The following is a 72,089-nucleotide window of genomic DNA, read 5'->3' as shown; positions in this document are numbered from 1 at the left end:
CCAAAAACGTGTCATATCGATTGAGATAATTACGCTCACGTATATTACCTATTTTCACTACCTTCATGAATGAATGTAGGATTTTGTTAGCATTCTTGATAAGACCTATCACACAAACATATTATCATGTATATACATTCTGGGATAGTATATAGTTGATATATGCTTATCCAACTGTGAAATGTGTGGATTTTAAAGTAGATTTGAATTTTATTATAGGATTAACAAAAAAAAAAAAAAAAGGCTTTAAAAAATGAATAACAAATTTTGATGACAAAACTGAGAATATTCAAAAGATATGAGCTTGCAGGTAATTGGGATAAAACATGTGAAAGTTTAAACATGGATACAAATGCACGTGCATGCAAACACCTTAGTTTAAAAAATTGAGTAATGAGCACATATAACAAATTGTAAAATAATCATAAACATACCAAAATCTATTACAATAAACCATGACCCAAATGTGAGTCAATTAATAGTAGAATTTTGCTATATTATCTATTCCGTTTATAGTTAATTATTTTTTAAAATTCAACATATTGTACTAGCTCTATATTTTTCTTGAAGTATAACTTAAAAATATCTATTTAATGTTTGGTTTCGATCTCTATAATCCTGTGAAATCCTTAAATATATTGATTAATTTGTTTCTTCTGATCTCTTATTGCTTTTTTCTTTTTTATACCAACTGAAAAATTAAAGGTAATTACGCTCACAATACATCCAACCATAATTGGAGAATAGGATAATCAGTCAAAGGATATGAATTATATTACAATAGATAATTCAAATAATTAAATGTATATGTGTATACGTAAGTATATGTGCATATATATATATGTACGGTACATATATCAGTATGTGGGCGCATGTGTATATATATGTGATATGATATGATGTATGTGAGTGTTTTAGCATTTTCGAAAATCATACATGTGTTGTTTGAAAACTATTTTACTGTTTTTAAAGTATACATTAGTTTCTTTTCAATTTCTTTACATTATTTTGCTTTTTGGAAAGAAATATTTAGTGTTAGACAATAATTAGTAATGAGATATAACACAAAGAAAAATGGAGGAGGACAAAAGCATTTGAATTCAAGATTATATTAGAAATAGTGATAAGTTAAGAAACTAATTAATCTCAAATTAGAATATATCTTTGAAAACCAACCATTAATTTGTAAAATCCATGCATAAAAATAGTTTTCCATTTAAATATAATCCATCAATCCCACACACATTCTTTGTATATAAACCAAGTTCTAAACTTCCGCTGTTGCAGGATCCTCCAAATTAAACACAACACAATGGGTGCTATCTCTTTCAAGGACCAACTTTTAGTCTTCTTGGTTGTCTCGACCTTGGCCTTGGCTCGCTCGAAACCGTTGAGCCCATGGGAGATCCACATCAAGAATGGATTGAGCGATGGGAAAGCGTTGTTCGTACAATGCAAGTCGAAAGACTCTGATTTGGGCGAGCGGACCCTTAGCACTGGGGCCGAGTTCAAGTGGAACTTCAAAGTGAACATTTGGGATACGACATTGTTCTGGTGTTACTTACGCAAGCCAAACGGAGATCAAGTAAGGTTCGACGCTTTTTGGGTCGAGAAGAAGACCGAATGGTTGCGTGTCAAATGTGATGGTAATATTTGCAATTGGATTGCTGAAGACAATGGAATTTACCTCAAAGATAATAGTACAAATGAGGAAGAGTTTATTCATTATTGGAAATTTCGAGAAAGTAAGTAGAACATATGACGTTCATTTTTTACGTGCTGAAAGTTTTTGGAACAACCTAACTCCTTATACTAAGTCCTTATACTAAGTTGAGGTCATTACCAGTAAAACCAATAAACACTTTTTATTTCAAATAAATGGAAGTATGAACATAAATGTAGGTGTTAACGTTAGATTATATGTCAATTAGTTTGTGTTATATATATTTACTCAGGCTTGCTGATGTGGCTACTTAAAGACAGAGAAAAAGGAAAAAGAATTATGTGGGTATGGAAAACACCGTAAATACATTAATAAAAAAACTTTATATTTAATACAAACAAACCATATATTTAATTGTGTGATTTTTTGTTGGGTAAATAATTATTGCCACTTATGAATCAAAATATCTGTCTGAGTATCGAAATTGTCTTTCAAATAAATTCCATCATCTTTAGCAGTCCAAATACAGTTTTTCTCAAAGCACATTGTATAGAGCCAAATTGATATGCTCTCAATCCAAAATGATTCGAATGATGAATGTTGTCCATTTGGTTTTTGCAAGTAACACCAAAACAACGTCGTATTCCAAAAGTTTACTCTAAATCTCCAATTGAATTCAGTTCCAGAAATAAGCTTACGTTCCCCTAAGTCCATTGTCTTTGGATTTGCAATGAGCCAACAAGATTTGACCATTGCTTAGCCCATTCACAACGTGGATATGCCATTTTTCAAGCTCTACAGCCTTTGTTTCCTCAAGTATTGTCAAACACAACACAAACAACAACACCACACACTGCTTCTTCATATGTCCTATTTCTATTTGCATATTCATATTAATTTGCTCGATGGAAAATTAAACCACCTTGCGATTGCTTTTATAAGGAATGTGACATGGTGCATTGAATTTTTGTACACAGCTCCATTTCAAAACTGAAAAAACTATTTAAAGTAATATTATGAATGGCGGCATTTAGTTATAAGACAGACCTTAGTTTTAAAACATGGATGGGTTCATTTAACTAAAATAGTAATTAGTTTTAAAACCAAAACTTAGTAAGTTATGGAGATTTATACTGAAAGAAGATTATTAGTGGCTATCTTTTTTCTCTTTGGTATACATTGTCTTGAGACTTTTTTTACAGGACAAAGATAATTAGAAAACAATTAATTTGTAAAACTAGTTAGTTATATATTTTTCAACCGTTTTAATTTGCATGATTCTCTCCATAAATCGTTCAAATCTGATTTTTGAATGTATACATATTGCGTCTTCTCATCCAAACTTATCTAGGATTTGTGTTGCTAGTCATTTGTAGGTCGGGTTGTTGAGATAAGTGTGGAAATAGCAAAATTGTAAATAGTAACTTGAAAAATGACAGAAGGCCAAAAAAATAAGAAGAATAGTTAAACCGCCACACATCATTTTTTTAATTATATTAAACTCAAATCTACCCTAGTTATACGATATTTCATAGATTCCAAAAATAAAATATTTGAATAACTCCAAGATGAGACATGATATCGTAGATTTCACAAAAACGGTGTATTTGGCAAACAACATTCAAATTTAGTAAATCCTAACTAAATATGTTATTTTGTTGTTGGACAAGATTGTAGCAACCTCCCTGTAATAATAGCAAATATATCTATAAGATTCTCTGGTTTGTTGTATTTTAAACCTATTATTAACAATATCGGTAATTACTGTAAGACTCGACCTTTAGGTATCTTAGATTTTTCAAAGAGCTTGAAAGAATTAGTTTTGAGCAAATTTAAGACAAGGAAGTAGGTTTTGTTTGATAAGTGTGTTGGGATGGGTGAAAAGAAGGTCGTGTTGTGGAAGTTTAAGAGCTTAAGAGGTTAGAAAGAAGTAAATTTTTGGCTAAGTATCAAAGAAGAGCACTTTTGACGTTTTGGGTTGGCTTGAAAAAATAGTTAGAAAGGTTAGAAATGATTTTTTAGTGTTTAATGTTGGACGTTTTAGCTAACTTCATAAAGGAGTTATCACAACTCACTTGGGCAATTTTACTCAAATTGGTCTTTAAAGTTCAGAAATTGAATCTAGTTTATTGAGGACGCATGTTGGGCGTTTTGGATAAGAGAAGGCAAGAGGGTCAGTTTGTGAGTGAATCAGAGTGAGAAGCAGTCCCAGAAAGTTACTGAATGCATAGTTTGGCATTTTGCTCTGAAATTTGAAGGTTAGAAAGTTAACTCATTTTAGAGCAAGTTTGTAGCCGAAAGTTTTGTCAAAAGCGTTACGGATTTTAAGTTGTAACTTTTCTAAGTCGGGTTTTCTAGTATGGACGAGAAGTTAATTAGGTGAGATGGTCTTGGAAGCTTGTGATGCATTTTGAACAACTATGTGGCATGATTAAGGCGATCGGTTTAAGGATTTAGTGAAATATGAAAGCCTTGTTAGCATGCTTTTTTAGGGTAAAACTAAGTAGGAGATGTCTTAATAAGGTTTAAGGTGGTGTTAAGCAAGGATGAGGTGTCAACGTAAATTCATGCAATGGACTCTATAGTTAGGTGCGTTTTGAATAAAATTACTCTTAAAAGTTTTCATTTTGAGTCTATTTTCAAAGATGGGGCTACTAGTCAAAGTTGAGTAAGGGAGGGCTGAGTTGTGGTTGTAGAAAGCAAGAAAGATCAAAATATGGGTGATTTTGAACAAAGTGAACTTCCAGAAGGCTGTAGAGTTCATCTGTTTGAATCTGAAGCTGAACTTTTGTCGTAAGCATATTCAGACATTTCTCAAGAAGTTTTTATAATAAAGTATTTTTATTTGAGTTATGGATTTTAAGTTATTAAGAATTAAAGTGAAGTTAAGGCTCTTGCCAAATTACAAGTTTCTTGATTGGTTGGAGGTTGGCTGAGTGACAAAGTAATACTAGGCAATTGGGTGTGTCTTTTTTATACATAGGGGTTTTTTGCTAATTTCGGACGCATAGCACAAGTAAGATATGTGCGCCGCCAAAGCCCTACTGCTCATCCCTGTACGCCAGTCGAGTCAAATGTGTGTCTTGGGGCTGTTTTAAGTGAAGTTTGATGTTTTAGAATAAAAGAGAATTAGTTGGAGTTGTTTCATATTATTTCAAGACAAGAATAAATTGACAAGCATATCCACCAAGGGTTTGATTCGCGATGAGTGAGTGAAAAATGGATTTACTATGATTATTTCAACTTATAATTTGTAAAATGATTCCTATATAACAATTCTAATATGTTTTACAAGCTATTATTTAAGTTTTATTTTAAGTGAGCCTTATTTCTATTTATCAGCATGTTTATGAAAAGTGTTAAAGCATGTTATTTAGAAAAATGTTCTAAAGAATGAGTTTAGAAACGGTTAAAGCAAGCATGTATTTTGTAAGATTTACAAGCAATTATATATGAAAAGCTTGATTTTAACAGAATTGTTTGAAAGATAAAACCATGGTACTTTATATACCGAGTTCTCAATGGTCAATGTGTACAGTGAGGGGTATAAGGCTATGCTGACCACTTAGCCGCTACCACCAAGTTTAGGTAGGAATAGTGTGACCAAAGGTGCTCTACTATCTTAACCGAGTTTTTTATGAATAGTATGACCAAAAGTGCTCCACTATTTGATCGAGGTTTAGCAGGATAATATGACTGAAGGTGCTCTGCTATCTTGTTTAAGTTTTTATTAGTATAGAGTATACATAGTTAAATGAATATTTAAATATTAGAAAGTCTTCAGTTTAAAGAGATTTCTTAATATTATATGGTATGTTTATGGAATATTTAAAGTATGTTTGCTTTAAAAGTCTTTTTTAAAACATCATTACTCACTGGGATTTTTAGCTCACACTTACAAATTGATTTTCCACTTTTCAGGTAGAGGTCGTGATCTAAGAACCTGACTGTTGTCTTCCGAGATGTTGTGCAAAGTAGTTGATATATAGTTTTGTTATTAAGAGTTAGTTTTAATGTGAAACCCAAAATTTCTTAAACCTTTGAAATTAATTAAGCTTAGTCAAAGGCAAGATAAATAAAATTTATTGGGAAAATGAAGGGAAAATACTTGGAAAGATGGAAGTTTAGGTTTAAGAGGAGAAAATTTGAAACATTTTGGCTAACCATCAAAATGTATGCTTTTGGACATTTTGGTCCACCTTATCTTGTGAATACGGCCCACTTTGTGATTGTTACAATTGTTCTAAGAATATGTTGACAACATGGCATATGAGGCCTTTGGTGTACCCCAAATGAAATTCAAACGAGACATGGAAAGATTTGAATTGTTGCAGTCATTCCAATAAACGATCAAACGAGACATGGGAAGATTTGAAGACAAAAAAAATCTACCTTAAATACATTCTACAAATTCTTGAAACGAAAATGAAATGGAACATATACCTCAACAACACGATAATCGAGATATCAAAAAGATTCAATCCATCTACCTCCAAAACAGTCTTTACTCGCTGTAAAGGCATAACAAAAATTTCTTTGTTATAATTTTACTATTGTCTTTGAAAATTAATGCTAAAGGATGTACTACAAAGATTGTAATTAATTGACAAAATATGTTTAAAATACATATAACGTGAATATTAGTGTTAAACAAAAAAAACAAAACGTTTAATGTAAAAAGATGCAAATAAAGTGAATACTAACGTTAAACAAAAAACATAACATTTCAAAATAGTTAACGTAGTATGTATATAGATTTAAATATGTGTCATTTTTACAAGTAGCAAAATAAATGAAAATATTTACAAGCTATAACAAAATTTTGGATTCTATCAATGATAGTCTTCTATCACTCTAACATATCAATGACTATTAGTAATAGAATTTGTCATGGATTGTAAATATTTTGTAAAATTTGCTATTTTTAAAAATTCCTTTTTAAATATATATTTTCTATTTATTTTTTATTAAATCTATACAACTGACATATGAATATAATTTTTTACAATAAAAATCAACAAAACAAAATTTTGGATAATCATAGTTGCCATTATTTTAAGGGAGGATCTAACATTTAAATTCAAATTGTTATTAAAAACATATATTATGTATTATTTAATAAATTGTTTGAAATATAAAGAAATAAAAAATGTTGTATTTATATTTGACATTATTTTAGATGGACGATCGAAATTTTAAATTTAAATTGTTATTAAAAATATATAAGATGTATTATTTAATAAATTATTAAAATATTATTTGAAATATAAAGAAGCCAAAAATCTTGTATTTATATTTCACATTATTTCAGGGGGAGGATCTAAAATTTAAACTCACATTGTTATTAAAAATATATATTAGAAAAATTTTCAAAAATAGCAAATTTTACAAAATATTTACCACCTATAGCAAATTCTATCACTGATAGTCATTGATATGCTATAGTGATAGAATACTATCATTGATAGAATCCAAAATTTTGCTATAGCTTGTAAATATTTTAATTTGTTTTGCTATTTTTAAAAATGCCCCTATATATTATGTATTATTTAATAAATTGTTTAAACTAAAAAAAATTCGAAATTTTTTGTATATGTTTGACATTATTTTAGAGGATGTTACTGCAATATTGTCCAGCAACAAAATATTCGATTTCATTAAGATTTACCAAACTTGAATGTTGTTTGAAAAATACACTGTCTTCGTGAAATCTGCGATATCCTACCTCATTTTTTGGAGCTATTCAAATAGACTGTATTTGGAATCTGAGATTATATGTATAATTAGGTTTAATGTATTTAAAAAAAGGGCTGACAACGATTTTTCCATTTTTTTTTCGGTTTTTGTTATTTTTCAAGTTTGTTATTTAAAAATTTGTTATTTCCACAGTTATCTCATATTAGATTATCTCACTAACTCTTAGTGGGATTTGTAGTTGCATGAGACATTGACACCAAGTTCACTAAAGTCCACTAAGAGTTAATGGATTGTGAGGTGTTGGACTTTGGTGAATTTGAACATGCATGTAAAATATTTATTTAAAAAAAGATTTTTTCAAATTGTTAAAGACTTTTGACACTTTAATGCTTTTTCTTAAAAACATGGTACTTGCGTAAATAGCAAAAAAGCCTAAAATAATATATAGCATATATACGCAAATTTCTCAATTCGAAAACTACCAATAATAGCATTTATCACTGATAATTGTCATCAGTGATAATTGATGCTAGTCATATATGCTATCACTAATTGCATTCATCACTGATAGCACACTGATAGCTTTCAATTTGAGAAATGATTATTTCACACACTTCTCGGTTTTTTCACGTTGAAAGTTATTATTAATAGCTACAATTAGTGAATATCGCTAATAGCTGTTATCGATTGTTATCACTGATTGCTACTATCAATGATAAGTTGCCATCATTATAAATATTTTTACCATTTTTTCTTAAATTGAAAGCTATTATATTTATAGTTATTGATAGTTGTTATACGTTACTATCACTAATAGATGTCATCACTAATAGCTTTTAATTTGAGAAATATATTATCAATTGATATAATTTATAATAGTTATAAGCGATATCTTTTCAACGATAGCCAATGAAGGGTAGAATAACTTTCAATTTGAGAAATATTATATTAGTTGCTATAGTTAGTTGTTATCGCTGATAATTGCTATCAGTGAATTAGCAGAGATAGCTTTCAATTTATGAGATGTGATATTAGTTGTTGTCACTAATATCTTCTATCAGAGATATTGCTATCACTTGATAATCCCAATAGTTATTATAAGTAATTTTTCTATATTGTTATCAATATAAAATGATATCACTAACATCTATCTATCAATAAATTGTTGTAGAAGGATATCACTAATAGCAACTATAAGTGATATCATTAGAATGATATTTTTTTTTATAAGAGATGTTTCCTAGGTAAAACTAGCCATTTTGAATTGATAAGGTTTGTTGGTGCTATCAATTGATATTTTTTATAGCTACTATCAACGATTTTCTTCTATTACTGTCAATTATAATATCTATTAATGATAGCAATAAAAGGATATTATTGATAGCATCCTTAAGCAATATCCCTAATAGACTACTATATATCAATGATATCAACCTAATGCTACTCTATGACATTGTGGTTGTTTCTTTTTAGCATAAGTTGACAAGGAAAAGAGATCAAATTAGCATGCTATCGGTAATAGCTTAATTTAAATCACTAATAACATACTATCTGTATGTCAACTTTTATTACTTATAGTATAAATGAAATTGATATAGTTGCAACTTTTGTCGAAATAAATTATTGATTTTAGGTTATGTTATCAACATTTATATCGTTTAGAAATCCAAAATTCAAGTTATTAGTGCTAAATTCATGAAAAATATATTATTATATTAGACATGATATCATTGATAAAAGTCATCACTGTTAGTATGATATTGGTGATAGAAATCATCACTTATAGCATCAGTGGAAGGAAAGTGGAGGGCAAAATTGACATTTAAAAAAATTACCATATGACTGGTCAAAATTGACGTTTTACAAATATTGTTCACTTGTGCTATAGATTATATTTATTTTCTATTTTGTGTTATATTGTGCAATTTTCCTAAAAAATTCTTCAACCAAAGAATTTTGTCTTCTAATTCTCTAACTGTAATTAGTTCATTCCTTCATTCCTTCACTCATTGGGTCCACTCGGTTATAAGTCAAAGAATAGCGGATCAACACTAGTGGTAGCCCATTTCTAGTTCACGAGGAGATTACGAGCAATCGGGAGATACAAAGGTGTGTGTTACTTTAAATCCTAGTTTTTGATTTAATTATGGAGATTTAAGCATGTTAATTTCTAATTAGATTAGATGCAATTACAGTTTATTTTGATCATTATTTCACTGCACATATATCTATTTTTTCATCACCTTCAATAGCCGTTTAGAAAATGATGACCAAATTTTAAATCTTGAATTGAAAATATTATTTATTTTTTTAAAAAATTAATGTTTTATTTTACTTCTCATTAATGTAATGATTGTGATATGTTATGAATTAGATATGTTATGATTGATATATATATATGACTAAGATATGACTTGTATGATATGTTTCATGTATATGCTATGGTGTTATGTTAGCTTTGTCTATTAAAGTGGTACCCATATAGGTGTCTCTCCAGATCACCCATCTATTTATGCTTGTGGGCTTAAGTTTGTGTGGCTAATTTTTATGAATGATTTGATGGGTCACTTACAGCTCAACTCTCTTAGGGTGTTTCCTTTAAGTACGTCGATGTGTCCTTACCTAGACTAGTAGTGGGTCCCTTACTGAGTATTGTTTATACTCACTCATTATATATTTAATTTTTCAAGCAAATGTAGAGGTAGATGAAAACTATCGAATGACAAGAAGTGACTATGGTTCACCATAGGGAAAAGTTTATGATTTCTTCCGTATTTATGTTTTCAGTATCAAATCTACAATATTTTATTTCAGAACTTTTGAGTACTCTTATGATATTTTCTTTTTATTTTAAATACGATCTGAACTAATATTTTATTTATTTTTTCATTATATACTTTATTTATAATTTATAAATGAATATTTAAAACTTTTCCTTTAAATTTTAGTTTCTTCTTTTATTTTAAATAAAAAGGTCTTTATTTGTTTTAGTGGTAACGACCTTAGCTTAATATAAAAAGTTGGGTCGTTACAGTTGGTATCAAAGCCTTAGTTTTTAGATTCTGTAGATTGACTTACGGTGTAAGTCTTTGATTTTTATCCCTCGTCACTCGCCAAATATGTTTTATGATATAAGTTTATGATTATACATATATGACCTTACCTAAATTAAACTAGATAAGTAAGAATGTTATGAATTATTTTGTTGTAAAAGACATGTGGTGGTGGAATTTAGAAAAAATGTCGCCACGCAAAAGTGTTCGTAGAGGTGGTAGGAAAGGTATAGGAGCTGGACGTAACCAGTCTGAAGGACAACCTGCTGTACAAGCTGCTGACCGCACTACATCTGTCACACTTGCAAAACTTGTTGCCATGAAGCAAAGGTACAAAGATTTTTTGTTCAAAACGTTGGCAAAACGTCAGCTTTTCCAACAGACCCAAACAACTTCTATTCAGACACCGACTGTAGGTATTCAGATCACAGTTGTAGGAGTTCAGGCCCCAGTTGTAGTCCAAAATGTATCTGATATGGTTTCAGCAGAAGCCAAGCACTTTAGGAATTTCAGGAAATATAATCCTAAAACTTTTGATGGATTTCAGATGTGGTTGACCTCTATGGAGACCATATTTCGAACTATATGAAGTGTCCTAACTACCAGAAGGTTCAAAACTTCGTGTTCATGTTGATTGACAGAGGCACGACCTGGTGAGAGTCTAATGAGAGATGTTATGTGGAAATATAAACTAGATCATGTGAAAATAGTTTAAGGAGAATTTTTATGTTAAATTCTTCTCTGCTACCCTAAGCGATGCCTAACGCCAAGAGTTCTTGAGACTAGAGCAAGGTAGTATGATTGTGGAGCATTACAATCGGGAGTTTGATATGTTATCACACTTTGCTTCTGAGATGGTAACCATTGAGGCTAATAGAGCCAACAGATTCGTTAGAAGGCTTAAGTTGGACTTCAGGGTTTCGTTCGAGCTTTTAGGCCAGCTACCTAAGCTGATACACTGCGCTCAACAGTGGATATAAGAATGCATGATAGGATGGACCTAGCCAAAGCTTCACAGAAGGGGCTAACTTCAAGACAAAAATGGAAGGTTGAGGAGCAGTCTATATTTACAAACTATAGCAAAATTTTGGATTCTATCACCTTAGCATATCAATAACTATCAATGATAGAATTTTCTATAGGTTGTAAATAATTTGTAAAATCTACTATTTTTTAAAATTTCCCAAAAATCAATTAATGAAATTTAAAGATTTTAATTAATTATGTATAAATATATATATTATTAATTAAGTTCTGGAAGATAAGAATAATTATATTATTGGGGATAGTATAATTACTTGGGAAGATATATTATTAAGATATTACATTTAAATTTTGAAAATAATAATAACTATATTAGGGGCATTTTTAAAAATAGCAAAATAAAATAAAATATTTACAAGCTATAGCAAAATTTTGAATTCTATCACTGTAGCATATCAATGACTATTAGTGATAGAATTTTCTATAGATCGTAAATATTTCGTAAAATCTACTATTTTTAAAAAAAATCATTCTATCAAGGATAATAAAATTGTTAAGTTATTGTTGTGTTTTTGGAAAAATAAAAAGAAGAAAAGTGTTTGGTTGAGATAATTAATGAGGAGAAAGAATAAAGTTATTTTTTATTTATTTTTTGAAGTGAAATGAAATAGGAAAAGGAAAAATGATGTATTTAGGTAAAAAGGAAATAAGGATAATGATAATAATAATATTGATAATATTATTGTTATTATTATTATCTTAAATAGGGGTTAGGGATGCGTGATACACTATTCATCTTCTTCCTCTTCAAAGAACCTTAGCCCGCCGCCCACCTCCTTCACCGTTCATTACTGTCGGTCGTCCCCGCCCAGGTACCGTTTGTCACTCCGCCTCAATCCACACTTATCATCGTTAGCCAAGCCGTAGGGTCACAGTTCTTCCTCGCAAGTTCAACAGTTATGCGTTGTGGAGTGCGATCCAAGTCGACCCTCTCTGTCGAAACCCCGTTGCGCGAGCATTCCTCCTTCACTCAAGTCTTGTCATTGCACGTGTTCACTGACCGTCTCCGTCTTCGCCCAGTTCCTGTCTTCGCCGATCGTCAAACATGCACCCGAGCCAATCCTTTGTGAGCCGTGTAGCTAGTTCTAGTTGTCTCCCTCTCTCTTGAGTAGTGTTTCCAAGCCATCTCCATTCCAAGCCATTTAGCAAGTAGTTAAACTTCATTGTTTCTTAGCCATTTTCTTTTGGAGCCATATTTTGGAATAATTTTTGTTAGTATTTATTTGAGTTTGGTACTCTCATCAAATATCTATTTTATCCTAAATAATTTAAATGATGAAGTTAAGTGGGATTATTTTTCTTGAAGGTTGGCTAATTTTAAACATAGGATTTGAGTATGGGAGTTTTTCATTCTTTGGTTTCAACCTTAACCTTGTGGTAAGTTTGGATGCTTAAGTAAATATTTGGGTGATTGATTGATAAAATTATTAATTTTAATTTTGTTTATGTTTAAAATCGAGTTAATTGGAAACTGACTGTCAGAAAACTATTGTAGTTTTTTTAGCTAATCTTCAGGTAAGAGACTCTACGATTAAACCCTTGGCATTAGATTAAAGAGCTAACATGTATATTTTTTCTTATTATGCATTAACGTAGCTATGATGCATGATGTGACTGTTAGGGATGATAGATATTCATGGTTTATATATGACTGAGATATGTAATGCCCATGATATGTTACGAATCAGATATGTTATGAATGAGATATACCATGATTGAGATACGTATGAGTGAGATATGACTTTTATGTTATGCTTCATGTATAAGCTATGGTGCTCTGTACCCACATGGGTGTCCCTTGGGATCACCACCTATTTATGCTTATGTGGCTAACCTTTATGAGTGATTGAATGAGGTCACTTTAAGTTCACCGAGAGCCTAGATGTATACTTATGGGATCACTAGATAGCGTATGTTCGGGAGCACTCTAGTTATGAGGTACCTTCTTACAGGACTCTAACAAAAAGTTAACATACACCTAGGGAGACTAATAGTGGATCTGCTACTAAGTATATGTTTATACTCGCTCTTTTTATGTTTAATTTATCAAGCAAATGTATAGGTAGAGGAAAATTAGCAAATGATAAGAAGTGACCGTGGTTTGTCATTGGGGAAAGCTTATGATTTTTTCCGAATTTATGTTTTCAATATTTGATTTACAGTATTTATTTTAGAACTCATGAGCTCTTATGATGTTTTCTTTTTATTTTAAATAGGATCAGAAATAGTATTTTATTTATTGTTTTTTCTTTATATACTTTATTTATAGTTTATAAATGAATATTGGAAGCTTTTCCTTTAAAATTTAGTATATTCTTTTATTTTAGATAAAATGGTCATTATTTGTATTACTGATAATGATCACTTCAGTTTAGTGCAAAGAGGTGAATCGTTACAAATATTAAAACTCATTTAATAAAACATAGAAAGTGTTTATTCTAAAGATTTGAAATTTAAACAAAAGTGCTGAAAAATAATAGAGGAATATTACGAAAAAAAGAGAGAAAAAGTTAGCATCGACTTGATATACATTCAAATAACCAAAATATACAATTTAATGATGTATTTAAAAGTACAAAAAAAAATTATTTTCCATGAAATGTATCGGACTCTCAAGAAAATCAAATCTCCACCTCAACGATTCAAACAAAACCAAACTCTCAAATTTGTCAGATTCTATTATTATCGGTAATCGTGGAGAAAACACCTTTGAAAACAACATTTTAAAACAATAAGAAATAAAACTTATTTAACATGATTCAAGATAGTGTACCAAATATAAATTAGTACACGATCTAAACAAAAATCGTTGGATATTAGTTTACACAATCGTTTAGCCGAATCTAAACGATCGTGTAGCTAAATATAAACGATCATTATATCGTGTACTTGGATAGTCAAATATAAATGATCGTACGATCAAGTCTAAACGATCATGTATAAAAATATCTTGAAATAAAATCGTTTAGATTTGGTTAAACGATGTTGTACCAAGATTGTGTAGCAAATATATTACATGCGCGAGTGACCAATTAATCGCGTGTTAGCTGAGACCGTTTTGGTATTTTTTTTACTATGAGCTTGTTTGCTTACCATTAATTGAGACAGTTTTGGTATTTTCTATCCTGGATTGTTAGTTTTGTTCGTTTTAAAAAATATTGAGGGTAAAGATTTTGCACCTTTCTAGTTATTTTTTTTTTAAAATTACCCGTTTAATAATGCATTTAAAGAAATAAATTATCCAAACGGTAATATTTACATGAATGTTTGAAATTTAGTAAAATATATTGGAATCATTCTCGGACTCCTTCCAAATATTTACAGAATCGGTAATGGAAAAATATATTATTTTTGTTTCTGTAACATCGAAATATTTATTGACTCTAAAGAAAATGAATGAATGATCACCAATAATTTAAAAACGAAAAATCTATGAACAAAAATGAGAAAGAAAAAAAAAAGACGTTAAAAACTACAAGATTTCGATGACAAAGCAAAAATGAAACTGAAGGTAGCGCCGTAGAGGCATCAAATTCAAGAAACGTTTTGTTCTAATCCGAAGGAGAGTTACCTGAAAAAAAACTAGTACTAGATCGTTACAAAAATATGATACTAACGGCAATATGTTCAGTCAAACATATCTCTAAAAAATTTGCATTAAATCTTGGGAGGAAGCACAACCAGAGGGATATCGAGAGTCGTCCTACTGTTCAATATCTTTGTTAAACTCCTTAAAAAATATATAATTCTTCTTCCCTTCCTCCTTCAACCAAACAAATTCGCCACTTAAGACCATTTTTCTGAAGATCTCTTTTTATCCTTATGAGGGTTGCCCGATGTGGAGTGCAGCAGTGCTCCGGCGAGAGGGAGAGGAATAGTTTAGTGTGAAAGTGAGAACGAAATGGAAAAAGAAGAAGAAATATATTCTTTTAAAAGAATTCTACTTTTTGTTCTTTTTTTAGTGGGGGACATGCATATGTTCCTCATCTCTCCCTTCCCCTTTTGCTCCATATTTATATCAAACACAAGTTTAGTGTATATATTATAAAGAGATTAATTAACGTTCCACGTTCCACCTCCCACTACCCATTAAAGAGGAAATATTTTCATTACATCATCATCAACACGAAGACCTCTAAACACTACATTATAATTGAGTCATGGATTAACACATCTAAGCTGGAACTTGTAAGGGGAAAAAAGGTGAAAGTTGAGGGAGTGAACATAATATAAGAAAGATAATTATAAAAGTCCTACTTTCGTTGAATCCATCATTCTTTAAACCATTGGGCCTAGCATAACTAAGCATTTCAATTGAAGGAAAGAGAGAAACATAAATATATTGACGGTTTATTGGGTGGGTAATATTTATTAATTTTCCCACTTATGAATCAAAAGTTGCGTTTTATCAGGGTTGTTTGCAAGGTAGATTCCATCATCTTTGGCATGCCAATAACATGCAGAATCCAAGCATCTATAATAGAGCCAAATGGAATGTTTTTCTACCCAAAAAGCTTCAAAAGATGCATGTTGTCCATTTGGCTTTTTTAATTGGCACCAAAATAAAGTTGTTTCCCAGAAGTTAATTCTAAAAGACCAATAGTACTCCGAGCCAACATTAACTCTGTGTTCTCCTAAATTATTGTCTTTGGATTGGCAGTGAACAAGCAACTTTTGGTCATGGGTTAGGTCATTCATCACATGGACTGTCCATTTTTCAAAAGCAGCACCCTCCGTTTGCTCTATTCTCCCCACAAACATCAACACAGCCATCAACAAAACTATCATCACCCTGGTCTTCATTTTTTTCACTCCCATTATCATTTTTACTTACTTCTGCTTAGAAATTCATCACTTGCTTTCCCTTTAAATAGGCAAGGAAGCCATAGATGTCAATGTCATAATAACATATTAAACGGCCTTATTTACTATTTTTAAGTAATACAATTAATAGTGTTCAATGGACCATGTATATCCAATATTTTTGTTAACGACAGGAATATAAAACACACAATTAATTGTATTCTTACAAAGTCATTTTTTCTTTTGGAACAAATGTGGTCCTATTATCCATATTATTCTAAATTAAAGTTGGATAATATTATCATATGGCCATAACCTTCTTAGCTTACAAATTTATTCATCAACCTCTCCATCAATCAATCTTCCTGACTTTCTTGTCCCCTCCTCATCTTTAGTCTTGTAACTATTATTTTCACAACTATATAACTAGAGGTCGTAGAGATCATTTGTCGTAAGACAACCACAATCGTGTTCAATTGTCTATTTTTCTCTTTGTGTTGTTTCTTTGTTCTTTATTTTATAACATGTTATCATCACAAGTTTCACCACTTTAGAGATTGTGTAAAAAAAATTAGTTTTATTGAAATTTTCTTTTTAGTTTTGAGGTATTTAGAATCACGTTCATGTACGGTGAATATTTTAATTTTGGTGATTTTGTCATATGTAAGCATTTGGTATATTCATCGATCATTTATCTTCTCACTACCATCATTTATCTTTCTTCAATTTAAACATAAAGTTAAAAAAATATGGGTACTCTACATTAATCATATGTGTAAGTTATGTGTTTGCCAAATTGATTGTTAAAATATATTTAATATTATATTTACAATTGATTTAATCAAATTGTAAAACTCATCCAACGTTTTATATGAACATTGAAACTTAATCTTGAGTCGTGGTTTGAAAAACATTTGTGAATTTTTTAAAGAAAATCTTTTAGAAATGTTACTTTGTGTATTTAATTAAATTAGACCTCTAACACCCAAAAAAATTTAAGAAACTTATCATGGTTGTTACATTAAATGGAATTGGAAGTTATGTAATTTATTTGGTGTTAGATTAATTAAAATTAGAAGTTAAAGAAATTTATTTGGCGTAATGTTTTGCTTTAATTAAATATATATATATGGGGATGTATATATTTAATTAAAGATTTTGGAATTTGGTGAAAAATGTTATTAATTATCACATGAGAGTCCAATATGATTGAGCTATTCGAGAATTAGAACTTTCGAGGATGAAAGTTTCTCAAAAGAGAGAAGACTGTAACGATCCATCTTTTTATACTAAGTCGTGAAATTATTACGTTAGAGAGAAAAAACAATTTTGACAATTCCTTAAAAAGAGAAAAACTAAATTTTCATTAAAAATATCATGAAAACGTGTTGGAGCTGTTTTTACAAATTTTAAAAATAAAAATAAAAATAGATAAAAATGTTTCTTGTTTATCTTCAAGTTTCTCAATCATATTGAATTTGGTTAGGCATATATACTGGTTGAATTCCAAATCTCATTCTCTAAAAATTAACTTTTTAATTAATCAAGCTTATTCATACATGTGCATTGATCTTCATCATAATCTAATTTTTGCATTGGTGATGAGCATTTTATGAATTATGGGTACATATATATAGCTTTTTTAGGAATAAAATTTATATTTGTGAAACTTATATAATCTTATTTTGAATCATAAAAAATAGAAAAGATATTGAAAATCAAATATTTGTAGACTTTAAATTTTTAGTTAAATCTTATATAGATTTGTGAAATATGCTATATCATTTTAGATGCATATTATAACTGTTAGAAAAGTTGTTAAAAATAGTAAATTTGACAAAATATTTGCTAACATATAAAAAAATTTAGATTCTATGAATAATAGACATTGATAGATTGATATGCCTCTATCAGTTGCATTGATAGACAGTAATAGAAGTCTATCAGTTTATATTATTGATAGAATCCAAAATTTTGCAATAGCTTGTAAATATTTTAATTTATTTTGTTATTTTTAAAATGTCTCTTTAGATTAAGGTGATAGATCATGCCTTATTTTACAATATAATTCTTATATTTGAAATATTTGACCGAGGTGTTTTGCTAATAAATTTATATTATCTATTTTTTTAAATACGGTCGTTATATAGATAGAAAATAAAGTTAGGATATTTTTTTTCTTATTTGAACTGCATTCTTTCTTAACAAAAAATTGTGGTAAAATTTCTTTTATTTTTCAAATATGTGAATAAATATTCAATATTCTCTTCTTTTTTTTTTTTTATTTTGTCATCCTTATATTGAAACTTATTTTATTAAAAATACCGTGAAAATTAAGTTAGAACTATTTTTACAAATTTTAAAGATAATAAAAATAAAAGTAGATAAAAATACTCAATTTTGATTCAATACACATGAAGTTGCATAAATAAGTTAGTGCTCATTGTTTTTGTCTTGCACTTGTAGTTTTGCACATATCAAAATATATTTGCTTTTGCAACAACAATTTGAGTGACAGTGATATGAAATCTTTGGACATTTGATCTACGAACCATGTTAAATAACAAGACTCAAAGAACATAACTTCAACAATTCCAAATCCAAAACTTGATTTCAATCCCTAAGAAAGCCTAGATTCAAGTTACTTAGATGTTCTAAGGAACTAAGGATCAAACAAAGTTTTGAAATTTCCATCAACCCTCGATCTTCGAAGTACTCCACAAGCAAAATAAATCAATCCTCACTTGAATGCTCCAAATATTCATAAATTATATCACAAGAACACACAATAACAAGTGGTGATCCCGTAGGATACACATAATCAGTCTAACGCCCCGAAGGACACTCATATCAATCTAGTGCTCTGCAGAAAACACATATCAGTCTAGTGCCCTCGAAGGATGCACAATAGGTTGTGATCCTGTGGGACACCTGCAAGACACACTACCCAATAGAAAAAGCTAACAATTTCCCCTCAGTCCCAATCTAGCATTTTTAATCAGTCAAGCATATTGGCAATTCAAGCCACCATCATTTCATTCTCTCAGTTCAACACATTTACAGTCAATTTATGCAGTCCAACACATGATCAAACATTATCAAAATTGTTCCTCAACGAATTAACTTATACATAAGCATCGCTCTCCTCAATTCAGTCAATTCAATTTAGTTCATTAATCATACCTACAAGACACTACCTATGCCCTAACATAACAACCAACAACCCACAACTTAATCAAGTCATCATAACCAAGTATACGTATCAGTCAGTTCATCTCAATTCAATAAAATTCATACAGCTAAATAGTAATCAATTATAATTTGCATATCAGTCAGTCCATCCGAGTTCAGCGGGATCCACAATACATCTCAATTGCATCATTGAGTCGAGTAGTAGGAACCCTTACCTTAACTTTACTCTAGCCTCTTGATTGAACCTAAGTTTTCCAAAACAACCTAAACATAGATAAATAGAAATCGATCACTCCCACAACAAATTTCATCTATACAATTCGTTCTCTACATAATTTCCACAACTTACCAAAAAAGTGGAGAGTTGAACCCAACCCAACTCATTTGAAATTGAAGGGATTTAGGTGATCTCCACTATTTGCACCTTCAGAAAATCATTTTAAATCAATTTACTAACCCAACAATATTGGTTATTAAAAACAATCACAAAAAACCCTAATTGATTACTATTTAGCAGTTGCAAAAATGACAAAATAAGTTATAGTAATGACAAAATAAGTTATAATAATTAAGTTTATATCACACATATTTTATTATTTGCAAAAATGGCAAAAACGAAGTCCAGCCCACACATCAAAAAGTAAAATATCACAAATGTCATCGTTACTAATATACGTTTGATACACCTTATACACGTCTGATACATCTAATACACCAATTGATACACCTGATACTTTTTTATACACTCAATAAATTTGATTGATACACTTAATACACCTGATACTCTTTGATACACTCGATACCAAAACGTTACTAATATATGTTTGATACACCTGATACACTGCAGATACATTTTGTATACTTCACTTATACAATTGATTGATTAAATGCACTTGATATGCTTGAAGTCCTATTTATACATTTGATATACTATTGACATACACTTGTAAACTCCATTCATATACTTGATAATGATTCACTTTACTGATATTCTTTAACAATATATTGTTGATATACTTGATAATGATATAAAGAGTTACATTATTCATATACTTAATAATACTCTAATCAACTGCATAAAATTTGAAGAAAAAAAAATCACGTAGTAAGTATATTAACGAACTAATACACATATAATATAAGTATATCACAACACTGATATACGAAACTGAGACAAAGTAAAACCAAAAAAATAATATAAGAAAATAAAACAAATCATTTGGAATTAGATTCAACTCAAAATACACATCGAAGAAAGTAAAAAAAATCACAAATAAAGTTAAATTACTCCGATCAACAACTATTATATTATATTTAATATTGCAATTATTGTACTATTGATATTTTAAAATTAGGATTAACACAAAGAATAAATAATTTTTCTAGTATAAGAATAAACAAATAATTAGGGCCTTAAAAAGTAATCAATAATGAGTAAGACATTAAAAAGAGGAAGAAAAATAAGTAATTGAAGGGTAGTTTAGAAATAATATCCAATTTAAGATTGAGAAGTGACAATTTTGCCATGTTTGTAAAATTCTAAAGCAATGTGCTATAATTACTGTATCATATTCTCAAAATGTTATCCTATGCAATTTTCCGATTTTTTATAATAACAATAATAATGAACAATAAGTACTGTTATTACTTCTATTTATCAAATTCTTATTTCTTTTATTTCCCATCAATTTATAATAACATAACACCCAAATCCTTAAAAATTCAATAAAAAAATCGACAACTAAACTATACCTCGAATTCGGGGTGTTACAACGAACAACTATGAAATTTATCGTTTGCATACTTTGCTGTCTGTGTTAATATAATTACAACACTGCAAAATTTCACACTTTTTAGGTCATAAATTATGATTTCAATTATATGTAGTATACATTAAGTCTGTGAGAATGACATTATGATATAAAACTTAGGTCTATACTTGAGGTAATATTCTGGTTGTCCAAACTGCCGATTGAAATTGAGGTAACGTTCTATGTCAATTAGGGCTTGCTTAAGTTATGTCAATTAGGGCTAGTCTCCTAAATTTGAGGGTTGAAAAAAGGTGCAAACTTTGGGTTTGTATGATGAATGGGTGTGGTTTTTCTTTTTTTATAACATTACTCTTAGGGTTTGTTGTACCTCAAATGTAGTGAGATATTGTTGACTCATCACTAATCTTATACAATGTCATAAATATCAGCAGATATCTCTACTCTTTCTCTCTCTCTCTCTCTCCAAGTCTTTTAGCCTTTTAGTTTAGATGAATGTTAGGTGGTGGTTGTCTTTTGTGGTATGATGGGTTTGTTTTACAATTTGCTTAATCAGAATGTCCAAACAATACTTTTTGCAATTTGAAGTTCTGTTCTGTTCTCTGTTATGCTTTCTAAGAATGCTCAGCCTATTACTACCACTACTGCTTCTTCTTTCACTTGCCCTTCACGTGTCCTCTAAAGCTTTTCTCACGCCTTCTCCAATTTTGTTGTCATCTTTGGACTATTCTCTTTCTGTCCTTTTACTTTTGGTTTCTGTTTCTTTTAGCCGACTTAGGTTTATTTTAGTTTTGGAACTTTTAACTCCTTTTACTTTCATTATTATTCATTTCCAAGGGATTGAAATGAATAAAAATTGATAGTATGAAGACTAAAACAAACCATATACGACAAATTTAATTTCTATTACTATAGTATAACTAAAGTTTCCATTTCAACCTATGATGTTTTCAAAATTCTGTTGCAGAAGAGAAACTTTTCTCTCATTTTTAGCATGGTGAAATGATTCAGCTGTCTCATTTAACAAGAAAAGAGGTTTTGATGATTATACTTATTCCTTTAAATGATTAGTTAAGAGAAAATCATCTTATGACTTTGGCTTCATGAACTTTGCAACATATGATATTTGAGATCACAATGTGTTTTTTACTTGTCGAAATAATTTGGTTGCAAAATATTGAGCTTTCAGTTTTATTTATTTTTCCTACACTTCTAATGTTTTAGCTAGACTATGACATTTTTTTTTTTATCACCTTATAGGATGCATCATCCTCATATGATTTTTCTTTAATCCATAAATATCATGTAGGTTCTTGTCAAGTACTTTATGGAGATAAGTCCTACTGCCTATAAATTATTGACTATTATGGAGAGAAGTCCAAAGTAGTTTGTTTGATTTCTTAAGTTGCAAGGACAACTTGTTCTGTTTTGGTCAGTCAGTTTCTGTTTAGTTTAGTTTAGTTTCACATTATTTCACATGACCATAATGACACTGTTCCGTTTTGCTCATTTAGTTTCTATTTAGTTTAGTTTCACATTGTGTTGTAGTTTCTGTTTATTTTGATATTGTTCTACTTAGTTTTATCAAAGGCATTTTAGTTTTGTGTGTGATCTCTACTGTGCTGTAGCTAGTTTCTGTTTCGTGGTAGAAAAGCAGAATTCTACTGTTTGTGCTTTTTTTTTCTCATTCAATTTCAATTTTCTGTTTGAATTTATCTTCTTCCTTTACTTGGCTATTGTTTTTTTTCTTTTTATTTTGCTCATTCCATTTCATTCTTCTGTTTGTTTTTTTTTCTCCAGCTTTGTTCTTCATTTTATGATTGAATAAGTTCTTCATTTTATGATTGAATAAGTTCAAGTTCTGATCTTGTATTACTTTGAATTGTTGTAGTGGTTATTCACCACTTCTAGCTATTAACACATATGATGATACAATTTATTATATTGACTCACTTCGAACAACATCAAGAGTAGACATTAGATATGTAACTGACATGTAAGTAAGTTTTTTTAATATATGATGTTTACCGTCTTAAACTTCACTTCATGGCTAAAGTGTAGTCATTTCTTGCAAATAGGGCTATTACTATCTTTCACTCTCAGAAAACTATTCAATCAAATCGAAAACAGCCAATATGAAAAACAGTGAAGGTAAAATGTAAACATATTTATTCGTTAATGAAAAGTATATGAGCTATTTGTACTATTAAATATATATTATTTTTGGTAATTTATGTATTTACAGTATCTTTTGCAAGTTGGAGTACTTGAATTAATGTGGGTACTATGTGATGAGATACATGAGAGATATAATCCATAATGGGAGCATAGTAGTCACAGATACGGTATATGTTGTGTTTAAATGATGATTATTACAATTATATTTTCTACCGTTCAAGTAATTTAAGTATTAACTTTAATATTTTTGGTTTCATATCAGATTGATACAAAGAGTTCATATAGTCAATTCGAGTTGGATGAAGTGCGCATGGAACTTGCTGATTTTTTGAATGGCCACATTTGATTTTATGGTGATTAAATATATTTTTGGTTAGACAGACAAGTTTTTGTTGATACTGGATATATATAGGTGTGATATTTTGTTGATATACTTGGATATATCTAGGTGAATTAGTTCAGTTGATATTTTTGTTGATTCACCTATAGTTAGGTTGTTTTGTTAGAAATATTAGGCTAACTATACATGTATATGTAATATGGTTCCCATTGATATTATATATGTTAAAATATTATTAAACGTTCTTTGATGAAAATTAAAATTAGTCCATTCAATTGTTCAACAAATGTGATCTCTTGCATTACTTATATAAATTCGACTTCAAAACAGGTGCACGAAACATTATGAAGATATTTTAAAATATATAATTTTTTTTAAAAAAAAAACTTGACTTGCAAAACATGTCAAGAATACATACATTCTTGACATGCAAAAAATGTCAAGACTTCACATGTACTTGACGTTTATAAACTGTCAAGGTATAACACTACTTCACGTTTAAAATATTAGTTATATGGATATGAAGTTTTGATCAAGTAACTTGAAAACACATAACATCTCAGTTATGACATGAGGCATTACATGAAAGGTGTGTGCAGATTCAACTAAAGATTTGTATATTTGGATGTTACGTTAAATTACACTACTTTCTCAAGAATGATCCTCAAGGAATTATGGCAAATAATTCTTTTATGTGAAAGAGAACGTGGGCACACTCTCGTACTATTGCTATTAGCAAAGTTGTCTGAAGTTATTAGAGCTAGCAGGAATACCAATATTATGACATGTGACAAATTCCTTGAATTTTTTAATTAAGGATTATCGTGTTCTTGGATTCTTAATTTGTTACATTAGCTAATCTGTAAAAGATGGCGATTCTTGGTAAGTTCTAGAGAAAAAGAGTTGAATTTTATAGGATTTTAACCAGAAGGTGAACTTAGAAGAGAAGAGGTGGACTTGGTGAAAAGTTTTAACTTAAGCCCTAGTTATTTATTAACACTATACCCTTGACCAAAAAGACTTAAACTTACCGTAACTTTTGTATTCCATGTGTTGGTTGGCCATATTTTTGTTTGTCTTGGTCTTGGTACTTTCATTTTTTTTTTTTTTAATGAAATCTAGTCTTATAAGAAAATAAAATTTTAGTGATTTAGGTCGCACATCAACCGTTTCTATGTATTCTTATCAGTGATCCTACTCGACTACTTTCTATCTGTTATTTTAGGATGTGAGATCGAGATGGACGACAAAGTTTCTGTGATCCATCAATTTATTTGATGTAATATATCTTTTGTTTTGTCAATTCTGTTACTGAAAAGACGAGGATGAAAATGAAATGTTTTTCGTTCACTCTATGTTGTGATCTCGTTTTTGTTTTGGTTTTTAATCTCTTTCCCTATTAATTAGTTGAACAATACTTTTGAATTTTGTTGTTTGTTTCTTTATGTTTTCTCAAATCAAATTGTATTCTAAAGTGTTAAAACTATATTTTAATCTTAAGTGTTGAATTAGACATTTTGCTGAAAACTCTATTTTATTCTTATATTCTTATATTTGTAGCTCATTTGTAGTTTACTGCTTTTATTACGAAAATTTAGACAATACAGCAGAGTGTAGATGTCATGGTTTAAAGTAGTTGAAAAGGAAATTCTAGTTTTAATTAGTTGTAAGAATGTCGTAATATGGTTCTATGTGTGCTATATTTGTTTTGCAATATAAGAACATTAGGATTTCAAAGTCTGTCAACAATATTGTTGACAGGTTTTTAATTATAGTAAAGATGCATATTAAAATATGTGGTCTTTAGGTTTCAAGTCGAGTAAAAATAATAGAAAATGCAGAAATGTGCTATTATCCTTAGTGTTTCATCTACTATTATTCTCAAAGTATTTGTATATGTTATTGATTATTTCATTTTACATAATAATATGTCACGAATCCAATAAAGGATTGTCGAGTAACTTGTTAAGATTTACTTTTCAGGAAGTACATTATGGTACAATACTAAAATAAAGGTATAGTTGGTCTAATGTTAGTGTTCTATGATCATACGTACTACTAAAATTTATTTTTGCTTCAGGATGAAAAGATGGAGATGCAAGGGTGAGCAGTTCAAAGACGCGTTCAACAAAGGTTCTTCGGCACTCACCATGACAAAGGTATCATTCATTTTTGCCATTTGAGTAAACATATCGACTTTAGCATTCCTCTAGATGTGTAATCATTCACATATGAATCCACCTCTTCCAAATCCTAAACATTCTTGTGCTCTTTTTACTGTTATATAAGACACTAGCGAACACTTGATATTGCATATGGAAATTGTTTGCTTGGAACTCTCCTGTCTCATAGTTATTGTATAGTATGGCGACGATGACCCAATGACAACGATGATCCGAACAGCTGACTGCGAGTTTGACGTGAACAACTCAGCAAGCTTGGTAAGTTTTTGGATATATGATATTATTACTTGTCATTGTTTTGGAAATTGTTTCTTTCCTCTTGTCATTGTTTTGGAATTTTTCTTTTTTTTTGATTGATTTGTTTTCTTTGGGGCTTTAGAGGTGAGATCATGTGGAGATTTTTTAAAATGTTGACATTTTCCATATGCTTTTGTTCCTAATTTTTGTGAAGTTCAGTAGATAAAAAACTCATTTTTGATCCTTGAAATCTCTTGAAGGTTCTTTCTAATTGTTCCTCACACTTGAACTTTTGTTTGTAGCTTTGGACTTTATTTCACATACTTTTTCGAATGTTTTGTAGTTTGGTTTGATGTCATTTTCAGTAGTTTTAACTTGTTTTGATAGTTAAAGTAGCATTAAGAGATGTTTTGGATACTTACACGCTTTTAGTAAAACTGTTTTTGTTATTTGATGTAATTTGTGTAACGACCCAACTCTTTATACTAGGCAGAGGTCATTGTTATTCAAATAAATAACAATTTTGACATTTAAACGAAAAGGAAGAAAATTAAATCCTAAAGGGGTGTTTAGGAAAGGAAAAGAAAATGAGGGGAAATGATCAATAAGGAAGAGTGGAATTATGAAAAGAAAATGATTATTTATAATCCTTATTTGGAGAAAGGATTAAGGAGGATTATTTATAATCCTTGTGTGGAGAAGGAATAAGTGGGAGAATGATAGGGGATTGTTTATAACTCTTATTTGGGAAAAAGATTATGATAAAAAAAGATATAATTATTTTTTTCTAAGGTATGAAAATCTTGTTTTTTTCGTGAACTCAATACAAAATAAAAAATGTGTAAATATTTTTTGCATTTGTGTAAAGTTTTTTTTGTTGTTCGTACCGTACAACTTTTGCAACGAAAAATCGTATTCAAATTCATTTTTTAGTTAAGTGTATCAAATTATTTTGTATAAATGTTGTTTTTTACTTTAACATACACCCAATACACTCTCAAAAGTGAAGTTTTTTTTTTTTTTAAGTAGTTTGTTTTCCTTATTTTTTTACATTAAATACAATACACAAAACAAATTGTATTATTCTTTTTTTTGCCTTGTGTAAAGTATATTTTTGAAATTTGTACCATAAATCCAATTGACAAAGAAATTGTATTTTTTTGTTTTTCATGTGTTCAATTTGATTTATAAATTCATATAATAAAAAATATGTTCTCTTTTTCTTTTTTTTGCATTTTCAAAGGTTTGGAGAAGAAATAAGTGAGAATGATCATGACAATAAAAGTTTATTATTGTTATTATTATTATTCTACTTCGTAATCTTGTATTTTTTTAATAAAAAATGTGTAGTAAATCCAATACACAATATTCATATATTTTTAGTTTACTGAAATTTAGATTTTTTTTTTTATTGGAAAACATGTTTCATTAGTTTTTATAAATACGATGTTAATTTTGAATGTTTTGTAAGTAAGCTTTCCGTGCCAATAAATTAATTTGTGTTACGCGTGCAAAAGAAATTATATCTATTTTTTAAAATTTATGTTGCAAGTGCAATATTGAAAAATTTCATATCGTTAACAATCAATTTAAACAAACGAGAATGAACATAATAGAATTAAAATGAAATATATATATTTTTTATTTGGAATGCAATTAAAACTATTTTAAGAAAACCAACAATGAATATGATTTCGTAAAGTTATTAAAGAAACGAGTTAAAAGTGACATAGAAGAGGGTGTACAATGTCAGTTTTAAATTGACATTGAAAAGATTGTACAATATTGGTTAGAAATGAAACTTGAATGTGATAAGAGTTGAAATTTTGTTAATCTATAATGTTGGTTGACCGACATTATAGATAACCGACATCATAGACCTTTTATAACATGATCTTCAACGTCAACTAAACCTAACATTAAACTAATATAATGTTAGTTTTAAATTGACATTAAAGCCTTGATTTGTACTAATGTAAGTTTGAGCAAATGACTTTAAAATTTAATCCTCATTTATTTATAAGCCTTGGCTATGCAAACTAACAAGAATTTGACGCTTCAAATTCCATTAAGTTTGAAGTGGAAACTCACCACAATCCATTCAAGATGAAAATTAAAGTTCGATAAATTCACTAGGTTGATGTTGGATTTTTTTCACTATCAAAATATTATGTAGTTATATGAAGTTTGTAATTTAATTAATCTAATTAATTAATTTACAATATATCTATACAATATAAAGTCATAAAATATAATAAGAATTAATTAATTAAAGCATTTAATTAATTAAATTTGTTATTCAATATTAAATTATTATTGTATTCAATAATCTCGATCAACCCGAGAATTAACACAACTTACTTATGAATCCATTTGTGAACAAATTCATCAAAATTAGTGAGCATGTTTTTCAAATAAATTCCATCGTCCTTAGCAATCCAAATACAAGTTCCTAATTGATTTCCGCATCTATCACGAAGCCAAATGTTCTTCGACTCAGGCCAAAAGCTTTCAAAAGCGACATACGCATCCCATTTTTCCAATCTACACCAAAACAAGGTTGTTCCCCAAAAGTTTTCTTCAAAGTTCCATTGGAATTCATCCCCATGGTTAACCAAATGATGATATCCCAAATCATTGTCCTTGGATTGACAATGCACATCCAAACTTTGGTAGCTTAGTCCATTTACCACGTGAACAAAATATCTAGAAGCTTGTTGCAGAGGTTTTGCCAACCTTGGACCCTCAACCAAAACCATTGTGGCAAGCCACCAAACGATCACATCCCTCATCATCATTTTATTTTTAACCAATCACACTTTTTTGTATCTATTTATTTGTTACAATTGATGTCATGGCATGTACATATGTGGGTATAAATATACATACTTATACCACGTGGCAAGAAATGGAAGAAATGGAATGGTAGGATTTTTAATTAAAAAATTAATCTCTTGCCTAATTTTGAATTGTGCACAAAATAAATGTCCTCTTCAATAAGGACAAGATATTAATGCATTAATATTAGATATCTATTATTAACCATTCGTGTATTTGGGTTGAGAGAATAATTTATTTATTGTCAAGTATAGAAGGTATATGACTTCATCATAAATTATTTCAAACAAATTAGCAAAAAACAATTAACATAAACTTCTACCATTAGTAGCACGGTCATTTGTCTCTATCCTAATTAGGTAAAATTATTTTAAATAATAGAATTACTAATAATATTTATAAATTAGCAAACTCTCGTTAACATTGATACATATGGATAGATATATATTGTATCTATTGTCTATTAGTGATATTTTGTTATATTTGTAAATATTTTGATTAATTTTTTTATGTAATTGAAAACGACTAATTTTTATTAATTTTTAACTTAGCCTTGAGTAAGTTTAAATTAGGGGCACTTGCAAAAATAGAAAAATAAGTTATAATAATTAAGTTCATGACACACACATTTTATTATTTGCAAAAATGACAAAAGCAAAACTCAACCCACACATCAAAAGGTAAAATGTCACAAATGCCCTCGTTACTAATATACGTTTGATACACCTTATACACATTGATACCCCTTGATACACCTGATACATTTAATTGATATACTTGATGCATCTAATACTCTTTGATACACTTGATATCTTTTGATACACACCTAAAACATTACTAATATATGTTTGATACACCTGATATATTGCAGATACAATTGATTGATTAAATGCATTTGATATGCTTGAAGTCCTACTTATACAATTGATATACACTTTTAAACTTGCTTGATAATGATTCACTTTATTGATATGCTTTAACAATATATTTTTTATATACTTGATAACGATACACTGAGTTACATCATTCATATACTTAATAATACTCTAATTAATTGAATAAAATTTGAAAAAACGAAAATCACGTAATAAGTATACTAACCAACTAATACATATAATATAAGTATATCACAATACTGATATACGAAACTGAGACAAAGTAAAATAAAAAAATTAATGTAAAAAAAAAAACAAAATCATCTGGAATCAAATTCAACTCAAAATACACATCGAAGAAAGTAAAAAAAAAAAAATCACAAATGAAGTTTAAATACTCTGATCAACAACCATTATATTATATTTCATATTGCAGTTATTGTATTATTGATATTTTAAAATTAAGATTAAAACCGAAAGAATAAATAACTTTTATAGTATAAGAATAAACAAATAATTAGGGCTTTAAAAAATTTAAGAATAAATAAATAATGAGTAGGACATTAAAAAGATGAAGATAAATAAGTTATTAAAAAATAGTTTATGAATAATAACAAATTTAAGAGGAAGAAGTGAAAATTTTGCTATGTTTGCAAAATTCTAAAACAATGTGCTAAAATTGGTATACTATATTCTTAAAATGCTACCCTGTGCAATTTTCCTTTAAATTAAATCATTTTTCTTGATTTAGGAAAGTTGTAATAAACATAATTATTTTGCAAAGGTATGTTTGATGTTTTAAGTATTGGAAAGGTAATTATAATGGATAATAATTTTAAGAATAATAATTAAGTATATAATAACATCTTACAAAAATTGTAAATATAACAAAGTTTATTGGTGATAGACTCTTATTGCTAGTAGATTCCTATGATCTATCAGTCATAGATCAATATTTGTAACATGATCAATTACTGATATATAGACTTCTATTATTGATAAATTTTTATAAATTTTACTATATTTACAATTTTCTAATTTTCTTAAAATGTTATTATATATGTTAATATTTTGAATCTAATTGCTATATATATTTGCAAATCTCTATTGCAAATATAACCGAGAAATCAAGTTCTCATTTTCCTTCTTTCCATATACTCTTACTCTTGCAACAAACTTAGAACAAAATACCTATTTTTATCATTTCATTGTCTTTTCTCTCCTTTTCTTCATTGTCTACCATTTTTTTTTTCGAAAGGAGGGTCTATCTCCATTGTCTCCCAAGATTTTTCTTCTCTTTCAACATCAATATATACACAAAGCTTTCAAAATTTAACGATCGAGGGACGTTTTGTATGTTACGAAAGATCATAGAGTTGTCCAAAAATATCTGAAAGGAAGATATGCTCACTTAAGTACACATAAAATAGATAATTAAAAAGAAACGAATCATACCAAAAAGAAATTAAACAATGTATAAAACTTATATTTAATTTACACAAACTACCAAAGCATGGAAGGCTTAGAATCATGTTGTGTTAAATCTGCTTACTAGGCGTTCAACGTGTTATCTCGTAGGAAGATATACATTGCGTGTGTTGGCGGTCACGTCTCGATAGAATCACATAAAGTGATTTTTTTTGGAGAGTGAATGATATTATTAGAGTCAATATATCTTACTAAAGTGTTGAATTTTATTTATTTATATAGAAGAGAAGGGAGAAAAAGAAATAGAGAAGTAAGAGTGTGTTAATGACACATACTATATAACAACAACGATAGTTTTTAACTCTTTTCAGAAATATTAAACTTTTTAAAACTTAGAATGTTCAAGGACATACATTTTCAACGTTTGAGTGTGTTAATAGTCAAATACATTTTTTTATTTGACTAGTTATTATTAATTTCAGTAAGCATTAGGTAGAAATTTTTATTTATATTGTGTAATTTTATAGTTTAACTTAAAATTTTTATTTTTATTTTGAATTGATAAGAAAATTGGTGTAAATTTTGGATCAATGTTAATATTATTTTTTTTTTCAGTTAAAGGGTATTTATGAAGAATTTAAAAAGTTTAGGGATATTTTTAATCCAATAATTTTAAAGATTTTCATCCAAAACTAACAATGGTAATTTTGAATATTATTTATAATTTAAACCTTAAATACGTAATTACGCATGTAGTGTTGCATAAATCATTGAATTACGAAGGTTCTGCATGAGTGAAACACAGCTCAAATGCAATCAAGTTCCTTTTTATTTATTTTTTATACTATGCTTTTTTATTAAAAAAGAAAAGGAAAATGGAGACAACCAAAAATCATTAAAGCTAAATGAAAAAGTTGTCTTTAAACGTAAAAATGAAACGTTCAAAATGTCCCCTATCTTACATATCTTGAAACTCAAAACGCATTGGGCAATTTTTATATAACGCTTACATTAAGGCACAAAGGATAATTAACATTTAACACACCATGCCTTTCACTTGTACTCTAATTTGATATAAGTGCATTGTACATCATGAATTATTAATTACTTTCCCTTTGTCATCTTATTCATAAATAGCTTTATATGGGATGCTGTGTATTATTACTGATTATTATTTTCTTTTAAAAAACATTAATCAAAACATAAATAATGTCATTTAATTCATGCATCAGTTCAACATCTATAAATATAAACAGTATATAGGAGCACATTGTAGATTTATATCAAACAAACACACTCTGAAAGAAAATTTAATTCAAAGCAAAATAGGAACAATGCATTTGGCGGTGGTTCCCTTACTTGTTGTGTTGGTGGCTATGTTGGTCGTTCAGCCGTGCATGGCGGTTCCAATACCACACCCAAGGTGGCACATTCATGTGGTAAATGGCTTGAGCAATGAAACTCTATTGGTGCATTGTAAGTCTGGAGACGATGATTTGGGAATCCAACATTTGGTTAGAGGAGCGGAATTTCATTGGACTTTTAGGGTTAGCTTGTTTGGAAGGACGTTGTTTTGGTGCTACCTCGAGAAGCCAAATTTCAGTGTCTCGTTTGAATCTTTTTGGGTTGAAAAACATGTTTGGCTCAATTCTAGGTGCTACGACAAAAATTGCATTTGGATTGCTAAAGATGATGGAATTTACCTACGAAATAATCCTGTAAATATTGATGAACGTGTGCATAACTGGAACAAACTTGCTTGAGTATTTTGTAACTTTACACCTATATTATAAAACTATATCTATTAAATAAAACACATTGAGATACCTTGTCTTTTTTAATTTTTTCTATACCTTCAAGTTATTATTAGACAACGATATAAAAGTCTTCTTTGTTTTAAAGCTCTCATTTATGTTTCCAATGATTCTAAATCATCATGATGTATATATATAAAGAAGTCTCTCACTATATGTTTGTCGATACAAGTGTCCAGTCAATTAGTTAAATAAATTGTCAATTGAAAATAATGAAAAAAATTTGGAAATAATATAAATACGATAACTATAATGTTAGAAATACAGATATTGCTATGAAAAGTGGCATGTCCATGGGTGTATGTTACTAAGACATAATTCAAATAATTCAAATAAGCTAAGGTTCAATGTTAAATTTGGCTATTTAAGTTTTTGTTATCCCTAAACATTAGATGTGCCTATTAAAATTTCCAAATAAACTTCCTATTTTGTATGCAATACAGATATGTATAATTACTTTTTAAAGAAGGAAATCTAAAGAAAAAAAAAAAAAAAGAAAGAAAAACCAAATCAAATGTTCTATTATATATAAGTTTAAGGGTTTTTTAAAAAATAGAAGCGAAAATATTTAGACTCTATAAAATAATTTTTTTAAAAAAGAAAAAAGCACAAAAGCCCACAACGTTAAATAACAAAAATACTATCGTGATTGATCAGTCACACGCGTGAAAAAATATTATTGTACCCAGTCTAAACGCAACCTTAGTGAAGAAAGAACCTGAAGTGTGTAAGTCTTTTGATTGGGGTTGTTTGTATTTGTTGTTTACTTTTCAGTGAAGAAAAGTGCTGATGTTCTAATATTTGAGGATCAAGCTATGAAGAAATAAAGAACATCTATTTAGATGATGAACATGATTTAAGGGGAGTTCCTTCAGTGCACTATCTTAATTGGTTGATTGATGAGAAACTCGATTAAGGGGGAAATTTTGGTTTAGCCAATTCATCTGTAAAATAGATTAATGATAGATTTACTTATTGTAATATTGTATCACTTATAGTACTAAGTGAAGAACAAATGTTTTAAACTTTGTACTGCAAATCATAAGATTGTGTTTATGATTTATATATCAAAGAAATAAAATCTCTGATCTTGGGTCAATGACTCCCAGACGTAGATGCTATTTTATCGAATTGAGCTAATAACGTCTTGCGTTCCTACCGTCTCTACTTATTATTTCGTGTGTTCTATCATCTACTATTAACTATGGGATCTTTTTTAGAATTGTTGCTTATTCTTTCATTGTTTTATCACTCTTAAATATTTTTTCGCAGTCGTAGAAGTTTTTAATGAGCTAGTTGCAAAATGGGCAAAACAATTTATCAAAATGGAAGTTGTGTAGTTGTAGAGAGGGATTTTGCCATTAGAGATGGAGAAAAAAGGTATCAAGTGTATCAAATCTAGTGTATCAAGTATATATTTGTAAAGTTATCATGTGTAAATAAGTAGTGTATCAAATGTAGCGTAAATCAAGTGTATTAGATAAATGTATCAGGTATATTACATGTACCAAGTGTATTAGATGTATGATAAAAAATAATAATCAATTTACCGATGAATAGCTAACGCATCGCCAAAATGATGATTGGGAGAGAGAACACAACCATTAATGGATTATGGTAATAAGAGACGATAAAAGTTACAATTTAGGACAGAAACAGACTTATAAAGTACCTATGTTTTTTCACTCAACGTCAAATTGCAAGTCTGTAATGAAATAAAAAGCATTTTTCACCAAAGAAGAAGTTAGCAAATCGTACAGTTTCGTGGAAGAAGAATATGGAAGAAGACCAAATCATAACATGAGAAGCGGTTCGCTAGATGACAAGAATGGTAGTCGAAGATGATGTGACATGTCATAGACAACTTTCAGTGTACAACGCTGAAATGTTCAAAAGAATAAAAGGTTTCCTACCAAAAGTTGTCTAGAAAAAGTCTCCTTCTTCACTAAAGAAAGAGAGATATGAATGGACCACAAAGATGCTCAAATGAGCCTTTAAGTGCCTGAACAGGCCAATACCTAAATAGAGAGAGGAAAATGAGTAGCCTTTTCGCTGACCGTAAAATCCATATTCTTCTTCTTCGGTCAAATTGTATAGTGAGAGCTTAACTTTCAAGTGGAGAAGATTTCATATTTCATGCTTGTGTTGGAATTTATATCCTAAAACTCATAGATTTTAAATATAATTCATTGACCGCTGTTAATAAAGTGTTATTATTCTAATAATTATTATTGATTAAATTATTAGTTTTGTCTTAATAACCCAAATCGAATAATCTAACATTCTAAGTTGTTTAATGAGTCTTGAATAGTATGTAGAGACATACAAAGATCAATGTTCGAGATCAGTTTAAAGGGTCTATAGTACAGGGATAAGGCTGGGTACCTTGTCCTGATAACACTATGGATACGACTTACTTTGTAATTGATAAAAATGCAATGATTTAACGCATTCATGTAGTTGACATGCGAGTAAGGGTATCCTATGCAATGAGTTTGCATACGACTGGACCACGAAATAGTAACCACTAGATGTAACTCCATTAACTTCCCCAAACTTGTAATATTTTTCATCTCTTTGTCTTTCCAGTTTTATATTCTTTGTAACATATCTATATTGTTCATATTATACAATGGTCGAAGACTTATATTCTTATATATATATATATATATATATATATATATATTACATGTTTATACCTTTTCAATCCATCATGTCTTCACTTTCCATCAGTCAATATGTTATTTGTAGTTTAGGTTAGTGATAAGTTATTGATAAGAACTTTTTCATATAAGGGCTATCACGTTAGTTGAGGTATTCTCATCGCTTGGCCAGCGCAAGTCGTCAACTACCCGAGAGGGTAAGTAGCAAGGACATGGCTAACAGGTGCAAGAAAGAGTTTTGCTTCCTTTGTGAGATAACTTCCATCACTTGTAACTCGAGAGGTGAACAAGTGTGGTCACTAGGTGTGGAGAGGTTGTTCTCCTTAATCGCACAATTCCATACAATTTATAAGTGAACTATTCTAGATATATGTCACCTAATCATACTTAGTCAAATGGATCCCAAAAGGTCACTATATGTGGCGTGTAATGACTTCGAGAGAAGCACGCCTTAATTATAAGCATGGTTGAATGATTTATATCGCATCAAGGCTATCACATTACTTAATCACGTTATAATGCACAAATATTCCTTCACTCACTTCTTGCATACAAGCTAGTTTGCATTAATATTTCGCCATCTCATTCCCTCTTTACAAACTCTCTAGGCTTAGTTAAGTAGTTTAGTTTAGTCTCGCATTCTCTACATTTGTTATTCTTTAGTTCTTTTATACCGCTTAGATGATAAGTAAATCATAGAACTAATATCCTGAATCAATTTTGTGTGTTCGATCCTGGATCATCTAGGTAAACCTATTTTTTTGCTTGCACTTGAAAAATCAGTAGAACAACTTATATTGAACGATGACTTACTTACTATTCGATGAAGAGGTACAAAGTAAGCATCTTGAATGCGATGATCTTGACTAATGATTTACCACATAAAAGTATTTTTGTGGTATAGAGGGAGGTTATGAGCCTAGAGCATGCAGTAAACATGCTTAATGATGTATCGCCAAGACAAAAATATAAACTCACCACACTTCACATACTGACTTTTTAAATTTAAGTAGGTTAGTAAGAAAAAGTGAGAAGAAAAAGTGAACCTACCTAAGTACCGCTACGTGGGGAGAACCTTGGCAAAGATCGGGATGCACGAAGCCGACCTATATCTCAGAAACCATGTAAACCAAGTTTTTGTCCCCGTTGTTTGGGAATTAAATTTTCAAAACTTAGACTAGGATATTACTTTGATTTTGGGTGCTGCATTTAGTCTTGGTGAATCACGCGTTCAGCCAAAGATCACATGAAGTGGTTAAGGTACCAGAATAATCTACGATTGCTTGAACCAACCCCAAGATCAGTGTATATTTCGATAAATAACCATGAGGAACCTCAATGGATGTGTTCAATCGCAAATAAAGATGAGAACCTCTACGAAAGCGTTAAAAAAAGTGTCCACATAAAGCCAACAATATTTATATCTTAGTTGACTATGCGACAAGGACCAAGAGAGATCATTTTAACATTGTGATGAATAACTGGGAGCAGAGATTTATTGCGATGAGCAATCAGGATACAAAGAGTCATAATGCAAGTGATCTAATAAGTTCAGGAATAACGCAACTAGAAATTTTTTAATATATTGTTCTTATATTTACTTGTAATTACTTTCTACCTGTGATTCAGTTTGATACTTGTAAATCAGTTTTGTATTGTAGACTTGTATATCCTTCTTCTCGAGATAGCACGTGTGTGTTGTCTTGGAAAGTTTATAGACTATTAGGAAATGATGCTAACAATGAAGCCATTGTATGAAAAGGGTCATGTCAAAACATAGTAGGCATTTTGATCTTTTTATAAAATTGTGGTTGAGTTTATGGTTTTCTCATAAATGATTAGGGTTTTTAAGGAGCATGACATGCCTCATCTCTCTTTAAAGTTGTTAAACTTCCAAGAAGAAATTCGTGCACCATAACTCGAGCCATGAGCCGTCTGTCAAAAGTACCAAGTATATCCACGCTACATTTCTTAGGACAAGACATTAACAACATGATAAACTAGCTTTCAACCCTAGTTAAGAATGCACATTTAAACCCCCAGAAAACCATGAATCCTAACCTTGAGCCAAATGAAAATTGTTCACATACCCTTAAGACTCATCTTCTTCGATCATCATCACCCTAAAACTACTTTTCCTGAAATTACTTCTCTAGTACTTCCACTTTGCTCTTTCTATCTATCACTAATGGTCCTTGGACTACTCAGTGACCATGACCGAGTAGAAAATATTGAAGGGAAAAAGAGAGGAATTAAAGAAAATGTAAGGGAAGAAGTAGTGGAAAGTGAAGATAGAAAGGAATAAAGGAAAATGTAATGAGAAGAACAGAATAAGAAAAAAAGAATAGGCGAATCAGCGGGGCGAGGAAAGGCGAGGAAAGAGAATATTGAACTTCCAATAGAAAGCACTTCCTTGCATGAGGCTGATTTTAAAGGGTTACCAAAGAGAGCCCAAGAAAGAACAACAAAGTAAATTTGGGCCATTGGAAGAAAAAGTGAAAAGAAGGGTGGTGATAGCGTGTATAAATACCCGTTATTATAGCTTCTTGTATTAAAATAATGAGATTAAAATGTGCAAGAAGAGATGTGATATCGACATCAATTTGCTTTCAGTCCTCTTAAGTTTATCATCCACCATTCGAAGTTTTTATGCGTAACATGGGATCTTGCAGTACCTGGGAGATAGTATTTTGTATGGCAATTTCATTGCATTTTTTAATAAGTCGCTTACCTTTATGTATCAGTATCTTCGAGGTTTGATATACAGGACATCGAAGATTAAAATCCTCACCAAGCTCATCCACTTATAACACACTTATCTGTGGACTATTGAGGGTAGGTAGAATTGAGGATGCACCAAAGCTTTTAGGTACTATGGAATCCGTAGGTGTTCAACCTACTGCTTATACATACAATATTTTTATTGACTATTTTGGAAAATCTGGACGATACTGGAAAAGTTGTTGAGACCTTTGAGAAGATGAAAGCTAAAGGAATTATTCCAAATACTGCAGCGTGCAATGCATCATTGTACAGCCTTGCTGAAATGGGGAGGTTAAGAGAAGCAAAAAAACATTCGATGGGCTTAGAGAGAATGGTTTAGCTCCAGATTCAGTGACCTATAACAGGATGATGAAGTGCTAAAGCAAAGTAGGACAAGTAGATGAGGTTGTGAATTTGCTTTATGAGATGATAAGAAATGGATGTGAACTTGATGTGATTGTGGTTAACTCTTTGATTGATTCACTTTACAAGGCTGGACGAGTTGATGAAGAATGGCAAATGTTTGACAGAATGAAGGACATGAAGCTTTCTCCAAACAGTTGTGACCTATAATACGTTACTCTCTTCTTCCAGTGTGGGTTTTTTACTTGGAAACAAGCTATCAAATTTCCAATTGATCCTACGTTTAAGATTGTTTTACAGCCTTTTAACTCTCTTAGTAAGGCCACACTTCCTTGGCTTTCTCTATTTGAACAATTTCTAAGAGATGCAAAATTAGAAAAAGTATGTTCTTTAAACTTTAAGGACCTACTTAATATCAACTAGACATTCGTTTTATATGCGAAGATTTTATTATAAACACTTCGCTAACTTTTAATTTAACCAAAACAAGGGAGTAAGCTATCAAATTAGATTCTACCAAACTTGGTGTGTTTCAATAGGTAACACCTTATTTTAAATCTTAAAGCGTTGTGATTTAGTTAGTATATAATTCAATAATTCAAACTCACAATGCAATCATACATGACAATAATCCAAGACTCTTGTTGATCAGGTGGGTCAAAAAGGTCAGAAAACTTGACGACGAGGAGAATCTCACGAAGAAGGGCAGCGAAGAGAGGATCGAGGTGGGTGAAGGGAGAAGTGGGGAAGGAATCGAGGGGATTGGGCCAAGGAATGTCGGGTTCAATAACTATTATTAATTATACGAAAAATGAAAGATATGGAAAGGGTTTCTTGGAGAGGTGGAACGCGGTGGTGAACGTGGACGGACGGTGAACAACCATCTGAAGCTTTCGGCAAAGATGTGGAACAAATTGTTAAAGCTTCGGTGTGGTGGGAAATTCGTGCAAAGAAGGGGAAGACATCGTGGAAGAAGATGAAGAAATGGAGGATGGAGAGAAATGATAAAGAAAATTTGGGTGAAAAACTGGCTATTTTTTTAGAATTTGGGGAAATTTTTGGTGAAAATCGAGGGAAATTTTAAATTTTAGAAGTTGGAGAAAATGGAAAAAAGGGAAAATTTTATTTTTAGAAAAGGGAGAAAAAACATATTACTTCGTATTGAAAAAATGTCAAGTAATTAAAATTAATCTTGACGCTTTTATTACGTCGAGTATAGAAAATAAAAAATAAAAAATAAAAAATTATGCAATTTTTTTTACCTTTGGTTATTCATGCACAAAAATTATATAACAACACTTAACCTTATGCAAAACCATGTACAAGATAAGATTAAAACTAACCCTTAATAACTAAACTATCAACAATTTTGCACAACAGTAGTATGAAGACAACGGTCAGGTTCTCAGATTACGACCTCTACGTGGAAAGTGGAAAAACATTTTGAAAGGGTGATCTTTCAAAATGTTTTTATCTTATCTTGTACATGGTTTTGCATAAGGTTAAAATTAGGAGTCAGAAGGCTTTGGCGACAAAATAACAGATTTAGTTAGGATTTACCAAATTTAAATGTTGTTTGCAAAATACACTATTTTTGTGAAATCTGCAATATCATGTCTCATCTTGGAGCTATTCAAATATTGTGTATTTGAAATCTATGAATTATCCTATAACTAGGGTAGATTCCAGTTTAATATAATTAAAAAAAATGGAGTGTGGCGGTTTTGCTATTTTTCTTAATTTTTTTTGCCTTTCGTGATATTTCAAACTACTATTTACAATTTTACTATTTCTACACTTATCTCAACAACCAAATCCTAGACAAATTTGGATAAGAAGACGAAATAGGTATACATTCAAAAATCAAATTTGAATGATTAATGGAGAGATTTGTGCAAATTAAAACTATTGAAAAATATATAACTAAATAGTTTTATAAATTAATTCTTTTCTAATTATCTTTATCCTGTAAAAAAGTATCAAGACAATGTATACAAATGATAAAAAAGATAGCCACTGATAATCTTCTTTTGGTATAAATCTTCCTAACTTATTAAGTTTTTGTTTGAAAACCAATTGCTATTTTAGTGAAACCAACACATCCATGTGTAAAACCTAAGGTCTGTCTTATAACTAAATGCTACCATTAATAATATTGCAATGCTACCGTTAATAATATTGCTTTAAATAGATTTTTCATTTTTGAAATGAAACTGTATACAAAAATTGAATGCACCATTTCACATCCCTTATAAAAGCAATCACAAGGTGGTTTAATTTTTCATCGAGCAAATGAATATGAATAAGCAAATAGAAATAGGACATATGAAGAAGCAGTGTGTGGTGTTGTTGTTTGTGTTGTGTTTGGCAATACTTGAGGAAACAAAGGCTGTAGAGCTTGAAAAATGGCATATCCACGTTGTGAATGGGCTAAGCAATGGTCAAATCTTGTTGGCTCATTGCAAATCCAAAGACAATGATTTAGGAGAACGTAGGCTTATTGCTGGAACTGAATTCAATTGGAGATTTAGAGTAAATTTTTGGAATACGACGTTGTTTTGGTGTTACTTGCAAAAGCCAAATGGACAACATTCATCATTTGAATCGTTTTGGATTGAGAGCAGATCAGTTTGGCTATATACAATGTGCTTTGAGAAAAATTGTATTTGGACTGCTAAAGATGATGGAATTTATTTGAAGGACAATTTCGATACTCACAAAGATATTTTGATTCATAAGTGGGAATAATTATGTACCCAAAAAAATCACACAATTAAATGTGTGGTTCGTTTGTATTATATATAAAGTTTTTTAATAATGTCTTTACCGTTTTCCATACCCACAGTTCTGTTTTCTTTTTCTTTGCGTGTTTAAGTAGCCACCTCACCAAGCGTGAGTAAATATATATAACTCAAACTAATTAGCATAAAATGTAACGTTGATGCCTACATTTATGTTCATACTTCCATTTATGTTGTATTATATATAACTCAAACTAATTGCCATATAATTTTTGTTGTAATAAAAAAAATTAAACAAAAAGGAAATTTACCATATGATCTATAATTTGTACCATCTTTTTTCTATATGATCAATTAAATTAAATAAAGTTTGGTTTGGAATTAAATTTGGTAGATTTAAAAAGTTTAATATGAACCCTACAAGAAAAATGATATATTATAACCGCGGTATACAATCTAAATTGAAGGAAGGAAAGAAAAAACTGTCATAAAAGGTCAAAATTTACGTTTTTTTACGGGAAAAGGCAAAACTTATCAGATTTGAAAATTTTATGACAGTTTTTAAGTGCTATAAATATATATGAATGTCATTAAATATAAATAGTAAAATAATTTATTAATTATATATTCTTTTATCTCCCCTTTCCCTCTACGTCTCCACGAAAGAAAATCCAAAATAACCCCAATCTCGATCCTCTCCTTCTCCATCTCCACCTCATCGGTCGGTCACACTTCTCATCGACGGTGAACCATGGAGCCCTGAAACAAACAACGTTTTGGCCACACTACTCGGTTTCTCATTGACAGCAACCCATGACGTTTTGGCCGACCACGTACTCCATTTCTCAATCTGACGGCAACCCCACGAAACTAACAGCCACACTACTCGGTCTCTCATTGACGGCGACCCACCTCCCCAGTTTTCAATATGAAATTCCTTACGACCCACCTACGTACTAGGAAGCCTCATTTGTTGAAAAGGAAATCCCTTATGCTGAAACTTAATCTGATGGTCGGCAACTCATGGAGCCCTGAAATATGAGCCTAATCTATATTTTGGTTAGATTAAAAAGTTTTAAAACTTTTTTGGACTTTGTTATATTGTTGTAATTTGGTGTTAAACCCTTAAATATAGTTTATATTTAGGTTGGTTTTTGCATTCGCAATTTTGATAAAATTTTGGATCTGCAAATGTTGATAAAATTCGCATTCGCAGAGGTTATGGGAGCAAGTTATTTACAACATCCTTGCTTCTCCTTAGAAGTCCTTAGATATGAGATATGAGATGATGCTTTCACTAATAAATGAGGACAGAAAAGAAGAAAAAAACTAATAAGAGACATAGATCACATTGTCTAGATCAAATAGTCAATGAATCTATAATGTGATGGACGTACTTACCAATCACCAAGTCATAAAATGATGTACGATACTTCTATTCTGTACTCTAATGATTCTCATACACAAAATTATCCAACCCTCATGAGCAAGATACAAGAAATAAACACTACTATTAAAGTCAGTGTCGCTTGGTATTTCATAGTTTTAGATTGTCAATCTCCTACAGAAGTAGAAGGCTACATAAATGTGAAATATCCAAATTAGAATCATTTTACTTTTGATGCTTGCTCTTCTTGTTGTGATATTTCTTCTTGCTTCACTCTAACTACGAATGAAGAGACCACCAAAAACATAAACATTAAAAGTATTAAAGAAAAACAATAAATAACTCTATGGTTTAGTGTCAAAACAATAATAAATATCTCGAACTCAAGATTATTCTGGGGCCAAATATGTTGAAGTTGACTAAATTTGTCTAAAGCTGAAGAGGACTAAAAAACATTATTTAATCCTACGAAGGATTCTCAATATTAATTATCACATTTGTAAACGCTGCTTCTTTTGATAACAACTTATTAATCGACATCCTCACCAGTAAAATGTAAAAACTTAGGCGGTAATACGATAAAGCGACCACAAATCTCAATCAATCAAGTTACAAAAGTTCTTCAAACTAACATACTATAGACATCAAATCTTAAAAACACCCAGATAAAGAAGTGAACAATAAAACTTAAAAACAATGGACACAATAATTTATTTCTATGACTTTGTTCACAGCTCTACCAGTACTGCAGTTAACAAATTAGAAATTAAATTGTAAGTATAACATCCAGATGTCGTGTAACGACTTAACTCTTTATACTCAGCCGAGATCATGACTATTAAATTAAATAAAGATTTTCGAAAAGAAAATGAATGAGTAAAAGAAGATACTAAATCTTTCAATAAAAACCTTAAATACTTATTTATAAATCATAACTAAATTACGCAAAAATAAAAGTAAAATTTCAAATACTCGTTCAGGTTTTATTTAAAATCATAAGAAAATATTATAAAAGTACTCATAAGTTCTGAAGTTGTAAATAAAATACTGAAAACATAAAGCGGAAGTAATCATAAATTTTTTGCTATGGTAAGCCACAATCACTTATTGTCAATAAGGGAACTACTATTAGTCCCGCTAGGTGTCTATTAACTTCTCATTAGGATCTTGAAAGAAAGTACCATATAACTACTGTGCTTCCGAACACACACTATCTATTGATCCCGAATGAAACACATATGGTCTTTTGTGATCCAAAGGAACACCTAAGAGAAGTTGGTCTTCAGTGACCCGAAAGAACACCTAAGAGAATCGAGCTATAAGTGACCCTATCAAACCACTCCTAAAACATATACTGGTGGTGATCCTGAGGGACACCTACGTGGGCGCGACTCTAGTAGACAAAGCTAATAGAACACCATAGCCTATACATGTAGCATATCATAAAATCATATCTCAATCAATCATATCTTATTCATAGCATAACTCATTCCTAACCTATCTTATTCATGACATATCTTATTCATAACATATCTAATTCATAATATGTTCTAATTATAACGTATCTCGGTCATCACGCAGTCATCCCTAACAATCACATTATGTATCATAGCTACATTAATGCATAATAAGAGAGATACACATGCAACCTCTTTAATCTATATTGTCGATGGTCTAATAGTATAATCTCTTATCTTGAGATTAGCTTAACAAAAATTGCTCCCAGCGATAGTCAAGCTTTCGAATAGGCAAATTCTAAACATAAATAAGATTTAAATTAATAGTTTGATAATCATACCAAACATTTAATTATTCAGGTTTACAAACTTACCAATGAAGGAGGTTCAAACAAATTCAACCTTGATTGGAAGAAATATCGCTGCTCAAACCCTTTAATTAAGTTTAGCCAATTGAAGCTTCAATAAAAAAAATCAATTTGTTACAACTGAATCCCAAAAAATTTAAATTACTTAATGTCCAACATTAACATTTTAGGGTTATACTCAAAACCCAACAACAACTCACCACACATGGCTAAACTCACCACAAATGGTTCAATGGTTGTAGTGGCTTGGCTTAAAAAGGGTGGCTCACTCGCAACTTGGTAGAGGAACAACCTCTTTCAAGTGTGGCTGGTACTCAAGCTAACAGCTCGGACAAGACTTACGACGTGAAACGTGCCTGACGAACGAATGAGGCGGTGCGCTGGAAGTTTGATGGGTAGAAGGTTCACCGGTAGGGGCTTTCGTGCAATAAAGAGGTAACACTCGGCTTTACCTATGTGTGAATGCAGGTTAGACAGATATGGTTGACAACGATGTGGGTGTGACGAACGACTACGACTAACGTCGAGGCTACACCTGAACGACGACCGAATGAAGACTACACGGGGTGAAGATCCTTGGCGGTGGCTAGGGTTTCTTCCAAGGAAGAAGATGAAGTTTGAATTTCTTTTTTACTTCAAGCAAACCGAGTGTAAACCCCCAAATTTTGAGGTATTTCTCTTAGGTTATTTAATGATTTTATTAAAATTTTAAGGATTTTGGGTGTTATGTTGTTATAGTTTGGTGTGAAGGATAATGTATTTTGGTGGGAAATAAAAGAATTGAAAAGGAAAAGGAATTGGAAATGGAAAAGTGGAAAGTAATGATAAGTAAAATGTAATAATAATTAGAATATATTGTTATAATTATTATATATTATTATTGTTGTTGTTGTTCTAACACTCGGCTTTACCTGTGCATGAACGCAGGTTAGACAGATATGGTTGATGATGACGAGGCTGCGACGAACGGCTTCAACTAACGTAGAGGCTACACCTGAATGACGGTCGAATGAAGACTATGCGTGGTAAGGATCCTTGGCAGCGGCTAGGGTTTCTTTCAAGGAAGAAGATGAAGTTACCAACAGTAAGAAATCTGCTAAACTTGGCTGACTGTAAGGAAGCGGCTTGGGAATGACTCAAGAAAGAAGGGTCAACTCGGAGAAAGAATGTGGCTCAGCGGCTCGGACTAAGGTGCGTGTGAGAGGAGGGCTTGATTTTGACGTGTGGCTCGTGAAGATTGAGTGGCTCGGGCGGAGAACTCATGCGACAGACTGAAGCTGATGATCTGCACGCGGCTCAACTGTGCGTGGTGGGAGACGCTCGAATCTGATGAGTTACGGTGGTTGACGACTCGTGACGGTGGAGAATGCTGTGTGGACGAGGACGAGACGAATGGCTCACGAATGGAGAACTTGTCTTTGACAGGCGTGCGACAGACGCTTCGACTTCGGGGACGACCGGAGAGAGACGCGACAAAGACGATGAAGATGGAACGCTTGCGAGGACGATAAGAGATGCACAATAAAGAGGGACAACGACTAGGGTTTTAACGTGAAGGAGGAGAGGAAGAAGATGAAATGCATGCAAATCGATGACTACTTAATAATAATAATATCATTATTATTATTTAATTCTTTAATAACTTACTTTTCCTTTTTCCTTTGAAAAAGAGATAACAATTAATCCCATTCTTTTTCTTCCATTGATTATCCATCCAATCAACTTTTCTTTTTTTTTTTTTATATTCCGAAAACATTACTTAATAACTTAATAATTATATTATTCCTAATATCATTATTATTCTTCTTCCAAATCTAAATAATCTCTATCTAAATAATTATATTATTCCCAACTACCATAATTATTCTTATTTCCATAACTTAATTAATCAACTAATATCACTCCACACACACAAAAAAAAAAAAAATCTAACATAACACCCAGTATAATTCATCATAAAATAAATTGAGCTAAGATAACTAAAATGAAAATTACCTTCAACGGGGATGTTACAATGAATTTGTTCTTTTTTCATATCATTTCTTTTTAAGAAAAAGCAATTATTTTACCAAACGGCTGTGATATTAATGGGTAAAGTTTTATGGACAATAATGGGTAAAGTTTATGTTAATTGTATCGATAAAGTCATATACTTTCTACATATCCCAAATTTATTGTTGACGCGTTAACATGAAAATATTAATCAAATATTCTCTGAATTCAAATACTTGAATAGTTAATAACTTAATAGGTACCTAATTAATGCATGGGTATCATTTTCTGAAGAGGAAAAATTATATTATGCACATCACAAATTTAGGTAGGTGATTAATTTTTTTAAAATTAAAACCTTACCATTCAATTTCTTGCCTGAATTGTAAGTATGTATATTTAATATATCCCACTATATACATGTCCAAAACAACAACTGTAACAAAGAAACAGGTAAAAGAAAATGTGCGTAGTTAAAAGGAAAATGATGATGAGAAATATGATTGTTTTGTGGCTTGCCACAGTGACTATGGTCAGGGGTCAGCTTCCGAGGTGGTCAGTTCAGACGGTAAACGGGCTAAGTTACCTCGGGTTAGATGTGCATTGCCAATCAGGGGATGATGATTTGGGCTATCATCATTTAGTTAATCATGGAGATGATTACCAATGGAGCTTTCAGGAAAATTTTTGGGGAACAACCTTGTTTTGGTGTAGATTGGAGAAGGTAGATGCGTATGTCTCTTTTGAAAGCTTTTGGCCCGAGTCATTGAAGAACACTTGGCTTCGTGATAGGTGTGGGACGACCGAATTAACATGTATTTGGATTGCTAAAGATGATGGAATTTATTTGAGAAACAATCCCACTAATGTTGATGAATTTGTTCACAAATGGATCCCTAAGTAATTGTTTTGAGGCACTACTTATATATAATATGTAACGACCAAACTTTTCAAACTAAGTTGAGGTCGCTACTTTATAGTAAATAACAATCTTACAATTTCTTGAAAAGATCAAGGAAAAACTAGTTCTTTGTTAAGTAATTACAAAACAACCGTTCAGAGAACAAATTTGGCCACAATAAAAATACTATGTAAATATATTCTAGTTTGGGCTCTATCTAATTTTAAAGAGAATAATAAACATAAAATAATCATCGAGGTAAAAAAAATGCTAACAGTCAAATCATGAAAGAACATGTAACGGAAAGTGGAAGCAAAACTGTCGAGTCACCATATGGCATGTCACGAGCCCTTTTTCTCTAACCTGAAACATTAAACATAGAAAAGAATGAGTACAAGAATATATCCAGTAAGAGACTCACTACTAGTCTTGCTATGTGAACTATTAACTTCCCTTAGCAGATATCCTCAGTCATATCAATCTTGTAATATGGAAGAAACACATATGGTCTAGTGATCCCATAGGAACACTCTTTAGTCTGGTGATCCCAAAAATACATTAGTCTCGTCAATCAAGTGATCCCGTCAGACCACCCATGATTCATAACAGTCAAATGGTCTCGTTAGACGCATATAGTTATATCAGTTAAAAGGTGGTGATCCCGAGAGGCACTGTACATGTTGGGTACACAACCTAATAGCCAAAACTAACAAACACCAACAATCCAAAAAACATGTAACCGTCCAAAATAAGCATACCCTGCAACATCAATCAACAGTTCATAATCATATAATCAGTCAAGCATAAATGTCACATAAGGTCAGCCAAGTTGTAACAACTCTAAAATTTAAGTTAATTTGTTACTTAATTATTATGATTTATGATTAGATTATTTTGGATGTTAGATTAATTGGAACTGAAAGTTAAGGAATTTATTTGGTATAATGTGTTGGATTAATTAAGTATATATGTATAAGTTGGGTATGTATATTTAATTAAAGATTTTGAAATTTTGGTCATTTAAAAGATATAACAAATTTATAAAATATTTACACTGTATAAAACAATTCTAAAAACAGAAAAAGCCTAAAGGTCCACAATGAAAATACCAAAAATGCCCCAGTCAACACATGATTAATCGACCACACGCTCATGTGTAATTATCTTCTAAACTATCATGATACACGATGGTATAGATAATGATACACGATTGTGTAGGTAGTATCAACACGATCATTTAGTTCGTTTCAACGATGAAAAAGATGTTTCAATCTAAACAATCATGTTGATCATGCTAAACGATTGTCTTGTTATTGCAAACGATTGTTTAAATCATATTCACCTAATCATGTTGTTCTTTTTTAAGTGATGAAAAAAGGTATTCAAATCTAAACAATTATGTTGACCATGCTAAACTATCATGTTGATTGGTAAACTTGTTTAGAGCATATCCACACGATCGTGTAGTTTTTTTGAAACGGTGGAAAATGACTTCAACTCTAAAACGATCGTGTTGACAATTGTTTAGATCATGTCACAGTGTGATATTTAAACAACGATCTTGATATTCTTGAATATGAGGAAGATGAAGTTGATATTTAGATAAAGTTCAATATTCTTTTTAAATTATCTTGACTATTCTTGAGATTTAAACTGAAGAATAAATCATTTAAAAATAGAAGAAAGAAAATCTAGAAGAGGAGTTAAAGAAATCTGGAAGAGAAGATGACTGAATCACAAAAAAAGAAGAATAAAGAGAAGTGATAAATCGTTTGCAATATTAAAAGGCATCTGAAAATTATGAAAATATTATACCAGATTTATGAGATTTTGTATCTTGTTGCACATGACGTAAATATTTTACTAGTTTGTTAAATTTATGAAAATTTTCCTTTGGAATTTGGTAGGAAATGTTCTTCATTCAATAGTTTTTGATTTTGTAGAATGGAGCTAAAGTTTAATTATTAGAATTGATGATCTTTTAAATAACTTATTTATTACAGAAATTTTGATTAATTAAAAGAAATTAATGATTTAAGTTGATTTGGGATCTTGAAAAGAAAGGATGGTTTTGGTGGAATTGGAATTAATTAAGTATATAAATTTAATTAAGAATTTGGATTTCTAATGGAATATGAAATTAATTATTTGGTTTTGTATAAATAATTAGTATGAAAAAGTAAAGTTAATTATACGATGAAATATAATTATAATTGTTGGAAAATAAAATGAGCTACTAACATAGTTGGTCAATGTTGATACGTGGGGAAGAGATAAGAAATTGATTGAGGAAAGAGAATGTGAATAAAAAGTTATGTATGGTTGGAATTTATGTTCTAAAACTCGTAATTTTGTAACTTAAAAATCATATTTTATTCCATAAAGTTGTTATTAAGGACTTGTTCGTGAAAATTTCATACTATAATCTTGAATCCAATAATCTGGTGTAGACTTAATCTTTATGTAGAGGTATAAAGGTGTATCAAGTTCGAGTATATAGCCTAAACGATCTATAGTATATGAATAAGGTTGCGTGCCTTATTATGAGAACACTATGAATGCAACCCGCTTTTTAGTTAGTATAAACGATGTGATCTTTAATCGTTCATGTGGAGACATGATTATGAGGGTATCTTATGTAAAGAGTTAATAAGACTGGAACCATGAAATAGTCAATTTTACATTATAACATCGTTGATTGTACAAGACTAGCTATTTCAATTATTGATGATCTAAGAATTTTTTCATCCAATACATCTCGGTGCAATGTATGTGTCGCCACGTGCCCAAGATGATGCAAAGTGCGGCGTCCTCAAAAGGATTTAGTTTTAAAAGAAAATAGAAGTTCCCACGAGTCTTTTTTAAGGTGTTGTTGGACATCAAAATAGAGTAAATAATTTTTAAATAATATCCTAAAAAAATGGTATGCAAAAACTAGAGTTAAGTTCGGGAGTCGAGTGTATGAAAAAGGTATTATTAGCACCCCCACAATACCTGTTTAGAAAACGATGACCAAATTTTAAATCTTGAATTGAAAATATTATTTAATTTATTTTAAAAAATAACGTCTTATTTTATCCCTCATTAATCCAACATTTCAAGCAATAATCACACATTCCGTTAATTGGACTATATTGAAGAAATTTTTTTCACCTCAAGAAAGTGAGAAATTAGTACAATTTCTCAAAATTCGTCCATGAATAACCTTCCAACAAAGAAATGTTTGTTTTAAAAGAATAATTAAAATATTTTTTTTCTTAGGATCAAATCTTGGACTACAAAAGATGTGATCTCTCACCTGAAGAATTCAAGGAAATCGAACTTTCAAATTTCATAAATTCTGTCGTAGGATTTTATTTAAAAAAATGGTATAAGTTATTAAAAAATATCAATTAGGGAAACCTCATGAAATCATAGATTAAATGGATAGTTGCAAATTTCATGATTAGATTCAAAATAGTTAATTATATAGCAACATTTTTAAAAATTTGTAAATATAGCAAAATTTGTCAAATTCTATCAATGATATAAGTCTATCACGGATAGACCATGTTACAAATATTGATCTATCACTCATAGATCATACGAAATCTATCAGCGATACAAGCCTATCAGTGATAGTTTTACTATATTTGCAATTTTTTAAAAATGTTGTTATATTACTAATTATTATTCCTAAAATGATCATCAATTGTCATTTTCCTATATTAAATCTTAAACGCTTGAAAACATAAAAAAATAACTTTATAAAAAAAATTTCTAATTGATTAAAAAAGAGTCTTCATTCTAAAATAGAATAGACTCAATTTTAAATTGGAAGGATTTTAAAATATTGAAAATTTTAATTGAAAAGAGTAAAAAAATTTAAATAGAAAACATAATGAGACATAATAGAAAAACTAATAAGTATAACAAGGTTAAAGAAAAATTATAACAAATTAAATAAATATAAAATAACATATTGAGATTTTAATAAAAATATATCGGAGACCGATCTCGTACTTTCAAAGAATCAATTTCCTTACCTCAAGAATTTTGGAAAACTAGACTCCAAAATTTTTTAGATTCGATCGTCGTACATATTTGTTCATTCTTTATTCAAAATATAAATTTATTCTCTTATTGTTTTAGCATAGTTATTTCATGTAAATGATATTATTCTTAGTGGATAATTACTCAAATTAAACTTGAACTTTGTTCATGGATTGATGATATAGATGTTCAAATATGAAACAAAGTTGTTGGTTTCTTTCTTATATGTTCGTCAACGTTGTAGCTGTAGTTCTAATTGTTATTGATATATGTATATGTTTTGGGTAATGTCTTACATTCCAGTTTCTTTTATGCAGACAATAAAGTCTTTCACGCCTGCAACAACTGGTGTGGTTTATGAATTTTAGTTGTTTCTTCATAATTCTGTTGTGTTTGTCATTGTTCTATGTTTTCTTTTTTTTTTTTTTGAAAATTTCCAATTTTAAAATTGTGTTGATTTCTTTTTCTTGTTTTACTATGGTTTGTATGGAGGTTGGAGGAATTCTCTTTACTTCTGTGATCTGAAATGAGCTTTTACATGCTTGAGTTTTGTGCTGCCTTATTTGATTGTTTGGCTACCTCCACAAAGACCATCCTTCCCCAATCCTTATTGTATGGATACAACTTCGATAGGTACTGCCTTTCTGTCTGGCTAAGTCTTTTTGGATGCAATGCACCTCTCAGAAGTTACAGCTTCCAAATTTATTTGTCAATTCAATTCTCTAAAATATGGTCCAAAAATTTTTAGATTTTGTTATTATATAATCACATTAATGGTATTAAGTTGATATCTTTTTAGTAAGTTGGAACATAAAAAATGGAAAGAGAGAAATTGAAAAAAATGATTGTAACATGAGAAGAGAAGATACAGAAAAGCTCCGTTAACAACAAAAGCACATTTGTTCGCCATAACTAGAAACCAATAAAACAAATTAAATTACATAATGAAGAATAATATATAATAATAACTGTGAAAAATACAAAAATACAAGATCAACCTAAAATGTACTCAGTAAAATGCAAACAATAAATCACTCAAAAGGACGGAGAGAGAGAACAAATTGAATTCAACTGGCTCTCGTATCGTCAAAACGTGGAAGTGGAGAAAACATTTTAGTCTCATTTTAATCTTTCATTATAACTTTATTTAGTCTTTAGTAACAATTTGATCGTTTACATATATTTAATGTTTGTTGTCATTTTCACATTCAAAAACATACTTAACTTTTTCATCTTCTTATTAAAAAAAAGTTTTAATTCCGAAACTGATATTAGTTAATCCTCTAAGTTATTATGGTCATAATGTAACTTTTTCATCTTCCATAACTTATATTTCATAATTCTATATATACGTTATTATTATACAACTAATAACCTTTCTATCTTCCAATTTACTTGGATATATATAGATAGTTAAGTTTGCAACGTGTAAGCTCAAGATGTTAAGAAATAAAATTTGAATTGTGCAACAAATAAAATTCAAAGATACATTCGATCAAAAGAAAAACAAAGAGACATACGAGAAGAAGATAATGAATCCGGAGGGGTCAACCACTACTTTTATTCTTGAAAAAAAAAAAAAACTCCTTGCAAGCTATATCACAAAAGCAGCGCAACTCACAGCCATCTCTAATCTAATTCTACAAAGACTTATACGTTTAATTCTGTGAAATGTTGTTACTTTACATTTTGTGAGTAATTTACACATTCAATTCACTTTCTATTGTAAAGTGGTAAAAAAAAGTAATGAGAAATTAGCACATATGAAAGGAAACAACAAGAGCTGAACAAGAAATCATAGCACTTTTAATGCTGTAATATTTTTCTACGTGTAACTATTATGACATAGCATGAATCCATGATAAATCTAAAAAAGGATAACATAGCATGAAAAAGATATAAAACGTGTGAACAAATCAACGTGAGATCTAGGGACTTTGATTGATATAAAATTGTATATAATACTGCTTTTTTAGACCCACGACTATTATTTATAAATTACATTGTCATGCAAATAATTATTTCTTTATGGTCTCGGCTACAATTCATTATAAATGCAAATTTAAAAATATAGTTTCAAGCCTTTATGTTATATTTGTTTTTTAGTAAAAATATAAAATTCCTTATTCAAATTTAAATTAATTACGGCTAACATAACAATTTTCTGAGTATTTATTAAATATAATTAAACATTAATTAAGTTGTTGATGTACTTATTAATACGTTTTTTAGAAAAAAAATTATAATATAATTATGGTATTTATTTTATTAATCTTCCATTTTTATTGCAATGATGCATATTTATATTGTTAAAATATTTAAATTACAAAAATATATATAATTTCATTTTAAATGAATTAAAATGAAAGTTCAATTTTGAGCCATTGTATTATGATACTTTTAATTTTACTACTATATGAATATGAAAATAAACAATATAAGTGTGATAATATTGGAAGACCATTCTAATTTTATAAACTTAGTTAAAACTATAACTTTTTCGTGTGTGATCGCACGGGTTTACTAATTATATATATATATATATATGTATATATATATATACTTATTCTTATTGTCGGTAGTCGTTACTCTTTATCTTTTGCCCATCCAATCAACTTAAACAACCTTCCCTCCCCCTCATTAATATACTTTTTCAAATATTAATTATATACAAATATAGATAATTAATAATACTTTCCACCAAATTTCAAATTTCTTTAATTAAACATACATACCACGTATGTAGACATACCCACATACGTTCATATACATTTTATAACATTAATTAATGCGTTCATATTAATTTCCTTATTCAGGAGGAAAATTTATATAACGCACAACACAAAATTAGGTAGGAGTTTAAACTTCTTTTTAATTAAAACCCTACCATACAATTTCTTCAATCTCTTGCCAGCTGTGCTATAATTATGTATATTTATCCCTATATGTATGCATGTCAAAACATCAATGGTAACGAACAATTAGATAAAAAGAAAATGTGTGGTTAAAAAAGAAAATGATGATGAAGAATGTGGTCATTTTGTGGCTTGTCACGGCAGCTTTGGTTGGGGGTCAGGTTCTAAGGTGGTCGGAGCCTCCACCAAAACGTATGAGATATCATGTTCATGTGCTAAATGGACCATATTATGTTCATGTGCTAAACGGGCTAAACCACCATAGTTTGGATGTGCATTGCCAGTCTAAGGACAATGATTTAGGACATCATTATTTGGTTAAACATGGAGATGATTTCCAATGGAACTTTATAGAAAACCTTTGGAGAACAACCTTGTTTTGGTGTAGATTGGAGAAATCTGATGCGTATGTCTCTTTCGAAAGCTTTTGGCCTGAGTCGTTGAAGAACCCTTGGCTTCGTCATAGGTGTGGGACTCAATTAACTTGTCTTTGGACAGCTAAAGACGATGGAATTTATTTAAGAAACATGCCTACTAATGCTGATGAATTTGTTCACAAATGGATACCTAAGTAACATATGCATTTAATGTTTAGTGTTTAAATTAATAAAGAAACTCAAATAAGATCAGACACTACTTTTATATATATTTATATATATATATATGTATATATTTTGACTGAATTGTTTCTTCTTCTTTTTTTTTTTATGTGTTTATGAAAATGTTTGATATGTATGAGACAAGAAAATAGAAAATAAGTATTGAACTAAGATGGTTGTAGAACATTAATTAGAGATAGTAAACAAGAGAGATACATTGAAATACTAGAAATTCACTTTTAAGAAATTTGTTGTATAGATTAACCTATGCAAATTACAACTTAGAAGACAAGAAAGAAATAGTATGTCTTCTACCTTGATTTCATTTCATGGAACATCATATATGGAGTAATCATATAGATCGTAGTTTCGCACCTAAGCTTGTTGGAAGCATGTGATGGATAGACAAATAAATAATTATCAAACACTATATTATTTGAGAGAGAAAAAATACTTAGAAGACTCTTGAATTTCAAAATTTTTCTTTGTGTATTTTACTTCACCATTGGGTGCTTCAACAATATAAATATCAATCCTATTGATAGGATGATCGTGTGCATATAACTCACACCACAATTAAACATAAGAATTAAAATTCTACACTTGATTCATGTAAAACTCATACTAAATTGACTCTAACGTTAACGTACTTAATCTAACTCATATTTTTTAACTTTTACCAACTCTCATAAATAAATTTACATATAACTTTTTAATTAAATTAATCGGGTTTAATTTTCAACATTCTCCGTTAAACATGCTTCGCTTAAAACAATTTTATGTTGGGTGACGTTCTTGAGAATTTTTGACAAAACATATTGAAATGACCTGTACTGTTTGTCTGGGGAGACAATTTTCATTGTTAGAAGCCTTCGAGACAAGCAAATGTGACAATCAAATTATAAAGAGTACACGAGAATGACGTGGTCATTAGTTGTCAAATTAGAATTTCTAATCTAGGGTGTGTGGTTACAAAGTTTGTTTTGAAAGATGAAAATATTTTAGGTTAAAAATGACAATTTCTTAAAATTGGAGGCGTGATTTATTCATTTCATAAAGGAAATTTATATTTCAAATATTAATTGACTACAGTCAATATTTCATATATAACAACAAGCAAAAGATTAGTAACATAGTAAAATTTTATAGTCTACGGTATAGTAGATATAAAATGACATTATGATATAGATGATAGTACTCTATCATTGTCTTTCAAATATCTAGCAACGATATTTTCTATATATTTTTTTAATATTTTGGTTTATTTTTTCTATATTTGAATTTTAAAACTTTTATTATTCGTATAATAACTTTTATTTTTTTTCTTCTATAGATAATGATGTGAACCTATTTCTGTCTTTTAACATTTATCATTAATATTTTAATATATTTCTAAATATATCAACACTGATACTAAGATTAACACTAAAACGTCATATCATCTTGAGTTCGGTACCTCAATCACAATTTCAATTTCTTTATTAAATCAAACAAAAATGCAGGTGTACACTTCTCATTTTGTTGCATATACATCTTAATTAACTTATCTAGTACTGATCCATTTGTGAACAATCTCTTCGCTTTGAGCTGGCAAGTTCCTTAAGTAAATTCCATCATCCCTAGCAGACCAAATACAAACTCCTCGACTCCCACACCGATCACGAAGCCAGTGGTGCTTTCTCTCAGGCCAAAAGACATCGAAAGAGACATAGGCATTTGACTTCTCCAATCTGCACCAAAACAAAGTTGTTTTCCAAAAGTTCTCCTTGAAGTTCCATCGAAATTCATCTCCACGGTGAACCAAATGTTGAATTCCCAAATCATCGTCCTTGGACTGACAATGTGCAGACATATCTTGGTTGGTTAGATCATTTGCAACATGAATGAAATACCTCACTGGCGGTAGCCTTATTACCACTTTGTTCGAAATTTGAGCCTCAGCCACCAAAGTTGCCGTCATGAGCCACAAAACAACCACATTTCTCATCATCATTTTCCTATTTAACCAAACTTTTTTTTTTTATCGATCTTTCCTTGTTATAGTCGATGTTGGACATGGATGCATGTGTGAATAGATATGAGTACTTATATAGCAGAAAAGGCAAGATGGTGAAGAAACGCAATGGTATGGTTTTATTTCCTTTTTTCTAAAAAAAGAGAATTGATGTTTTCCCTAATTTTGTGTGATCTGTGATATATAACTTTCCTTGCAACATTGCATAAATTGGGTAGATATTATTACCTTATTTATATAAAATTTAAGAAAATTGCCTCATATGACAAAAATATTTAGAAAAAACAATACATGACACCTATTTTTTTTTTGCATATTGCTAATATGGTAAAATTAGTGAGATCAGACAGACATCAGACGACTATCAGACATCTATAAGAAGGTTATCAGCTTTTAAATTTGCTACATTTGCAATTTAGAAAAATGTAGTGACATAGACCCTATTATCGTAATATTTTTTTGCTATTTTTGCAAATGCGCCAAAAACTTATCCAAATATTAAATAAAACATTAAAAAATTTACTAATATTACATTTTTTAGAAAAAATAATAGGATGTTTTCAAATATTTAAAATTGAATTAAAATATTTACAAATATAGCAAGATGTCACTCATAGATACTTATAGACACTAAAGGCCCGTTTGGTAACATTTTGGATCCGTTTGGTAACGTTTCCGTTTCCTGTTTCTTGTTCCCTTTTATTTGTTTCCTATTTCTTCTTTTTTGAGAACAACAAACAGGAATGTGTTTGTAACTGTTTTTGTTTTTGGTTTCTTGAAAAAAAGAAACAGAAACAGAAAATGTGTTTGATAACTGTTTTTCATATTTTCTGATTTTCTTCGAGATTTATTTTTATTTATTTAATTCACATTTTATGTCCTCCATTAAAATAAAAAAAACACGAATCTGGCGAAAACCCACATATCTAGTGAAAATCCACAATGAAAAATTCGCACGAAGAGGAAGACGAAGAGGAAGAGGAAAACTCAAATCTGGTGAAGAGAAAAACATCATGCAGAGGAAGAAGATGGAGGCGAAGAGGAAGACAGTGAAGACGATGAAGGGAAAAGAAAGAGGGTAGTTATTTGAGAAAAACAATGGAGATAAGAGAAATAAAAAGGAAACCACGTAGAGAGTGATTATTTGGGAAAGAAGATGAACATAAAAGGAAGAAAAAAAATTAGGTAGAGAGGAAAATGGAAAAAGGAAAAGGAAATAGAAAAATAATCGAGAAAAAAAAAAAAGAAACCAATAAAAATAATTGAAAAAAATAATAATAAAAATAATTGAGAAATGGAACAAAAGAAACTACTTTTTTTTTGTTTCCAACCATTTCATATAATACGAGGAATGTTTCTACTTTTTTTTAGAATAAGAAATAGGGAACGTTACAAAAGACCTCCGTTCTTTAAGGAAAAAACATAAACATGAAACAGGGAACGAGAACATTATAAAACGGGCTTTCGTTCAATGTTTCTTGTTTCCTGCTCCCTGTTCCCTATTTTTTCTTTTTTAAGAACAAGAAATAGAAATGTGTTTGATAAAGTGTTTATGTTTCTGTTTCTTTTTCTTATTTCTTAAAAGAAGAAACAGAAACAAAAAATGAGTTTTAAATTGTTTCTTGTTTTCTGTTTTTCTTCAAGATTTATTTTTTATTTTATTATGTTATTTTATTTACATCTAATTCAATTAAACATTAATATATATATATGTCCTCCACTAAACATAAAAAAAAAAGTCAAAAGTTTATTCATTTAATACAAAGAAGTATTAGTGCACAAATAAAAATAATATACATAAAATGGTATCTAATCATTCAAATGTAGTCCAAATTTGATTGGCAATATCATCTCTTACTCAGGCCATTTCTCTTCGATGATGTCGACTCACATCTAATTCAATTATATTAATTTGCAAATTGACTCACAAATTTTGTGTATCTTCAACGATCAATGATTCATTACTAAAGTCATTGAATAGGTCATCTTGACGATCATTCATTCTAATATAATTCATAATTATGCAACATGCTATTGATATATATTTTTGTGTCTTGATCGGATACGAAGTCATTTATTTAAGAATAGAAAATCGAGCCTTCAACACACCAAAACAACGTTCAATGACATTTCGAAGTGTAGAATGTCGATAGTTAAACAAATAAAAGTAATTGAAAAAAAAAGGAAAAAGTCCAATAAAAATAATTGAGAAAAAGAAGAAAATGAAACAAATAGAAATAATTAAGAAACGGAACAAAAGATAAACTATTTTTTTTTGTTGTTCCTATTAATTCCTTATCAAATAGAAAACATTTCTATTTTTTTTAGAACGAAAAACATGGAACATTACGAAACACCCCGTTTCTGAAAAAAAAATGAAAACATAAACAAAAAACGGAGAACGGAGAACGAAAACGTTACCAAACGGGCCCTAATAGATTACTATTATTATCACTGATAGATACTAATAGACTCTAATATTAAAATTGTTTTCAATAGATGTCTATTAGTGTCTACTATGAAATTTTGAAATATTTATAAATATTATGATTTAGAAGAAAGAGACATTTTTTAAAAAACAAAATAAATTAAAATATTTATAAGCTATAACAAAATTTTGGATTTCATCATTGATAAAAGCTGATGGACTTCCATCATCGTCTATGATAGACATCCATCACTGTCTATCAATGTCACTGATAGAAGCATATCAATGTCTATCAATATCTATTATTAATAAAATCGAAAATTTTTATCAAAATTGTTATTTTGACAATTCCCCTCATTTATTTACTATGGCCTTTTATGATTTTTGTTAAAAAAGAATAACTTTAATTGTTAATAGTGTAAAAGAAAGCACGTTATATTTGACTCCTACATATTTCACTTCAAGAAAATTGGCTTGTGATGTTGGTTGAGAAAAGCTGAATACAATATATATGTTTTTTGTGTAAAAAAACAAGGTTGATCTTTAGTTTTGGTTTTAAATCAATATTAAAAAAAGAAAAAAGCTACAAGTGGGTTTAAAATCTTAAAGATAAAAAGCAAAATTAGAAACAAATTAAAAGTTATCATTTTCATTACTCTACTAAAAGAATAAAAATTAAAGAAAAAAAAATGTATAATTTAATGATATCCTTTAAATTAAAAGTTAACTGAAATGGCAATCCCACTTGGGCTGACTGGAGATTCAAATATATCTAAGATGATCGATGGGCAAACTTGGATAAGTTTGTGTTGAAATTTTGATATGATGAGACAATGAAGTACTTGAGTTTTAGGTAACCAGTATGCTTTTAATGGTTTAATTTCTATAAGTATTTGCATAACTATTTAGGAGAACATATACTATTTTATTAATTCTATAGGAATTGTGGGTATGGGTGTGAATGAATTTGGTTCGACAAAATCTCTAAAACTTTCATGGAACCAGACGAAGCTCAACGTCAATATGAACACAATAATAAGAACTAAACTTGCATCTTTGTTTTCTTGAAAGGCTTAAAATTGATTGATTAGCCAAGTAAACCTAATTGATGCTAGTGAATGTTTGTTCAAAGTTTGACTATACTTATTAAGATGCATGTTTTTTCATTATACGAAAATAATCAACACTTTCTACTTAATTTTATTTTAAATTCTTAGCTTTTCATTTGTGTGTGGAGGGAAGCAGTGGAATAAAAACGATATGTGACTAGTCGTGTATAATCGATCGGATCCTTTTAATTCCCATGACTTGTATTCTTTTATGAAAATAGATATATGCATTTTTAAAATCCAACCTATATATCTGTTCGATTAATGACTTCAAATATTAGTTTGTAAATATGTTTCTTTTTTCAAATTGGGTTTTCACCTTTTTCATAAGCAAATATCTCTCTCATTAAATATTTTTGTCCTTTTTATAAAGTTACAAAGTTGAGTTGTTTGTTGGATCTTGTGAGCTAGGTGTTGCTTAATTGTATAAGATAGGTAACCTATCAATTCAGTGAGTTCTTGAAACTTAAACATTAGAGTGAGTAAATCAAATAGTTTAATCGACCATGTGAATTTATTAGACTTAAATTCTTTATGATATACACATTGTACTGCGTTTGCGTTTGCGTTTTCTAATATTATTTTCTGTTTTAATTTCTTGGTCCCATACATATTACAAATTTACATAAAAGGAAAAAATGAAACAATTTAGACAATATATATAAATATAAATATGTAGTGATCGCGTCTAAACAATTTCAGTTTCTTTATTAAAGTAAACATCAAATGGAGTACATTAATTTTCATTTGTTTCACATCAACGAATTAAGAAAGCTAGCTTACTTACCGATCCACCATTTGTGAACAAATTCATCACGATTAGCGGGATTGTTTTTCAAATAAATTCCACCATCTTTAGCAACCCAAATACAAGTTCCTTCAGGCCCACACCTATCACGAAGCCAAGTGTTACTCCATGACTCAGGCCAAAAGGTTTCAAAAGAGACGTACGCATCTGACTTCTCCAATTTACACCAAAACAAAGTTGTTCCCCAAAAATTTTCCTTAAAGTTCCATTTGTAAATATCTCCACGTTTAACCAAATGATGATTTCCCAAATCATCGTTTTTTGATTGACAATGCACATTCAAATCGAGGTGACTTAGCCCGTTTACGATCGAAACCGACCAACTCGGGACTTGAGCCCCGACCAAAGCTGCTGTGGCAAGCCACAAAACCACCCCATTTCTTATCATCATTTTCTTTTGAACCATAGACACTTGGTTTTTATATATATATATATATATATTTCTTTGTTGCTATTGATGTTTTGGCATGTATATATGTGAGATTAAATATACATACTTATACTTATACTTATAGCACATTCAAGAAATTGAAGAAATTGAATGTTAAGGTTTTAATTATGAGAAAAAACTTTAATCTCCTACCTAGTTTTGTGATGTGCATAATATAAATTTTCCTCTACAGTTAGAAAATGTTATCAATCCATTAGTAACATTATCTGTTATGGAGTTATTAAGTACTCAAGTACTTGAATTCAGATAACATTTTATTAATATTTTCACGTTAGTCTTTGTATGGAAAGTATATAACTTCACCTTAAATTGCGTAAAAAACACATTAGCATAAAAGAATTAACACGAATTTGATCGGTTAACATAAGGGTCATTTGAGGTTCTTTCTTTATTGTAGTAACATATATTTATGGGTAGTTTAATATGATGTGATTTTTTTAGAGGAATTGTACAAAATAGCAAATTTGACAAAATATTTATAACATATAGCAATTTTTTCAGATTCTATCAATAATAGACATTGATATGCTTCTATTAAGTGACATTGATAGATAGAAGTCTATTAGTTTCTATCATGTGCACAGAAAGGTCGCTCACCTTCTGAAGTTTATATATCCTTTATATAGCCTTAAACTGTTAAAGCACAATCCATCGCAATTAGTTAATTAAGCATTATTTCCTTCCATGCCTAGAAATTGAATTGATTTTTTTACATCTCATCTGATCGCCATGTTCACTTTGTACCACCAAAGACACCTTAGTGTAAATAAGTAGGATAAATTATACAATTCATATATTCACACTATATACAGAATATACCACATGAGTTTAGTTGCATGATAAGATCATATATAAGAAAATTAATTCTATGAGTTCGACCCTAGAATTACCAGAAAACCTCTCTTCGCCTACACTTGAAAGATAGAGAGGAAAGCTTGCATTACACTCATATCATAAGAAGTTATGCAATGCATGAAAGGAATGGGAATGTACTTTTTATCTCATAACCATATTTAGTCACTCAATTAGAGGCTTAACATGAAATATCTACGAGCATTTGCATGTGAACATAAACAAACAAGTAACAACTAATCGTTTAGATATTGATACATGATCGTGGTTTAGATCTTATATTAGTGCCAAATAACTCGGGATGAGTTAAAATGATGCATATGGTGTTATAGAGAACTCCCAGCGCCAAACTCGTGGCGGATTCGTATGGTGTTGGGAGACCCCTTTCAAAACCCTCGCAGATCTGAAACTTTCAGATTTTGTATCCCTCACCTCACCCTAAGTTTTCACTCTCCATCTTCCTCACAACTTTCCGCACTGCTCCATGTTCACTCGAATACTCTGCCTGTTGCTGCCGTCGTTGCTCCCTCCATCCTCAATTCACCCGCAGTGTTTCTCTCCCTCACAACGTTCGCTGAATGTCGGCTTCCATCTCTCTTCCTCTAAACTGCTTCAATTGATTTTTCTTTCTATTTAGTACACAAACTTTGCTCAACAATGGACTAGAAATTTATTTTATAATTTTATTCTTAAAAAGAAATTTTACATACTTTGTGATGCCGGTACAAGTTTGGGGTCCAAAATTTTATATAAAATACTGTGAACCTGCTAAAACAACAAGCCTGAAAGTGGCCGAAACAACAATGTGAACTTGCCGAAATAACAAATTTTTTCATTTAACTGTGAGGGATGAGTTTTTAGATATATCATGCAAGTGGTTGATTTTGGTTATGGAGATGAATTTATTTTTTTGTTGGGCCTTCTTAATTTCGGTTCCTTTTTTCCTTCCTGTGTTTTTTTTTGTAGCAGTTCATGTTTTAATTTCAACGTGGTTTTTTTTTTTTTTCCCTCCATTTTCCAGACCAATTTGAGGGAAAGTATTGATGAATGCATTATTTTTCTGAAAGTGAAACATAAAATTCTTGTTGGTGTTTAAACCATGGTCAATTGGATTTGGGAAATGTTGGAGTGCATTACAAAAAGTGCTCACTTTTTGTGTTGGATGGATTTGCGAGTGTGGAACGAGTTGTGATATGAAAACCCTAGGATTTAATAATGATCTATCTTTTTGTCTTGAGCTCTGATCACCTAAAATTTAAGGCAGAAAGAATGGACGATATGAACTTACTCTTCAGCCAAAGATTGCACACTGAATTTTGAAGTAGATGCCTCTATTTGTATGCGAGAAGTAATGTTGACAGGACAACATACACTTCATTAATGCCTCTAAAAAGTTGCATTAGTTTCGCGTAGACATCCTTTTGTCATTTCTATGACTTTTGTGCCAACCAAATTAGTCTGCGCTAGTGCACATCAGATCGCCTAGCTTGATTGCTTGCCACCACTCTGGTTGGATGCATCTTCTCTCGTAACGTTCTATCACCAAGATCTATGTTTTTTCTATTATCTTGTGATAAAATATGTAAAGCGCGATGAAATAAGGATGAAGTTCTTTTGTAAGACGTAATACACAAGTTAATCAAATTGCTTAATTTTTCCTTGTTTTCTTCTATTCTCATGCGATAAGACTTCATTACTGTCACACCCCGTCTTGAGCACCTCCTACTTGCTTGGCATTAGACATGGCATGATGTTAGGCAAAGCCATTCGCCTCCGAAACAACATCACTGGCACATGACATGGATACTCGTAAAACTCCTAAAACAACGAAAGTCTACGCTTCGTCTCATTACCTCGCGTTTAGACAACTGTATCAACAACATCCGAGAACATACAGATTTGTCATTGTTGCTCAGGACGCTAAGCTTTATAGGCTTTTTTTAAACGCATAAGTCAACTTCTTATCACCATGCAGCTCGTACACCACACGGTGGACTTGACTTTTAATTTTATGTGCACATAAAAGTTAGCATCGTCTCAAAGAAACAACTAATGTTTTGAAAACTATTTTATAGTATTGAAATCATAATGATCAAATTGAGCTTTTATTAACATTATGAATCATGCTTGAAAATATAATTTTTCATAGAAATCTGTTTGAAACATTCTCATTTGAATTCTTCTTCCAAATCAGAAAAGAGAAATCATATTCAAGTTTTTAACATAAATTCATTTGGAGAAAGGCACTAACTAAACTTTACCAAAGAATTCATTCATTCTTCTTCTTCTCGCAAGCATCTTCTCTTGTGGCTAAATCAGCAACACTTCAACATTTCAACATAACTCTCATCATCCACTCCTCAGTTACCCAAATTCTCTTATTTATAGAGTTCTTAAACTCACTTAGTCATGCATAAACTCTTCTCAATTCGCCGACTCTTGCTTAAAACTTTACACATGTAAATTGAATATTTAACCTAGTCATGCTTAAATCATAATCTTACACGTTAACCCCGAACAAATCAGATTTGACATTTTCTTTGCCAGACCTTGCTTCCTGTCGAATCCAAACTGCGAATAACTTAAACCACTTAACATTTTTAGGGAATAACCATACCGCATGGATATATTTTTATTATAAGAAATCTTCCACGTGAACTAACCAACTTTTACTCGCATAGAACTCTTATCGCGAACTTAAACTCCGAGCTTTCTCGAAGACTTCTTTTGCACGAAACACTTGGTTCTTCTCGCGAAGACCACCCAAAACGCCTAGCCTAACACTGTCAAAACTTTCACTTCTTAACTTACACAAAAACTTTTTCTCCTCTTATCAAACAACTTCTTTTCCGAACTACCACTTAATCACAAAAACGTATATTTAACCATAAAAGATTTTATCGCTTAATCCTTTTCGTGGATTTATTCAAATGTCAACTTCTTAATACTTAGCGAAATCTTACATCCTTAATCAATATAAAAATGGATTGCACAATTCATCCCCTCTTTAGAAATTTCATCCTCCAAATTTAAACAACAAGACAATAATGCAAAAAAATATATATACTTTTTATTACTTTAACTTTCGAAATTACAGCCTTATAACATTTAAATTACAACTTTTTTGTTCTTTCGACTTCCTTCTTCTCATTTCTCGCCTAAGTCAGAGCTTGATCTTTTTGAGCCCAAACTCTTTTCCACTTGCAAGGTTGTGTCCACCAACTATGCATAGTCACTCCTTATCAAAATCAGCACAATAGATATCTTTATCTCCTCCCTTAAGCTGTTTACAAAATGTCTGCATCTTTCTCCCTCATCTATGATTAATATTAAGGCGTATTTCGTCAACTATGTGAATTTTTTCTCATATTCAGCAATCGAGAGTCTTTTTTATTCCAAATAGAGGAAGTCATCTCTATTTTCTTCTAGTATATACACCACTGGAAAATATTTTCCATTAAATATTCCCTTAAATTCTTCCCTATTGATCCTTCCTTGCCTACTTTCCTCCTAGATCTACCTGTCTTCAGCCTATTTTTTTCCATAAAAATGTAGCTAGATTCATCCTTCTTTCTTCTGGACACTGCATAACGCGGAAGCACTTCCGCAATGTTCGTAGCCCTTTTTCAGCTTTTCGATTTTGTTGTTCCACTAAACTCAGTGGATCCTAACGCTTTCAACCTTTTTATTCCAAAATTTCCCTCGGGTTATGACACTAAAACACTAGGGTTTACATAATAACCTTCTGAATTAATTGTTGTTCCAAATCTTCCAACAAATACGCAACTTTTAGCTCACTCAACTCGAATTTACTTATGCTTTCCCAAAGAACATATCGCTTTGATACCAAATTGTTACATCCCAAACTGTACTGAGACCAAAGCACCAAAGTAGTGAAAATAGGATGTGAGTTACTTACAACCTTGAAAATTTCTTATCACAAATATTATTTTCAACACGTTTTAAACTAGGAATGAAATTTCCATAGCGGAAGCATGTGAACTTTGTGCAAAAGAAATTCAATTTGGAACACATAAAATTCAGAGACAAACATTTAAACATGCTTTTACGGAGAAAAGAATAAAATAAAGCTAACCTTTGTAGAACCTCTCAAGAATTCTTGAACTTCCTGTAGAACACCAAGAAGTCTTCCTTGTTATCCTCAATATAAAAAAAACAACAGAGAGTTTGTGGAGACTACTATATCAACAACATTCGAGAACATACAGTTCGTCTTTGTTGCTCAGACCGCCAAGCTGGATATACTCCTTATAACGCATAAGCCAACTTCTTATCACCATATAGTCAGTACGCCCCATGGTGGCCTTAACTCTTTATGTGCACATAAAAGTTTGCATCATCTAAAAGAAACAACTAATGATTTGAAAACCATTTTATAGTATTGAAATCATAATCATCGAATTGACCTTTAAAATTATAAATCATGCTTGAAAATATAACTTTTCATAGAAATCTCTTTGAAACATTCTTATTTGAATTCTTCTTTCAAATTAATAAAGAGAAATTAAAATAAAGGTTTTAACATAAATTCATTTGAGAGATAAACACTCACCAAACTTTACTAAAAAAGTCTTTCTTCTTATTTTCGCAAGCATCTTCAATATTTCAACAAAACTCTCATAATCTACTTTTTAGTTATCCAAATTCTCTTATGTATAGAGTCTTTAAACTAACTTAGTCATGCATAAACTTATCTCAGGTCACCAGCTTTTGCTTAAAACTTTTCATGTGTAAATTTAATATTCGACCTATCCATGCTTAAATCCTTCATCTTACACATTAACCTCTGTCAAATCAGATTTCACATTTTCTTCGCCAGACTTTCCTTCCCGCCTAACCCAAACCGCGAATAACATCAACCACTTAACATTTCTTTCAAATAACCTTATCGCATGCATATATTTTTACTATAAGAAACCTTCCACGCGAACTAACGAACTTTGACTCGCATAGAACCCTTATCTTAAACTCCAAGGCTTTCTCGCAAACTTTTTATCCACGAAACACTTGGTTCTTCTCGCGAAGACCACCCAAAACACCTAGTGTAACGCTGTCAAAACTTTCACTTCTTAACTTACGCGAAGACCTTTTCTCTTCTTATCGCACAACTTCTTTCGCGAACTACCCACTTAATCGCAAAAATGTATACTTAACTGTAAATGATTTTATCGCTTAATCACTTCTGTGGATTTATTCAAACACCAACTTCTTAATACTTAGCCAAATTTTACTTCCTTGCTCAAATTAAAAATGGGTCTCACATAAAGAGTTTTGAAAAATTATGAAGTTTATCCAGCTTTTAAAAAGGTTCACATAAATTATTGGCTATAAAATGAGTTATATGCCGTCTTTGGTTTTTAATTGTCCCAATTACAAACACATTAAGCTTCGTGTGCTAACTCTAACTAAATTCTTTGTATTTTCACTAGTTGAAAAGAGTGGAAACATTCTTTAAAGAATGTGTTAATAGCCAAAAGCTACCAGAGAGTGCTCTTGTAATTGAAGTTGGAGAAAAAATAATATTATGCGTGACTGCAACAAATTTTCATGTATATGATTTTTTTTATTGTGTATGGTTTTTTTCCGAGTTGAAATTTTTTCACTGTTTCAAGTTTTATTTCTTAATTATCTTAAATATTTATCTATTATTTTTCTCAATTTCATAAGGTAGAAGTGTGGGAGTTCTTTTTTATAACAAAAATGGCAAGTTTGGTTATTGTGAAGACTGAAAACTTTTGTGATTCTACTCGTTTCTAAAAAATGTTTCTTGACGGTTCGTTTTAAAAAATATCATTACTTGGTGTTTTTTTTTTCAAAATAAGTGCAAGTAACTAAAAGTTGCAAGACATCTAGTTATAAATAGATTTTGCAGTGTTGAATATTCCCTATGCAAAATGAATCTCATTCTTGAAAGTTGTTAATATCAACCTAATTACTGATTTGTTATCCTTTCTTAATTGAGATAGAAAATTATAGTATATGCTCAAGACCAAATTTAGATACATAATTAATTTTCTGTAATTAAAACCATACCATTATTACATTTCTTCAATTTATTGCGTGTGCTATACAGGTATTATATATCTTCCCACATATATAGATGTTCAAAGCATCAGTTGTAACAACAAATAGATAAACAGAAGTTTGGTTCAAAAGAAACAATGATAAGGAATGTGGTTGTGTTTTGGTTCGCCACACTAGCTTTGGTAGGGGCTGATCGAATTCCAAGGACGCCGTTTGTTCCCGTAAATCCTGCGAGGTATTACGTTCACGTGGTAAACGGGTTAAGCAACTATGACTTGGGTGTGCATTGCCAGTCCAAAGATAATGATTTAGGATATCAACATTTGATTAATCGTGGAGATGATTTCCAATGGAACTTTAAGGTAAATATTTTCGGAACAACATTGTTTTGGTGCAAATTGGAAAAACAAGATGCGTATGTCTCTTTTGAAAGCTTTTGGCCCGAGTCCAGAAACTTTTGGCTACGAGATAGGTGTGGGCCTCAAGGAAACTGTATTTGGACCGCTAAAGATGATGGAATTTACTTGAGAAACAATCCTACTAACGTTGATGAATATGTTCACAAATGGATGCCTTGACAAGTTGAACGACCTTTATTAATCCATTGATGTCCAACAAATGAGAAATACACATACACTTGGAGTTTAAATTAATAAAGAAAATGAAATTATGTTTAGGTATTACTTATATATTGGGTGAACTATTATTTTCTTTTTATGAAAATTTCTATTCGATAACAAGTTTTAGTATTTTGTTCTCCAAAATTTAAAATGAAAGCAAAAGAGTGAAATTCCTTATCTGAATAACAAAATTTTAATGACGAAACCTTAGCTCAACTATGAACTAACATCAATACGAACTTAAGGATGGAAGGTCTCAATTCAAATCCCCTACCCAATTTGTACTAAAATCAAAATTTCAAATTGTAATATAATTTTAAAATGAAAAGTAGTAGGTAAACTATAAGAAGGATATTTTGACGGAGGTTTAGAGAATGTATGTTAAATATGAGAAGAAGGATATGAAAATGAGGCATTGAAAGCACTTGTTTCATGAAAACTAGAAAAATTAAAGAAATATATTGAAATAATTATTTCAAATTGTAAAACTGTCGAAAATATTTACAAATATAGCAAACTTTTAAAATCTATTAATAATCGATAGTGAGTGACTTTAATTAGTCTATCAAATATCATTTATAAACATCTATTGAGATATTGATAATTATATGTATATGTAGATATATAAATGTAACGAAAGCCAAGAATATTTATGACCAAAAAATGAAAGCCCACGAAGCTATCATTGTTTTTCCATAAATTCTAGATTTTACTTTTGTTGGTTTTGAATATTGCGGGACCATTCTTCATCTCGCATTTTTTGCTTCTTTTTTGTGATTTATTCTTCTACTTTTTGTATTATTAATTTCTTCATATTATTACTTTTTTTTCTTCAAATTTTTTTTCTTCTTGTTTAAGATTTCTTAACTTTTTCCATAATTTCTTCCTTCTTCTTCATTCCTCGTCTTCTTTTTCTTCTTCTTAGTACAAGATCTAAACGATATTGGTACGAAATCTAAATGATGGTGTGCAAATATCTGAACAATTAGTTGTCTATTCCAAATAGACAGAGATAGACCACTATCACTAATATAGAACATTTAGATTCTATACCAATATTGTTTAGACTGAGAATAAGATCGTTTTAGATTGAATACAAGGGTATAAGATCGTTTAGACTGGGTACAAGAGTACATAATCGTGTAGCATGATCGTTAGACTGGGTACAAGATCATTTACATTGGGTACAAAATCGTTTAGAAGACTAGGTACAAGAGTACAAGATCGTTTATACTAGGTACAAGGGTACAAGATCGTTTACATTGGGTAGAGAAAAAATGTTCACGAGTGTGTGACCGATTAATCATGAGGTATTTTTGTTATTTCATATTGTAGGTTTGTGGGTTTTTTCCTTTTTCAAAATTGTTTTACCTAGTATCAATATTTCGCACTTTGTTTTTTTTTTTTAAAAAAGAAAATCCCTTATATATATAATTAATATGAAAAAAAAAATTATATTGGGGTGTCTGCAAAAATAGCAAAAATATTTATAATAATAAGGTTTATGTTACTACATTTTCTAAATTGCAAAAGTAGCAAATTTAAAAGCGGATAATCCTCTAATAGCTCTCTGATAGTCGTTTAATTTATTTAATTACTTGTTATATTTGTCATATTTGCAATAAGCAAAAAAGAAATGTCCTGACTATTTTTTCTAATTTATTTTGTCATTTCATGTAGTTTTCCAATTATATTTGTTCAAATATAATTATTTGAAAAAATTAATTATTTTGGGAAGAGAAAACTTCATTGGATGAAAGAATTAAATGAAGAGAGAGAGAGTTTTATTTATTTAGGGAAAAATAATAAAAGAAAAGGGAAATAGTAATAATAATATAATTATAACTATTTATAAAGGTAGCCTTAAACTGTGTGTTAAGTAAAAGAACCATCATCTTCTTCCATTGTTTGTCCTAGCTGCCGCAAGTTACCCTTTTCGGTTGACCTTCTCTACGAAGCCTGACCCATTGTCAATTGTTGCTTCTCCTCAGAAAAATTCGTCGACAACCATCGAACGTCAAAGACCATTCCGATTTGTTCCCTACGTCTTCCATCCCCTTAACCAGTCTCAGTCACCAAGCTTCCCCTTTGTGCATTCGCAAGCCAAGCACTTCTCTGCCTGCATCGCTTAGGCCAAGTCTTAGTCATGTGTCCCTCTCCGAGCTGTACTAGCTTCCATCCAAGCTTATGACCTGAGCCAATTCTCCTCTCTCCCAACTGTGCAAGCTGACAGGGGTTCTTTATTTTACCCCTTTTTTCAATCATTTGCGCTGATAAGTTTTGGATGGTTTTGCTTTTGATTATACCTTGATAATTTTTCTTCGCTTGAAAATAAATTTATTTTTTATTTAACTTGGAGTTTTCCTAGGTCTAATTATCTAAATTGTTGGAGAATTAATCCTTCCCATCAAGGTTGAATTGGTTTCAACCACAACTCTTAAGAAATATTTGTTAGCTACTCTCTCAA

The 72,089-nt window shown here is 30.3% G+C and overlaps 9 protein-coding genes across 9 annotated transcripts; 6 read left to right on the top strand and 3 right to left on the bottom strand.

The window, feature by feature from the left end:
* The first annotated feature begins 1,312 nt into the window (after positions 1 to 1,312).
* Positions 1,313 to 1,753, top strand: LOC105436265 (S-protein homolog 74-like). The gene has a single exon (XM_011661458.2). The coding sequence runs from the start codon at positions 1,313 to 1,315 to the stop codon at positions 1,751 to 1,753; it is 441 nt and encodes a 146-aa protein (XP_011659760.2).
* A 26,763-nt stretch (positions 1,754 to 28,516) lies between these two features.
* Positions 28,517 to 28,918, bottom strand: LOC101204770 (S-protein homolog 74). Its single transcript, XM_004139673.2, has one exon. The coding sequence runs from the start codon at positions 28,916 to 28,918 to the stop codon at positions 28,517 to 28,519; it is 402 nt and encodes a 133-aa protein (XP_004139721.2).
* Positions 28,919 to 32,634: 3,716 nt separating this feature from the next.
* LOC101205020 (S-protein homolog 1-like) lies at positions 32,635 to 33,063 on the top strand. Its single transcript, XM_004139674.1, has one exon. It carries the CDS (start codon positions 32,635 to 32,637, stop codon positions 33,061 to 33,063), a length of 429 nt encoding a protein of 142 aa, XP_004139722.1.
* Positions 33,064 to 41,195: 8,132 nt separating this feature from the next.
* LOC116405259 (S-protein homolog 1-like) lies at positions 41,196 to 41,651 on the top strand. The gene has a single exon (XM_031889230.1). It carries the CDS (start codon positions 41,196 to 41,198, stop codon positions 41,649 to 41,651), a length of 456 nt encoding a protein of 151 aa, XP_031745090.1.
* Positions 41,652 to 47,377: 5,726 nt separating this feature from the next.
* On the top strand, positions 47,378 to 47,752 carry LOC101205494 (S-protein homolog 1-like). The gene has a single exon (XM_004139675.1). The coding sequence runs from the start codon at positions 47,378 to 47,380 to the stop codon at positions 47,750 to 47,752; it is 375 nt and encodes a 124-aa protein (XP_004139723.1).
* A 7,051-nt stretch (positions 47,753 to 54,803) lies between these two features.
* Positions 54,804 to 55,271, top strand: LOC105436263 (S-protein homolog 74-like). Its single transcript, XM_011661457.1, has one exon. It carries the CDS (start codon positions 54,804 to 54,806, stop codon positions 55,269 to 55,271), a length of 468 nt encoding a protein of 155 aa, XP_011659759.1.
* A 1,567-nt stretch (positions 55,272 to 56,838) lies between these two features.
* Positions 56,839 to 57,255, bottom strand: LOC101205731 (S-protein homolog 1-like). Its single transcript, XM_004139676.1, has one exon. It carries the CDS (start codon positions 57,253 to 57,255, stop codon positions 56,839 to 56,841), a length of 417 nt encoding a protein of 138 aa, XP_004139724.1.
* Positions 57,256 to 61,625: 4,370 nt separating this feature from the next.
* LOC101205959 (S-protein homolog 1-like) lies at positions 61,626 to 62,060 on the bottom strand. Its single transcript, XM_004139677.1, has one exon. The coding sequence runs from the start codon at positions 62,058 to 62,060 to the stop codon at positions 61,626 to 61,628; it is 435 nt and encodes a 144-aa protein (XP_004139725.1).
* A 7,079-nt stretch (positions 62,061 to 69,139) lies between these two features.
* LOC101206205 (S-protein homolog 74-like) lies at positions 69,140 to 69,580 on the top strand. Its single transcript, XM_004139678.1, has one exon. The coding sequence runs from the start codon at positions 69,140 to 69,142 to the stop codon at positions 69,578 to 69,580; it is 441 nt and encodes a 146-aa protein (XP_004139726.1).
* The last annotated feature ends 2,509 nt before the right edge of the window (positions 69,581 to 72,089 follow it).

The sequence above is a fragment of the Cucumis sativus genome, chromosome 7 (genome assembly GCF_000004075.3).
Source record: "Cucumis sativus cultivar 9930 chromosome 7, Cucumber_9930_V3, whole genome shotgun sequence".
Taxonomy (NCBI): Eukaryota; Viridiplantae; Streptophyta; class Magnoliopsida; order Cucurbitales; family Cucurbitaceae; genus Cucumis; species Cucumis sativus.
Note: the sequence above shows the minus strand (reverse complement) of the source record. Positions and strands in the feature narration are given on the sequence as shown.

Excerpts from the sequence above, each read along its gene's own strand:
- LOC105436265 (XM_011661458.2), top strand. The coding sequence starts at position 1,313 with ATGGGTGCTATCTCTTTCAAGGACCAACTTTTAGTCTTCTTGGTTGTC.
- LOC101205731 (XM_004139676.1), bottom strand. The coding sequence starts at position 57,255 with ATGACGGCAACTTTGGTGGCTGAGGCTCAAATTTCGAACAAAGTGGTA.
- LOC101206205 (XM_004139678.1), top strand. The coding sequence starts at position 69,140 with ATGATAAGGAATGTGGTTGTGTTTTGGTTCGCCACACTAGCTTTGGTA.
- LOC105436263 (XM_011661457.1), top strand. The coding sequence starts at position 54,804 with ATGAAGAATGTGGTCATTTTGTGGCTTGTCACGGCAGCTTTGGTTGGG.
- LOC101205959 (XM_004139677.1), bottom strand. The coding sequence starts at position 62,060 with ATGGTTCAAAAGAAAATGATGATAAGAAATGGGGTGGTTTTGTGGCTT.
- LOC101204770 (XM_004139673.2), bottom strand. The coding sequence starts at position 28,918 with ATGGTTTTGGTTGAGGGTCCAAGGTTGGCAAAACCTCTGCAACAAGCT.
- LOC116405259 (XM_031889230.1), top strand. The coding sequence starts at position 41,196 with ATGAATATGAATAAGCAAATAGAAATAGGACATATGAAGAAGCAGTGT.
- LOC101205494 (XM_004139675.1), top strand. The coding sequence starts at position 47,378 with ATGGTCAGGGGTCAGCTTCCGAGGTGGTCAGTTCAGACGGTAAACGGG.
- LOC101205020 (XM_004139674.1), top strand. The coding sequence starts at position 32,635 with ATGCATTTGGCGGTGGTTCCCTTACTTGTTGTGTTGGTGGCTATGTTG.